The sequence below is a fragment of the Medicago truncatula genome, chromosome 6, assembly GCF_003473485.1.
Source record: "Medicago truncatula cultivar Jemalong A17 chromosome 6, MtrunA17r5.0-ANR, whole genome shotgun sequence".
Lineage (NCBI taxonomy): Eukaryota > Viridiplantae > Streptophyta > Magnoliopsida > Fabales > Fabaceae > Medicago > Medicago truncatula.
Genome location: NC_053047.1, coordinates 42092852 through 42164143, shown reverse-complemented (window position 1 = coordinate 42164143; position 71292 = coordinate 42092852). Strand labels below are relative to the sequence as shown.

Sequence of the window (71292 nt, the reverse complement as noted above, 5' to 3'; positions counted from 1 at the left end):
AATCTTTGTCAAAAGTTTATCAATTAGATTTATATCTCTATTTTTGTTGCATGGATAATGATGAACATAATTGAGAAACTTTTGACAAAAACAAATACTATTTTGAAATATGAATAAAATGTGGACTAATTTGATAGTGACTTATAAAGACATAGAACAATTTGATGGTTTATTCATTTTAAATAAAATCAATAATTTGACTCAAGTGATTAATAATCTTCTCAAGAACAATTTGTTCCGAAGAATCCAAATTTGATTTTCGGTTGAAATAATTTTTAAGCAAATTTAACTTATCTTCCGGTCAAAATATGGAATAATATAGCCCACTTATTGTAGGAATTAAAGGATTAACAAAATAAAAAATATGTGTGCTAAAGATTAAGTGAGTTGAACTTCAAAACTCACTCGTAATCAAGGTAATGTTTCAAGGTTCAACCAACATTAATAAAGTTAGGCTAAAATATGGTTTTAGTCCCTGCAAATATACCTCGTTTTGGTTTTAGTCCCTGTAAAAAAAAACTTTTGTTTTTGGTCCTGTAAAATTTTTTGTTTTTGAAAATAGTCCCTGGAGGGACTATTTTCAAAAACAAAAAATTTTGCAAGGACCTTTTTTAAAAATAAAATATTTTACAGGGATCAAAAACTACAAAATTGGTTCAGTTATAATGTGCCACGTATGCAAATCATCACAAAAGTGGGATCAGGGACTATTTTCAAAAACAAAAAATTTTGCAGGGACCAAAAACAAAAGTTTTTTTTTACAGGGACTAAAACCAAAACGAGGCATATTTGCAGGGACTAAAACCATATTTTAGCCATAAAGTTACTTATATATTTTTTTAATAATATCTAGTTGTGAAAAAAAAATCAAATTTCTTTTTGAGAGAGTAGCTCTTTTTTTTTTTTTTTTTTTTTTTTTTCTGTTTTGCTTTAGCCTTGTACATAAAAAAAGAAGATATCTAGCTATGAAAACATTTCTCAATCAAAAATTAAACATTAGTTTATTTAGTAGTGGGACTCAGAATCCTCCTTCAGCTAAACATAATCTTTTTACTTAGTGATGTGTACTCTAATAGATTTTTTTTTAAGGGGCGTACACTAATAGATATAAATATTATGAAGATATGTGTAGTCAATGAAGTGGAAATCATAATATTTAACTTTTTTATAAAATGATTTTCTCTTTTAAAATCCTTGAAAAGTGTTCCGAGAGCATTCATTAAAACCGTTATATAAAATAGAGCCAATGATATACCATAAACCGGTTTCTCTGGTATTTGGTAAAAAAACTAACTCTTCGTTACTTCATGACCGACATACCCAAAATACACGATAAAAACACACCAGCAAAGTGACTATGAGTGGCCATGTAACCAGGACAACAGCTGACTTCATGATAAATGTGTACAATTGATGCAGAGGGAAGAAGAAAAACATTACCCTATCAACTAGAATGAATCCTATCGACTATAATTTTTGAGCTATATAATGTAAATTGGATTTGAACTATAGAGTTTGAACCATTTTAATATGGCTATTAATTTTTCCACTTTCTCATGCAGTTTGGATTCTAAAATCTGAAATGTTCAACATATTTTAGATAGTTCTATGTTTTTTATTTTTTTTTTATTCAGATTGTATAATCCAAACTATATAGCATATAGGAGAAATTAAAGAGGTGGGAAAAGATGGTACCCTTTAATACCAATACAAAGGGGCCACATCTCAGCCCAAATAACATTTCCCTTGATCTAATAATGGGTGATTGCTTTATAAACCCCTCAAGTTGTTCAACCTCTGAAAATAAGTTGATTTACTATTCGATCCGAAAAATAACGATCGGGTTGTACGTCCCGATAAATTTATGCGATCAAAAGTTATAATACGATAAATTTGAAGGGTTTTTGAACAACTTGAAGGCCCTATGAAACAACTTTCATGACTATGAAGCAAAAGTCTTTGATGAATTCATTCCATTTATGAATGTCTATTATAAACATTAAAGAATAATATATATGATTTTTTTTTACATAAAAATATTAGTTGATTAATGGGACAAAAATATGTATTAAACTTATATGCTAAATTATACTTTTGCTCCTTTAACTCATTTTTAAGTTTAACTTTGGTCTTTATAAAAAATGGTTCCATTTTGTTTCCTTAATTTACAAACGTTAACATCCGTTAAGTATTTTTACGTTCCATCTTAATCTTTAAGTTTTTTGTGTTTCATATTTTAGTCTTTTAAGCTACAATCCTAAGCCAGGACAATCCCTTAAATAATAAACATTAGACACTTTAGTCTTCACTTTCGGTATCTAGTTAATAATTTAAGAGATTAAAATATATAATATTTATAACATAAGAGACTAAAATGAACGACAACGGTGTCTAACATTTTTTTTTTTTTGCAAATGGGGTGCAAAAGAATCCGCAACACCCTAAGTAGATTAAAATAAAAGAGAAAAATACAAAACATTCGAGGGGACATAAAACCGAACCTGGTAAAAGCAGTGGAAAACAACCCCAAGGAGTTAAACAAAACAGTCCAACAGAGTAATACAAAAAGCAGAACTCAATCCAAAACAAATCGCTACACATCACAAAGTACAATCCAGGAACCCACGTACGAGAACAAAACAAAATTGCAAAAAAAGAAGTGTTGCGTAGGTTGACAAGCTTTGGACCAGAACTTTGAGTGCCGGGATAGGACTCGACCACTAACACGGTAGCAAATCCACAAACCCCAACCATTTACTATCTCAAAAAACAGTAAATTTATGGTGCCATTTCTGGCCATACAGTGTCTAACATTAATAACTTAATGCAGCAAAATTAAACGAGAAAAATAGTTAAGGACCAAAATGAGAAATCTAAAAATAACTCAAAGCACGGAAAATGTAATTTAGCAAAATTTATACAACCATTATACTACGTTATTGAGATGGCGTCTCAACAATATATATCAAATCCATTTGGTTAGAAATCATTCTGCATACTCAGTTCACCAAGTAAGCTAGCTGCTTGTAACAGCTATATATGTATAAAATTATGCAAACATTATACCACATGAGAATTACTTATTGTAATTAATATGGAAAATTCACCAAGTTGCTTTAAAGATACTTCAATCAACCCAAAATATCGGAACTCAGATCAGTAAAACAAGAATATTGACCTGACATTATGAGCAACTTGCTCTAAAAGGACAAATTGGAACATAGCAAGGAAATAAATAAATAAAGGGTCCTACTAACCAGTATCTCTGAAACACTAATTAAGGTAGTAGAAAAACACGTTTTAAGTTGAAACAATATTTTTTACACGTTTGAGGAATTGATTACACAAACTTCAATACAATACTATTATATTTCCTTCCTTGACCGGTTTCTGACGGTATTGGTTAGCATTTTTCATAAATAAATTATGAATGTGTAGAAGCTTAAGCTAGTTGCATGCTCATCAGTATTCAATCATTTGACTTATTTGTTGCAATTCATATATATCTCATTAAGTGCAGGTGGACTTACAATTTTTCAAATAATACAAGAAACATTATCTACAACTATATAGTTACATAATACACACCATACTTCTATAACCATAAGGTTATAAAAGTAATGAATTTCATGAGTTCCAATGTAATGAAGCATGACTATGACTATGCAACAACGATTATAGCTGAGTTTGTGATTGATATTATTGCTTGGTTGGCATATAGCTGGACTTGAAACTATTTTAGAAGGAGGAAGAAGAATTAATACTAGTACATATCATGAAAACATACCAATTGGATGGAAATAATAATAAACAAATTAAAAGGTTATGAATATTATGAAAAAAATACTTGGAATTCTTGGCAATATATTTTGTCACACGTGTGTATGATATTATTGTGGATAAATTAAAGCAATTAATTGGTTATGTCCATCATATAAATCATAGCCTTTGTGGAGCTTCCATGGTCACATAACATAGGGAATGCAAGAACCCTAATTTTTATTTTGAAAAATACAAATGGGCATTGGGTGACATAATCAATAGTACGGCTAAATAATGTTTCACAATTTTTTTTCTTCAGAAAAATAAAAAGTTTCACAATTTTTATATATAGATTACACTTAATTGATGTGAGAGAGGACTAAAGAAGTGGGACACTTGCATATGATCATTGCATGAATGGAATATATAAAATTAATTCTCACACAAAAAGGCAATTTTTGGAGCAGATGTATAGTACATTAGAAGTTAACATAGACCAGCACATAGGAAGCATCCAAAAACCAGGTAGTGCTTTAGGTCTTGGATTTTTTCTTTTAGGTCATCGAAATTTGTTTTTTGAGATTAACAAAAATAATAATTAAAAAGTACATTTTTTTTACAAGAATAATTAAAAAGTACATGTAATTAGAAAATATACATGTAGTTATATGTGCATGAATAAAAAAAAAGTATTTTTTTTTTGTTTTTTTTTAAAAGAGAATAAACATATCAACCATAATAATACACATATACAAATTGTAATAAACGAAAAAAAGTAAACATAGTACTATTTTTTCAATAGAGTTTAATTTTGATAAAATATCGTTGAATATATTTTTACAATATCAACTAATAACAATCAATCATGTGAACTTCTTAAAAAGTAAACATAGTATTCATTGGGGTTGTTCTAGTAGTGGTGTTAACTTGAGACTTTAAGACTATTCATCTCAAAGTTCTAAATTCGATTATCCTCAATATCAATTTTGATGTATTATTTTGACTTCTTAAAAAACCAATCAATCATGAGTTTTTTAATTGTTTTTTGAGAAGTTATGATTAAAGTCTATTTTTTTTAGTTATAGAATTTACTGATAGTATAAAATATTTACACAGAGGTTAAATGAATTAAATATTTTTTAAATAAAATATTACATATTATTAATTAGTTTTAAAAAATCTTAGCTCAAATTTTGTTTAAATTAAAAACACATTGGGTCAACCCTAATCAACAAAAACAAATTGAAGAAAAAAAGGTCATGGACTATTTTAGTGCGTGTTTGTTTTTCCATTATAGTGACGATGACATTGTGTCAGGATCGTCTTAATAATTTTTAAAAATAAGTGGGGCATAAAGCAAGGTTGAATATATGGAGCCTTTTTTTATTATATGAGACAATTTTGCTTGTAAAATCTAATAAAAAATATTTTTTTGTTGGAGACCTAAAGCAAGAGTTTTGGTGGTCTTACCCTTAAGTTGACCGTGTTAAATTAAAGCTACATATATTAACTTTAACACTCTTCGTATAAAAGACAAACCTAAGGAAGTGGCAAGTAAATAATCACATAAAAGTTTGTAGCTTAGTTGCTCGATTCATCGTTCTAAAGTTCGACCTAGTTATTGGACATTTGAAAATTAAATTAAACTTTTATTTGTTTTAACATGTATGAATAATTCTTTCAACAACAAAAAATCATGTATGTATAGTTAATTTTTTTTAGGGGATGTATGAGTATAGTTAATATAATTAATACTATTGACATATATGTATTTATAAGATTATACGATAATTAATTTTCCTATTTTGTTAGAGGGCTATCATTAGATTCATCCTATCCTATGATTAGAAGATCATTTTTCTCATTCATTATTAGATGGTTGTATGAATATAATGGCCGACCCTTTATCTCATACTAGCATCAATGTAAATTAACATGTGGACACGAATAGGCCACATTTTTTCCCTTTACAACAAATCTTGGCAAAGAAATCAAGATATTAACAACAATATTTGTCCCTTTGTGTATGAGAGTATATAGCTAAGCATTGTTGTATAATAAACCTAAAGGAAATTAATTTGTAGCATGCATAATAGTCAAGAGACAATTGGCTGTCATGTTTGAGTAAATTAAAGGAGCCTTGTTGGACTTTCTCTAAGTGTATTCAGATTTATATTCTTCCTTGAAAACGTGTGTACTAACACGGTATAGTGATGCATGCAAATTAATTATAATCATATGAATATACAAAATGCAACTCAACACTTTCAAAGTATACTATATATATACGTAGATCACTGCAAATTAAGTAAATAAAAATGGAAGGAAATGAAAAGGGTAGGAAATAGAATCTTGAAATATTAACATGCCTACTATAATCCGACCTACTAAATATTCTATATTTATCTCTCTTAAACATAATCTTAGCATGACTAGGGCAAATACTTCACCATATTGGTTATATATCTTTTGAGAATATTCATATGCCCTCTAATTAAGATACAATTAAATCATATTGTAAAATCTTTGCCAATGTTTTTTTTTTATTATAAAATAAAAAAAGTATTCCTATTATTATAAAAAAATATATATAATCCTTTGCCAATAATTAGAGCCACGCTCCATAACCTTTATTCACACGTTTGGATTAGACTAAGGAAAACAAATTAGGATGATTAGCACTAATAATTCAGCTAAAGACAGTATTCAACGGGACACATAATCAAGGTCAACCCATGCTTAGATGGTTAAGTACACTTAAGTACAGAAATGAAGTGTTTCATTTCAAAGATGCTTTTATACTACTCATTCCATTTTAAAATAAGTGTCGTTTTAGCCAATTGCACATATATGAATGAAATAAAGTAGTCAGATGTCATAACAATTTTACTAAAATAACTTTACTTTACAAGAACAAGACAAACTTAAAGTTGCATTGAAAATTGTGTGAGAGAGAAAAGTTGAAGTATTTATTGAGGATAAAGTTGGAAGAAAAAAATTAAAGTTGTATTGGAAATGTAAAATGATATTCATTTTAAAACAATTTTTTTTTTTTTTTTTTTGTTGCTAAAATGATACTTATTTTGAAATGGAGGGAGTAGTATTTAATTAAGGAGGATCATATGGAGATTCAACCACCAACATTACATTCTTTTTCTGTAAAAAAAAAACTTTATATTCTTTTGACTAAATGTATACGTAAACGAAAATGCTATGAACTTTTTTTTTTAACATTTACTCTCCTATTTAATGCAATTTACGAGAAAATCATCACTTTATATGAGGAGTAATGATATATGAACATCATTTTGATACAACTAACAACTCTTTTGCAATTTTTTAATATATTTTTAATGATTTTGATTTGCGTGCTTCTCACATTATCAAAAGGTGTTGCATTAGTTGTTCAATTTTGATTGTATATATAACACAACTCTTATATAAGACATATTTCTAAAGTGTGATTCCCGTATAAATTTAACCCAATAAAAAGAGTGCACGTAAAAGATATTGTCAGGAAGAGAGAGTGTCCATAATACGCTTAAAAAGAGTCCAAAACAAATATGCAAATTTTTAAATCCAAGTTCTTGCTTTCAATCTGTCAAAAGACAATGTTTGGCGAGGATTCAAATTATATCATTGTATAACTTTTGAAAAAATTTAAATCGTTCAATAACGTTTTAACTAATATAAATTTTATAAAATTCACAGTTGGATTGAAAATTTATCTCATATGAATTATTTATGTAAAGTTTTACACAAAACTAAAACTATTTGATATCTTACTTAATATAAATCAAAGGTGGTTTGATTACTCCAAATCCCTAACCCTAATTGCAGCCCTAACACTCAAAATGACAAATTTATCCCTGAACATCAAGTTATTTCCCTTCAATTTGTTGCTTTCCTGCATTAGTCTTAAACCATTCAAACTCTGGTCTACTCACACGATTTTCATTGGTCTTGAGCCACTCAAAGAATAAAAGAACCATGTTTGCTATAAACGATGTATGTAGCTATTCAAGAACTCATTAACCAAGACTTAACTATCAACTACTTCATTAATGAGCAAAACCTATCTGTGCCTATTATGCTAAGATTGCATCCTAAACCTGGCATGTTCATTGTCAAAGAGAATAACCATTAATTCAACATTTATTCAGTTAATTGTGTGCTTGCAAACCTCATAGAAGACATTTAATGCCATATAGTATTGTGTCTGTTTTGTATGTTTAATGTGATAAGGTTCATTGGATAAAAAAATTCGTCAAGATTAGCTATAAGTGCCTATGCCGATAAGAATGCATTTTTTAAGTCAACAACTATCAAACTTCATTTATGTGGTTAGCAGCTCAAAGTGACCTATTTGTGCTTATTAGCATCAACAATAGACTAATGAATTCAATAAAAGTTGAATAAAAATTAGATGTCAATTTTATGCTTTATTACCTTTAGATTCATATGTCAATAACGATTTCATTATTGATTGTAAGAAAATATAATGACCCGCGGGGTAGAAGTTTAGTGTTATTTAAACCCACTAAAATAAACTTCTTTTATGCTTTTATCACATTGTTAACTTTGATAAATTTCAATAATATATCAAATGATTTTAGATTTGTCTAAAACCTTTATATCAAAGTTTTTTCTACACTACCCTCTCTTGTTTGGAAGGTATTTACCCCTTCAAGATATCAACCAATTAAAATGTATACAAATGTAACATTAAATGTCAAATAAATGAGTCAATTTTTCTATAAAAAAAAATCAATTTTAATAAGATAACTTTTAATTTTTATTTAATTATATTTAGGTATACAATCTTAATTAATTTACACTATAGGGCTTGTAAAAATTAAAATTTCACATCAAATTCAACCCATCATGGTTGTGTTTGATAACACGAGTAAGTTAGCTTATAACTTGTTGGACTAGCTTATAAGCTTGTTTTGATATAATAAGATGTGTTTGGTAAAAAGTTTTTTCCACTAGCTTATAATGTTTTTGAAAAGCTATTTCAAGTAGCTTTTGAGCTTATAACTGGTAGTTTTTTTATATTTTCTTCCAATTTTAACCCTATTAATTTAATTTAATTATTTTTTTAATAAAACAACATGTTTATGGCTTAAAAATAACGGCCAAGTTCATAGTTTTTTTTTTTAATAAAACAACTGCCACATTTTCTCCTTTGAAAAAAAACTATCATGCTTTATTTTATTATTTAATAAACGCTTTATATATATTTCTTAAAAGAAATGTTTTATATTTAACTATAACTAACATACAATACGTTATAGTTAAAAAGAGTGGATAATAGAGTAGATGTAAAAGATACTGTTAAAACCCTAAAAAAAAGTCCCCGCGAGCTTAGCTTAATTGGCAGGGACATTGCATAAATTTATGCAGAGGTCGGGGTTCAAACCCCGAACACCCCACTTCTCCACATTTAAATGTGTGAGCTGTAGTCACTAAACTACTAGACAAAAAAAAAAAAAACCCCTAAAAAAAAATATTGTTCGTAAGGAAATGTTCAAAATAGTTTGATAGGTGTAATATAACACCTATTTGTAATCTTGTAAAAAAAACACCTATTTGTAACCCTAGTGTAATTTGACTCCTCTCTTAAATGTATACATCATTCAAAAAAACATGACAAATTAAATTATGTTGGATCTACACTTCTTAACTTTGATTTGTCACAGCTGTTAACAATTAAGTTCATCAACACATCCCCTATCTCACGTAATTACTAGATTCTACTTTCATATTTTTTGTTTTTTAAAATTTCATGTCGGAGAAGATCTTAATCAATTGTTCAAGCACCGTCCTTGTAAACTTCCTTGTAGACAATAAACCAATTAGTCATTTTCATAATCTTCCTCTCATTAATTTCATGGCTACTTCCATTACTTGGTGTGTCTCAGTTGGAATCCTATATGTATAGGAATTAAGAGAGTACTTTCTTGACATTGAGCTTCATTAGCAACATTATACTATAATATATCATCTATGGTTTTTGTTCCACCTAACACACAATTAATTAACATCAAATAACCCTAATACAATTCTTGAAATCAATTTTTAATGACTTTATTAGTTATAGCTTTTCAAAGCAATTAGTATATTAAGTAAAGGACAAATCCAAGCTAGCTTTGCAACTTCTTATTCTTTGTGCTTTAGATAATGCCATTTTTTCTTTACACACGCATATAATCAAAATGAACTAACCAGAGGTGGCCTTCAGGGTGGGCGGCGGCTCAGGGTACCAAAATTATTATTTTTATTTAGTAGTTAATATTATATAGATATATATTTCTTTTTAATTCGGTTTGATTAATTTTATTGAAAATATATTTTTAAAGAACTTTGATTATAAATGAATCTTTTAAAAAAGAATGCAAAAAGAAAAATATTTGAATATTTTAAAGGGCACAATTTTATTGTTTTGTCTAGGACATCAAAAATCTTAAGACCGACCTTTGAGGGACTAAAGGTGTCTGCAGACACATTAATACTCCAACGCTCAAGTTAGTAATAGAACTAAGAAAAAGTGTGTAGAAAGTGTGGTGAAAAGTGAATCATACATTGAGGGTGAAGTTAAGTCACCCTTATATAGGCGCGTGTGAGAATAATCATCTCCATGATATGCGACGTGTGATTAGGGAGTGATTAGAGGACACGTGTAGGGTGATTGGCACATGGAGGCGTGCTCGAATGTGATTCGATGCATTGATACCGATGCGTTCCTTCATGCATCGTGCCTTAGTATGGTGGACGTTTAGTCCACGTGTCAGTATGAGATTGACCTTCTGACCGATCCAAAACAACACATCATAATGATATTAAACACATGTTTAAGAAAACCAACTATCTAACAATTGTGTCACACCATATTAATCTCATAATGATAATTTATGGTATGAGTCATGCATGAAGCTTGTGAGGAATATTATTTTTGTTGAAGAAATAGATCAATTTGGATACATTCCAGCCAATCATGTTGGATACATATGTTAATTTTATCTAGGTAGAAAAGGGTCTAGACTCTAGACTCTAGACTCTAGCTAGTAAGAATAAGTCCACAACTAGGACTCAAAAACTCAATTATAATAAAAATGTGGTACCATATATGGTGAGACCATTGTTTGATACCTGTCTCAACATTAGAGGTTGAAATAGCCGCACAGTCGTCATATGATCCCTTCAATCACGTTCACCATATTAACTACAGATCTAAACTCGATCTTCTCTTGCACATGGATATAATTCAACAAAACCATATTCTTCTCATCATTGCCATTCTTATATAATTATAATCATTCTATTATTTATTATGGATTGATATCTATGCTTAACTACTCTAAGCTAGTTAGTAATTAGTAGTTGAAATCCGTATATACAACACAATCCCGACAAATATCTTAAATTCCTAACTTTTTTACATATGCTTGCGTAGACATGTTTTTTATTTTGTTGATGAACATGTCTTAATTACTTCTCTAAATGATAAAATATTATTACTCATATAAAAATAAAATTATGTACATGAGAATGTCTAAGTGTGTGTGTGAAAATTATGCTTATGGTAAACTCATTAAAAAAAAATTAACATCAAACTCTATTACAATATGAAGAAGTACAAAATGTATTTAATCTACAAAGAAGAGATTCAAAAACCATTCGTAATACAAACAAGAACCCCCTAATTTCCTAACAATAACAAATTGTTTGGTTCAGTTTTAACGTTAAAAATATGAATTGGACACTCAACTCAAACCAAAGACAATTGATCAGATTCAGTAATGAGTTTGGTCAAATTAGCCCAACCCAACCTCCAAACACTCCTAATCAGAGGTGGATAAAGTGGTGGTCGTCAATGGTGGGTGGTGGTTAGGGTTTACTGGGGGTAACATGAGTGGTGGTAGAAGGTGGTCAAAATAATGGTCAGATAGGTGATAAGAGTTGGCCAACAGTGGTCAACAACCGACCACTGGACGGTGGTACGCGTTGTGGACTCTATAATACTTCAATATATTTAATACTATAAAAAAAAAAAAAATTTAATATATTTAAGAGATTTTTTTTGGTCAAGTAGACTAGTGGTTAGAATTCCCCTTTTTTCAAAGCGAATAAGTGGGGTGTCCGGGTTCAAATCCGGACCCCTGCATATAATAATGCATATCTTTTCCAACTGAGCTATGCTCACCGGAATTATATTTAAGAGATTTATTGTCGTAGTATGTTTATTTTTTTCATTTTTGAAAGGAGGCATTGTTATAGTTTAAAAAATCATAAAAAAGAAAAAAAATTGATTACGTTAGAAACTTTACAAAAGACTGATGTAATCCAAATTAGTTTTGCCAAAATACTAAAAGTGTACATTTTCTTCTTCTAAAAGTTTGTCTTGTCACAAAAGAAAAAAGTTTGACATAGAAAATGAGAATTCATTTTTTTTAGTATCATTTCTAATAATTAAATTCAACTGAAACAATTTCCAAGCCTATATTCGTTTTGAAATTCTTCGTCTTTCGTCAGATTTATTACTTTTTTCTTTTGTCGTTGCTCATTAGTTTATTTATTTATTATTTTTCATGTTGACTTTTGCATGGAATACAACTTCTTCAATTTCTCAAATTGAAAGTTTGTGTGAACCTGTGAATTATGTGCAAAGATGATTAAGCATTTCACTCATATTAGTATACTTATTAATTAATTTATACTTAATGAATAAGTATACGTAAATTCTCAATAAGGTTGTGGTTCTCTTAATTTTTTAATATTAAAAGAAAAATAGCTTTCATTTTCATAATGATTTTTCTTAAAGGATTCATTTTCTTAATGATGTTATTTTGCTTTTAATATAAAGCTCTCATTGAGCCACGGTGTATATATATATATTCCTAATAAGTAAACGTCCCATAAATGATATTTGTACAACCATTTTGTAATAACTTTTGTGACAACTTTCTCTCTCATACTCACATATGTTTTCATTTTATCTTTCTATTGCTTTGATATTTGTGCTAAAACTTATTTTTTCTTTATAAATTTATGGTTGTCAAATAAATTGTCTATCAAAAGGTTATTCAAATAACACACCTCTTTTATCAATATACACCTCATCCTTAAAAAATAAAATCAATATACACCTCATAAAAAAGAACTACAATATGCCAAAAATAGCAAAAGTTAAACCATCCCTTTAAAGAATTTTACTCTCCCAAGTCTTAACACTAGTATTAATCAAGCAGACAGCTATAATTACATATGTTTAGCTGTTTGTACCAAAAATATTAATATTGTTGGTTTTGAATTCCGGATAAATGTTCTGAGTCATAGGTATGCCCTTAACCCTAATGAATCCCGGAGCCCAACCCATATAAACTTTATCTTATAAAAAAATAACTCTAGAAGTATATGAAAATTTTGTGATATTTTTCATTTAACAAGACAATATTATTTAAGGCCAATGATAAAACATATAATTTTGAAATGATGAATTATGTGATATTTTCCATAGATAACTAATCTATTATTGAAATAATTGTAAATTATGATTATTGTTTGTGAGATGCCTATCATTTAGTTTTATTGATCGCCTATAATTTTTTCCGATGATAGTTAAGTCTAGTAGAATGAGTTAGTCTCCTACAATTTCGCAAACCACAATTTGATTACTCATTATATATAGTGGCACCCATATTTAGTGTCCTATTTCTACTCAAATAAGATTGCCTCTAGATTGCCTTTCATTTCATCACCAAGGAAAAAATGGTGCTCCAAATATTTAGGAAGTGCACAAGTAAATGACTAATTAGAACAAGGTGCACCACAATTAGATTAGATACAACTACAAACTTTAAAGGTTGTATATATTGAAGAGATTTGATGCATAAACCCTAAAAATATATTTGATTATACCCAAAAAAAAAATCATATAGAAATTGATTGTATTGGATTGGATTGGAGTACTCATTGTGCTCCTTTATCCAATAATCTTAATTTGTTCTTCAAATTAAGGGAGATGTTTTATTTAAATCTCACAAAACTCATTGATCAATTTTGTTGTTTGGTATTGATGCAAAAGTGGGGTCACAAGATATCCCAAGATGTTCTCTTTTGTCATAGTTCTTCTTGCAAAATCAGAATCTTAATCTATCTTTTGGGTTACATGGTATCTTTGTCTGGTCATCAAAACTTAACTACTCCTTGCTAGAATTTTCTCCATTTTTTTCTTATATGCTAAACACCCAATTCAGATCTTAAATCATGATTTGGTTTCCACAATGGAATTTTTGGTGTTTATTTGGCATTGGATTTGATTAGTCGTAGGTTGAGAATAGTAGAATTGTTTTTTCAAGAACTCAACCACCTGTAAATTTAATAAACAAGTATGAAACCATAAATTAATTAAGCCACAAACAAAGTTATGAACAATCTGCTCCATTAAAACAAAGGTTATTTTATTTTTTTATAAAATGTTGAAGTAAGTTGAACCCGAAGAGTTGCGAGGATCAAGAAAAATTTCAAGATTCAGAGACCACAAATACAAATACTTACATATTATCTATTAACGATGTTCTCAAACTAACAACGAACATCAAACTCAGGTCTTTGAAGAATCTGAGCGGAATCCTTATCAACGAAGATCAAGACAAATTTCAAGATTCATAGACCACAGATACAAGTACTTACATATCATCTAATAACGATGTTCTTAAACTAACAATGAACATCAAACCCAGATCTTTGAAGAATCTGAGCGGAATCCTTATCAACTTCACCAAACAAAGTTGGTAATTTGTAAGCAAAATTAGGGAACTATAATAGCAACTTAATCAAAACATCCATCTCCAAACAACCACCATATAATTTCCGTGTGGATCTGTCACAGTTGTCACAAGTAGCAACAGATAAACTATGTGAAATTAAATTAAATTAAAGCTTAAAAGGTAAAGCTTTGATTTGCTTACACTACAAAATCAATAATTTATATTATATACATTTTATGCATTATTTATGCTGAATAAGCCAGCCAAGTTGAAAAGGGACCTTTTTTCCTTGTCTTTAAGCCTCAAAGCCTATATATAGAGAAATTTCACACAAACTTTTCATTCAACTCTCTCTCACCCATTTTCTCTCTCTACCTATCTAACTACCTTCTCTCTCTTTCCCCTCCTTCTAAAAATAGTTAGTATGGGTCTTGAGATTGAACAAGAACACCCTTGTGTTGAACTTTCAAATATTGCAACTTCTGAAACTCATGGAGAAAATTCTCCATACTTTGCTGGATGGAAAGCCTATGATGAAAACCCTTATCATGAAATAACTAACCCTTCTGGAGTTATACAAATGGGCTTGGCAGAAAATCAAGTAAGTGTATAAATATCGAAGACGTTTTCGGTGTCTGACCTGTGTCAATGATATAAGAAAAAAAAAAGCACGTGTATCTCATCAAAATTTTGATCAGATATATGTACTTTTTTTGCTTATACATGCAAGAAAAGAAAGGAAAAAAATGTGACACTTAATTATTTTCATTAATTTCGAAGCTTATATTTTACTAGTTGACTAATATTTTTTGTTTGAAATTCTTTAGGTATCATTTGATTTACTTGAAAAATACTTGGAAGAACACTCAGAGGCTTCAACATGGGGAAAAGGTGGTTCAAGTTTTAGAGATAATGCATTATTTCAAGACTATCATGGACTTAAATCATTCAGAAAAGCAATGGCAAGTTTCATGGAAAAAATTAGAGGAAATAAAGCAAAATTTGATTATGAAAGAATCGTCCTCACTGCTGGTGCTACTGCTGCCAATGAGCTCTTGACTTTCATTCTTGCAAATCCAGGAGATGCTTTACTTGTTCCAACACCATACTATCCTGGGTAAGAAATTTTCTCTTTTCACACTTCAATACATTTTTATATTTTTCTCTTACCATAATTAATAATGGAACCTTCCTATACCAAAAATTTTATAATATAGTTTCAAAATGTCAAACTTTTTTTTTTCTTGGAACTTGCAACTTAACTATTTGCTCTATGAGTACAATATATTCTATAATATTTTTGCTTAAATGCATTTTCGGCCGTCTATTTTTACTAATTCATGATTTTATTTCGTGTATTTCTAAATTCGAAAATATGGTCTCCATTTTTCCAAATTTAGTGAGGACTAAAATTGTGAATCTTTTAAAAAAAAGATGAAACGAGTAATCATCTAAGCATAAAATTCGCGCGACAATATTAGTACAATAATTGGAAAATTAAACTAATGTATATATTTTTTGATTTTGCAGATTTGATAGAGATTTGAGATGGAGAACTGGTGTAAACATAATTCCAATCCATTGTGATAGCTCAAACAATTTTCAAATCACACTTGAAGCATTAGAAACTGCATACAAAAATGCAGAATCCATGAACATGAAAGTAAAAGCAGTACTTATAACCAACCCATCAAATCCATTAGGCATATCGATTCAACGTTCAGTTCTCGAGGACATTCTGAACTTCGTGACTCGCAAGAACATACACCTTGTCTCAGACGAAATCTACTCGGGCTCAGTTTTCTCTTCACATGAATTCATAAGCATAGCCGAGATTCTTGAATCTCGTCAATACAAAGACGCGGAAAGATGTCACATTGTTTATAGTCTTTCTAAAGATCTCGGTCTACCAGGTTTCAGAGTCGGAACAATTTATTCCTACAACGATAAAGTTGTTACAACAGCACGAAGAATGTCGAGTTTTACCTTAATATCTTCACAAACACAACATCTTTTAGCATCAATGTTGTCAGATGAAAGTTTCACTGATAATTACATCAAGGTCAATAGAGAAAGATTAAGGAAAAGATATGAAATGATCATTGAAGGTTTGAAAAGTGCTGGAATTGAATGCTTGAAAGGTAATGCAGGGTTGTTTTGTTGGATGAATATGAGTCCAATGTTGGAAAGTAATACAAGAGAAGGTGAATTGAAGCTTTGGAATGAGATTTTGAATGAAGTTAAGCTTAATATTTCACCAGGGTGTTCTTGTCATTGTTCCGAACCCGGTTGGTTTAGGGTTTGTTTTGCAAATATGAGTGAAGAAACACTTGAACTTGCACTCAAAAGAATACGTGATTTCATGAATAACAAGGACAGAAAGGATATAGGAATATAATTTTTACCATCACTCTACCATGATTAAATAGTATTTTTTTAGGGTCAAATCAATCAGAAGAGTCAGAGTTTGAATCATGACAAAAATAATCATTTGTCAAGTTTTACTTATCTCCCAAACGAATTCCGATTACCAGTTTCTTTCGCCTTGAAATGGGAGGGATAAGACCAAAACATTAGAGTCTTTGTTTATTTATTTTTATTTTTTTTCAAATGGTTGAGGCCATTTTGGTATATTCTTTTAAAAGCACATAATGTAAAGGTGAATATTCAATTGAAGTGTATCAATCCCTTGTTTGCTTGCTTAATTTACTTAAGCAAGTTTTTATTACAAAATTAATCTTTTGTATTATTTTGTTTTATAATGAATGAAATTTGTTACTATTAAATTATGTGTCTTAATTACTACATTATTTGTATGATGAGTTAGTATAGTGTCTATATCATCTTGAACATCTTGATTGGTTGTGTAGTAAAAAATTAATCCTTATTGAATGAGTATTGGTCTTGAATTTATCAACATCATTTGACTTAGTAATTACTGATTTAATTTCAATTCATATCATAGTTGACTTAGAGTTTGGAGTTTAAAGTACGTAACAGCTAGCAAAACACACCAACCAGTTATAGCTTTCAGCTTCATGAAAGGGTTGGAAACTTGGTATGAATAAAATATTAACATGCCTCAATCCCTACAGTACATGATGATGTGCATATTTTTAATTCAAGTCTAATTGCCATGTTTATTGGATAATTAGTAGTATATAAGTATGATTTGATTATAACATTGTAATTAATTATAAGTATAGTATAAGTATATACTTTGTATTAATTCCTATAGTAGTGTCGGGAGATATTCTAGAACAAATTAAAAATGGTCCACCCCACGTGATGTACACTGCTTGAATTTATATTTGTATATATAACTGCATCTCTTTGTTGTTGTTGTTGTGTTGTGTGTGTGTGAGGAAAATGATGTTGATATTGATTGATATTAAAATTTCGTATTTTACTTTCATAATTATGCTAATTTCTTTTTTTACAAGAATAATGATACTAATATTCTCACTTAAGAAATCTTATGTATCTTGATTTTTTTTACAAGGTTAAATCAAAAGATAAAAGAAAAAGACTACAATTTTAAAAAGAAAATTCATGTTTCATCTACTATAAGGATATCTTTAAGCTCTAGAGGAGAAGCGTGAACCAAGAACTCAGAGTAGGAAGAAGCGTCAAATTTGACCATAAAATCAGCACTTTGATTACATTCATGAAAAGTGTGGAAGATGCGGAAGAGGCAATTATCATGCAATAAATCTTTGATGTTTCAATCAGCACAAAATGCTTATAGAATTTGTTAGTTGGAGCCTCAATGAGCTTCAAACAGAGAGAGGAATCAGTGTAGCAGACTAAATCATAAAAGCACATGTCCTTAGCAAGAGTTAGCCCTTGATGAATGCCATAAAGTTCTGCTTCGAGGATGCCAACTTAACACGTTGATAACTAAAAATATAGCACGCCAAGACCATTAGAGCTTCGAATGAGATCACCAATGCCATTCTAAAAAGTAATGTGAAATCAACTTCCATCAACATTGATGATTGAGCCGAATAGATTCAATGAGTTCGACTTAATATTTCCACCTTAAAGTCTGTTGTTGTGAGACGTGTGAATACAATCATATCTGCCATGGATCGAATTGTCGAGCCAAGATGATAAATGGGCATACATTTTTTGGTGTTGAAGAAGTCAAACTAGCCCCCTAAAATTGATACCATAAAGAATCAAACATAAGACAGACCATGAGATGACCACACTCCAAAATTCAAAGTCAACACCATAAAGTCAACCCAAGTAGATAATGGGCTTGATTTCTTGATTGAAAGAAATCGTGATTTCTTGATTAAAAATTATTTTAATTTTTTGATAAGCAAAGATATTATAAATTTTTACTTCATAAAAAAACAAAAAAAATTGTTAAAGGGAATTCATTATACTAATTGATAAGTCGGCTCATCGTTAAACTTAATTAAAACCAACATAGTTTCTTTTAGTTAATTCACATGAATTAATTATACTACTTGATACTATCATTAATTAGATTTTACTTCTCACTCGATCGAGTTACTAAACACCCTTCTCTTAAGAATCCGACACTTAAGACAAAAAGAAAAAAATATGGATCCAACCCTCTTTGTGTATAATAATAAAATGAAAATGAGTTGTTTGCAAGCCGTAACACAACTGATAATGTTGATAATGTTAGACTGAACATATTTATCCTTATTAAAAATCTAAAATCTCGCGGTTGCGTACCTGAATTTCAAGTGGTGTTTGGCACTTAAAAAAAATGAAAAACAGCTTTCAAAGAGCATATGTAGTTGCTTAAATAAAATACCACTATATAGTTAAGCATAAGCCATAAGACACTGCATTATTAATTATACATATGACCATGACCACCGCATATGGTGTGATTGAAAAGAAAATATAATCGATTCAACCTTAATTTGTAGATTGTCACTGTTACTTCATGTAGAACCTTGCTTATAGAGGTATTAATGGCCTGCTTATAGTAATTTTATTAATTGGAGAATGATTTGACTTTTATTAATTAATAATATATAACTTGTATATAGTTTTCAATTAGTACATTTTGGAGAATATTTAAAAAAAGGTTTTAACCAGTTGTGCAGACCTGATTTACGCAGACTTTCAATCCTATGACATTAAATATTAAATTAATCAAAATCTTAATAAACAATTTTTACTATCCAATCTACTTCAATTTTTTTTTTTTACTATCCAATCAAATTTAGTCAACCATTTTCTTTGATATCAAAAGATTGGAGCAATTTGCTAGTTTTATATATGTCAAATTTTTTGGATTATATGATCGGCATAGATTGGGTTAGAGGTTTTATTTTCTATGACTTTACATCCATTCTCCTAAATGAAAGTCATTTGTTGGATTAGTTGGGATCGAATGTGTCAAACAAAAAATAGTGGTGGGAGAGTTGTAAAAAATCTTGATATGTTTAATATTGTGTTAGAGGCTAAGCGAAGATGGAGGTTTTTGGTTGATAAAGAGATAATATGGTACAAATTGTTGAATTACTCAATATGCTTCTTTAGGCATGCAATATTAAATATTAATGTGTTGGAGTATAAGGTAGCGTAGAGTCGTTCCTGCGAGTTTGAATGTTCATGTAAATTATGAATTTGATGTGCTATTTTAAATGTGAGTGTGAGCGTGCGAGTATATATCTTAATTACTCTTTATAGTTTCATGTGGGTGCAAGTTAGCATAAATAAATAAATATTATGATATTTCTGAAAATGCGCCAAATTATATGATAAAATGTTGTGACCCACATCTGAGTGTTGAGCAATGGTTTGAATTCACGATACTCTTCTCTTCGCATAGTATGTGTAAGTTTCACATCTCATCTGTTAAAAAAAAAAAATGTACTGTTACTATACTCAAATATCTTGGAAACCATTAGAAATTAATCAAGAACTGCCCTACCTAACTAGCATGCGTGGAATCAACACATTAGGTTGACTCTAAGAAGTGCTAAAATTTTCTATCCGCATTGATCACTCGAATTGCTTGTAATTTAGTGTTCATGTTGACTATATGTCTTGACATTTTTATTACTTCCAATAAACAAAACCGTCCCACAAGATGTAGCAGAGGTTGTACCCCAATGGTAAGGGTTGGTTTAAACAAATTGAATGAGACATGGTCTAAACATGTGTTTATAAATAGGATAATTTTTGCCTTATAAGATGTTTTTGTAAAGTTTAGTTAAAGTTCAACCTAAATTATAAAATGATATTAGACTCTATCCAAACTCGGCTCAAACTCCTACTATTAAGTCACACTCCAAATGTCGAGTCATAAATGTGAGGAGTGTGTTAATGGTTTAATGTTGGATTATTTTTTATTGTATTTTATAATCTAGTGTGTAATTATATATATAAACTATTATTTACACTTGAATAGAAGGCAAACGGACAACAAACTGCGCCATTAGACCTTGTTAGATGAGATAAGATTAAACTCATATTTATAACTGAAGATTGTTCTCACCTTACGAACCATAAATCTAAAATAATACCAGAGTCTATCTAAAGTATGTCATAGTCAACTTCTTTTTTCGATACCGCCAACTTATTTAACCATTAACTCAAATCAAATGAGATAGTCAACCTTAAATCATTTGTCCCCCTTACAACAATGAAGTAAGTATATATAATCAAAACAGAGCCATGTGTATGTGGGTCATGAAGATAAGAGGGTTTGACCTCAAGGGTGTAAAATTAAGTGATTCTCTCACAGTCAACACACCCCAACTACTTGTTTGGAACACATGCAGGGCTACTAAGTTCTTAGAAGAACAAACGTGCCATGAAAGCATTGGTATTTCATATATGAAACATATATAGTACAAAATGTTTCCGTGATGAACGCTGCCAAAATGCCACATTGTGATCAATAATGCTTAATTATAACATTGACTTTTTTTAAAGAAAATATATTAATGTTTGCATTGACCAACATAACTAAAGTCTAAATAGATAAAATCATCAGAAAACACAGAAATATATGTGTAATTGATGCCTTGAAGGTTAAACCAACAATGAAATATATTTTATCCATTTTTGAAGTGTCATCCAAGCTAATGATAATGTATAGAAGTTTTGAACTGAAGACACATTTTTTTAGATATTATTCATATTGTCTTGCGCAAAGTCTAAAGATTTGTAGCGAGGTAGAGGAGTGTGAATCTTGTTTATAAACTACGACTAGTGTCGATTATAAAGTAGTGTGATATTTTAGGTGCACCGAAAAAGTAATCTATTTGTCAAAGATAAGAGGTTAAAGAGTATATCAACCGTCATATGTGGCTTAGACCATTGATGATTTTTATATATGATGTCAATATCCAACTTCAAGTTTGTCCAACCACTTTTCTAAGGTAGTGACCGTTTTGAATTGTGCAAGTTGCCATCAAAATTTTGTCCTTAATTTTAAACGCCTGGGAAAAACTATTTCGGAGTAGACTTTTGGGATGGAAAATCCCAATACCCTTCTTTAAGGCCATAATTGTCTCACATTGTCACCTATAAATATCTCTCTTATTGTAGACCTTTTAAGAGATTCAACTATTAAACTGATTTGATCGTCATAATGTTTATAGATACATCTTCACCGTCGTACATCTCTGCCATGGCATTCACCCAAAATGCCATCATTTACCAAATATTTTTCCAACATCATTGTGGGATCCATGATTTTCTTGACAATATGAGTTCTGTCAGCAATACCTTTTTTTAGACATATATTAGCAATACTTTTATTTCGACGTGAAAGAGAAGGCGAGTAATTCATTGGTATTTGAAAATTTTAATAACTTTTCAAAGGTATATTGTGGAGTGAAGAAGGTATTTTTAATTTTTTAACACCTATGACTTATTACTAGGTGCCTTAATATTTGTTTGATTACCTAGCTAGCCGGCCCTTTTTAAAGAAGACTTGATTAATTATGGATGACCAAGGCTTAGGATATGCATAATAATCAATGCCCTAAAAAATTCTACAAGGACAAAAACTATTATTATAATTAAATCTAATTAATTCCATTGTGTTTTCAAATGTCTTTTATGTTTTGCTCAAATAAAAACAATATCTTTATGTATGTGATACTTGAGGATATTGTGTTGAATATGTGACAAGATTAGATGTAATATGATTAACAACTTTAGAGAGAGTTCAGATAGCACCTATAATAAAAAAGATGTTGTAAAATAGGCTTAAGTAGTTTGTATATATAGAGAGAAGACATGTATATCAGATGAAGGATAAATATCTTATCACTAAATGCAGATGAAGACATGAACAATATAAGAGAAACTATTATGAATGATTCAGAGATTAGTGTGTTGAATCTAAATATGATTTATGATAGAAGATTATTATATAATTTGATCAATTTAACCGGCTCTACATAATGGGATAAGTAATGAAGATTACATAAAGGAATCTCTCATGCAAATTATATTCCATCGCAATGCTTTGTATGTCATCTTTTGTTTTAATAGAAGATTATGAATCCATTAAAACCATAGAAAATTGTAGTATTTGATCTTGTTTTCCGATGTTGAGTGTGATGTAGCGACTTTGATAGTGTTTTCTAAAGTGGATGGAGGGGAGAAAATATATTTTGGAAATGAAATATTTTAAAAAGAGTGAGATGGGTAAGTAATGAAGAGGTGCAAATAATAATTGTTGCAAATTTCGTACATTCCATGGTCTTTTTCATTTTTATATGAAGCCGTTGCAAGCCTGCAATGTCTGGGAAAGTATAAAGAGTTGACCAAGAAGCAAAGTACTATTTGCACCACATAAACTATTAATGTGGTAGATCAATATGGTCAACATCATAAATTCTTCAACAAGGACATTGTTTTGAGGAATGAGGTTGAGTTTCTTTCTTTCTTTCTGTGGTTCAAGTGTTTTCCCTGGCCATTGTTTTCAAGTTTCTAAGCACTTTCTGCACAAGAACATGATAAAATTATCTTTTTATTGGTGTTTAGTAAGATTTTCGCCGTGAGAGATAATCCTATTTGAGAGATGATTGGACAATTTTTCTTTCTGTTGTTGTGGAAGACTATAATTCATTGTAGTAAACTTAAACTCTAGTTGGTAATAAAAATAAATATTCAATTGATATTCATTTTATGTAAGAAAAATGATATTTGTACAACTATTTTTTGATAATCTTTTTTTTTCTATTTTTTTATTGATTAAAAACATTAAAGAAAAAAAAAATTGTTAAAAGTTATCACAAAATGGTTATACAAATATTCGTGTAAATGCATTTAGTTATATCTAACAAGTATCTCACATTGTTAGATTTGATTAAAAAATGACTCTACAATTATCTTTATAAAATATGATAGGAAGCATGTTTTTTTAACTAGTTGAAATCGAAGTCGATATCTCAAAAATTATATTTCTTCCACACCATACATATCAACCATTGTGTTATACCAGATGGCACATGATTGAACACATAACAATTAAACTCAAAAACTTATCTATGAATTAGAGAAAAATTTCCTTTTATTGTTCTCCAACGATATGGAAATAATAGCATGAATTTTTAAGAAGTTTATAATTAAAAAAAGTAAAAATTTAATTATCAATTTTGTTTTGTTTTGTAGGGGAAGATCAAATCTTCAATCTCTTTAATTTATTTTTGGATCTCTAGACCAAAATGTCAAACATCACATAAAACACATACATATGATTTTGAGATTCGAAGTTCAAATTCAGATGAAGGTATCAAAACTAGCAATATTGGTATTCTTAGTTGAGTTAAGTCTTAGAAACACCTTCAACAACAAATACAAAGTATAACACTGGCTCCAAGGGTGCTACATTATCTAAATCCAACTGATGTTTCGGGGTGTTGACAATCGTTACTCTAATGTTGGTTCATCTTGTTGGGATGAGCATCCTCCTTTCGTCCGAAACGTTTTTTTTTGTGGGATCAATTAGGTTTAGCCCCCATCTATATATGAGTTTACTTTAAAGATGGACCAAAAGTGAAGATGAAAATTTTTATAGGGACTAAAAGTTAAAAAAAAAATTTATAGGGACTAAAACGAAAAGTTGACATATTTATAGGGATATTTAACCCTTGAAATTTTAGTTTCACATATACCTAAAGTCTGGATCCACCCTTGGATACATAGTTGGGGTGTCTTTTACAACCAATTTGATGCATGTACATATTCTTGACATACAAAAAAGGCTAACAATGGTGAAAACTGAAAGTGATAAGAAGTCAGAAGGGCATAATTGCAGACCGAAGTTTCAAATTTAATCTGCATAATGAGACATTTCTACATACTTTAAGGTACTACATTATATTTTACAGATGTGGGACAATTTTAAACTTAATATTGTAGGTACTTTTTTACTGAGAATGAAAATGAGTGAAGAACTATTTTGGAACTGCACTTGACCATATTTGGAGTACTATAAATGAATTTGTTTTTAATAATATCTCACACTCTCACCAATTGTTGCTCAAACCAAGTACTTGACTTAAGATATCTGCATGGAAATGGTCATTGATGTGTGCTAGGTGCATGAAAGTTCAGAGCTATAAATCAGAATTGTGGTCCATATTTTGGGGCTTGAAGATTGCTATAGATCATGGATTATTCCACTTAACATTAAGTTACTATATGGCAACTGGCTACTCATCCTTGTTTTGTCTTGATTTCTATGATTACAAAAATTTAAAACTCTTTTGTTTTTGTTAAGTTTTTCTAGTTTGCCTAAAATATAAAACAAAATTGCTGAAAAATTAGCAAAAATTGGGTTGTCTTTAGATTTGGGGTGTTTAGTTTTAATGATATCATTGTAACCCATCTTATGTAGGATGCTAATGCTGGTTTGATAACTTTGAATTTTTAATATAATTAGGTGATTGGTGAATTGTTGAGATTAAAGCACAATGGGTATATCATGAGAGAATTAGCTAAGATAAAATCCAAATCCGAACACATATATAGGCATTGGCTCAATGGTCATCCCTTTTGAACACAAAATGATCTCCAGAAGATGAAAACATGAAGATAAATAAAATTAGTGAAACTTTTCTTTAACTCATTCTTTTAACCATACTCAAATATATATATGAGTTGATTCTTGATTATGGGCATCAAGTGTTAGGCATGCTAATGATATTACATACTTTCTCTTTCCTAAATTATAAGCCGCTTTGAACTTGTCCTATAATAGTTGGTTTACAATACTAATTAAAAACTACTTTTTCTATTATACCTTATCTGTTTATTAGAATCTCTTCTTTCAATTCTTTAATTTACATTTCACAGATGAAGAATAATTTTGTAAAATAACCTATAATTTCCCTTTCTCATACAAAATTAATTATTTTTCTTTATTTGTGTGACTTATAGTTTAGGACAGAGGAAGTAGATGCTAAAACTAAAGCTTTATTTCCGAGTTTGAGCGGAAGAGAGGGAGGGATTTGAAAAGAAAAAAAAAAAAGAATAAGCAAGTGGAAGAAATAGATGACATTGAAAGGAAAAGACTTTGAATGGTTAATTTTTCTTTATAATACAATATCCTTCTCATTTTAGGGAACTCAAAAATTGTTTTGGAGGAGAATTTTGAAGCGTTTACATGAATTCTTCAAATTTAATCAATGTATTTATAATATTTTTAAAGTTAAAAATATATTAATCATAATATTAATTTACCATTCTCTAAAAAGTTATTCTTTCAAACTATGTGAAAGATTTTACCATTTTCTCCTATATTTCCAACTCTCCAAAGTCTTCCCATCTCCTCCCCTCCAAAATCCCAAACAAAACCTAAATGAAGGGCTTAACTAATAAAAAATTATCACGTAAACACAAAAACAAAAAATGCAGCGGAAACAAAATTCTCCAAAGTATTTGCAGTTGTAGTTTTACGATGACAAATTTGAGAAAAACAATAATAATATTTTTTTAACGCTTCTTATGATAGAGATCGGAGGGAGTATTATATAGGAGTTTTTTTATTTTCAAACAAAACAACCATTTAATGAAAGAAATAATGTTCGTACAACAATTTTATGACAACTTTTAAGAAAGTTTTTTCTCTCACATTCACATTGTGTTTTTACTCTCTCTCAATTACTTTGCTTTTTATGTCAATACCTACATTTTTTTTGTTTAGGGTTAATTAAGTAAATGGTCCCTATAAATATTAAGAATTTTATTTTTAGTCCCTACAAAATAAAATCACACTTTTAGTCCCTGTGACATTTTCCTTTAGCATTTTAGGGATCAAAAATATTGATGGAAATTTTTTATAGGGACTAAAAATGCTGATGAAATTTTTTACAAGGACTAAAAATGTTGACATAATATTTTACAGGGACCATAAAGTGCGATTTCATTTTATAGGGACTAAAAATGAATATTGAATATTTATAAGGACCATTTAATTAATTAACCTTTTTGTTTATTTTGATTGTCCTACACCCTTGCTCGAAAAATTGTTATTCAAATAAAACATCTCATTTAAGATAAGAGAAATGTTAGCGAGTGCCCTAGGACACTCTTTAAGCACCCAAGATGGTAAAATTTTTATGAAAGTTTGTACATTTATTGTATTGGAAATTGAAGTTTTTATTTTTTTTAAAGAATAATTTATTCATAAGGAATGCTCAGAGCACTCGTTAACAAGACCCGAAAGATAATTAGGAAGTGAAAATAGAGCAATAAAACAGCAGTTTTCGTGAGTACCATAAATGGACACGGAGTGCCAAGAATAGCAGTTTTGGTCTCGCCTAAAAAAGAGGAGAGTATTGTACCATTCTATTCTATGAATGTAACTCCGTTTTTTACATCAGAAAACATCCTAAATATAAACGAAAGTGCATGTGGTCCATTCAATCATAACCACGTTGCAACGATCTTTCAAGACACAAACGTTAGAAAAAATCACACCAACGATATAAGAAGAGAAGACACAATCACGTCTGTTTTGTCCCACAAAAATGGCTTCCAGCATCAATATCTCACGCGTCACCGCCTCATTTGCCCTCTTCTCTCTCCTCCTCTCCACCGTAGCTGATTCCTCGGTGGCCAATTCCCCGGTCGCCAATGCCCCAGTCGCCGCCAATGCCGTAGTCGCCGATTCCTCATTGGTATGTATGTCCTCTCCGGTCTTAAATATAAAAGATGTCGGAATGTATTTTGTTTACTCAATGTCTCTTTATATAAACATGTGACATGAGGATGTAGTAATTATTTTGTGGTTAATTATTATGTAAATTGGATCTAGAACAATTGAATTGAAAACGTTGACAAACTAATATTGTTTTGGATTATAGGCCAATTGCAGCAGGACATGCAAGGCAGAGTTGTGTGACAGTAAGATTCATTCAATCCCATTTCATTATTATCATATTAGCTATGAATTACGGATGTCAGACACCAATATTGACACACAACGACAACAATAATAATTTTTTTTTAAAATTATATAATTCAATATAATTACATGCATAGATTTTGCGTGTTTAATATTGGAAACATTTTGCTGATAAATGCATGTGCCACATAGATTATATTTTTCTATCCTAAAATATATATTTTGGTAGAAAATATAATATATTTATTAATATACACATGAATGAGTAATTAATAATGTTAGTGTGTTGATAAAATAATCTACAGCAATGGGAATCAAGTACGGGAAGTATTGCGGAGTAGGTTATTGGGGTTGTCCAGGCGAGAAACCGTGTGATGATATTGATGCTTGTTGCATGGGTCATGACGAATGCGTTGATCGATTCGGTACATTCTTTCTCTTAATTTTATTATTTTGTTTGTTTGTTTAATAGACAAATATTAGTTAGTAGCTAATGGTTATGTTAGTTTTTGGGATGGCGGGAAATTTGTTAATCTTGTTATTTATTTCCATTTATGTTTGATGATAATTGCATTTTCAAATCTTTTGTTGTTATGACATCCTTGATTTTTTATTTTTTATTTTATCATTGCATGGATTCTTCTTGAGAATTTATGTCTTTTGTATATTAATGATTGTGTAGGTGTTTTGTTTTTGTTGAATCAATTTAGTTCAGTTTGTATATTGTTCAAGTGGAAGCTAATTCTTGTTGTGTATCATTGGGTCCTAAAAAGCTTGTTACTTGTTCTCTTATGATGTTATGGGAATTTTGTTGTTTGTAATAGTGTGTTTTATCATAAACTATAGTTACTTCACTTCAAAACATTCATAAAAGAGCACAATGTTTGAAGAACCATAATTGTGAATTGCAAACATTTAAAGGATTACTTACACATATAAGATAAGCGAGCAATAAGCTGTGCCACTAGGCCTTTTTGGATGACAAAATCAATCCTCGTAAACACAAAATTCATGACTTACGAGACATGATATTGCTATACATGACCTTTTAAACTCTATGTAGAAAGTCAATAGCATCTGGTGCTAGGAAGCCGAATGTGTCAAAAGTAAATGGTATAAAAACATCTTGATTATCAGAACACGCTTTCTCATGTTTGGTCGTTTTGCTTGACGCAACTTTTAGTGTTGTCTGACCTACTTTAAAAGCCCTGATCCCTAATCCCACAATTGGTGAAACCCCAATCAAATCCACATATGCTTGTTTTCCTCCTATCTATCTGTAAACCATTAGAATTTTGTTGTTTGGTACTTTTCTTTGACATTGGTGGAGTATTTAAGATAAGTAGATACATATACCCTATTTACACATACATATATTAATTATCTAAGATGTTTCAAATGTTATGGAAGGAAATGAGGAATGAAAGAGACATTATAATTATATTGAAATGCCATATTGAAATGATCATTTTACCGTTTCTCCTTTACATTTTCCACTCACATTTTTTTACAAGCACTTTCTATTCACTTGAGACCTCTCTTTAACTTCTTTGAACTGACTAAACATGTTTTTTTTTTCTTTCTTCAGGAATGACTCATGTGAAATGCCATAAGAGATTGAAGAACTGCCTAATAAGGGAACAAAAAGCCAACAAGGTTGGATTTTCGAAAGAGTGTCCGGCCAATGTCGCCGTGCCTACCATGATAAAAGGCATGGACTTGGCCATCTTGTTGAGCGAATTGGGTGGCAACATGCCTGATATTGAAAAATTTATTTAACCCCTTTGATACAATCCATATCTCCATTAATAAACTTTTCTTAATTTGGGAATGTTGTTCTAATGATCTTATTGATTGAGGTTGGTAATTAACTAAGCCAGTGATTTAATTTGTGATGTCACAATAATAATCCAATAGTGTTTATGTGCAAGGTTCTATCATACTATAGGAAGAGATTAATGACAAAAGTGTTTCTCACAGAATAATGAAATCAACACACATAATGTTGTCATATGCATATTCATGGTTTGATTAATGTGGGAGAATGAGAGGAGATTGGATGTGGCTATTGTTTCCATTGTTTACCACTAGTTTTAGCTGCACTTGAGCAAGGATGAAATTACATGGCTCAACAATTTAATTAAGGAGCCATATAAGTGATATGTGCGTGACATTCATATTAGTACTGGTATCTAATCCGTCCTAAAATGTAAGCAAAAATTGTTCAATAAAAGTCAATGTATTTTCTTCAAAATTTGTGTTAGATACATCAACATATATGCTGACCAATTTTTACTTACATTTTAGGACCGAGGGAGTATGTCATTTTGTTCTTTAGTGTCTAATATACTTTCGGCTAATCAGATTTGAACATGAAATACCTTACCTGGATAATTTGTAAACATGATCATACTTTTAATTTCTTTAGTTTGACCTATATGCAATCTTGGTCCACAAATAATTGTTTGCTCAAACTTAATAACTAAAATCATAATCACATAATTCTTTTGACATGTTGTGAACCATAAATTGGTACTTGTGTACCGATTTATGTTACTTTTGCCCGTTGGTTACGCAAATTCTCATGTAATTTGTGAAAATCGAAGAACCGACGAATCAAGAGAAAAATGAGTGAAGATCGAAGAAAGAAGAGGAAGAGGTTGAGTATGAGATTAAAAAAAAAAAAAAAGGAAAAACATTCGATGAAGCAAATACATTTTGCAAGAAAACCTCCGTGAAACTTGGAGAAAGAGAACGTTTAATTCAAAATAACACTGATGAATAAGAAGAAGAAAAAAAGCGATTTGCTAACGAGTGCACCCGGTACACACTTTAAGCATTTTACATTTAGTAATTATTCTTTAAAAATATTAAAGTTTTTAATTTTCAATGTACTTTAATACACAACTTTCATAAAAAGTTGCCATTTAAAGTTCTTAACAAGTGCTCTCAGGCACTAGTTAACATTTCTCTTAATTAAATATTATGAGGTGTTCAATGACGCAATAGAGATAATGTTGAGTTGTTAAAAATATTATTCTTTAAAAATATTAAAGTTTTCAATTTCCAATGCACTTTATTACACAACTTTCATAAAAAAGTTGTCATTTAAAGTCCTTAACGAGTGCCCGGGGGCACTAGTTAACATTTCCTTAATATTCCCGATGCACTCTTTAGTAATTATTCTTTAAAAATATTAAAGTTTTCAATTTTCAATGCATTTTATTACATAACTTTCATTAAAAATTATCATTTAAAGTCCTTAACCAGTGCCCCGAGAGACACTAATTAACATTTCCCTTGATTAAATATTATGAGGTGTTCAATAACGCAGCAGAGATAATGTTGAGTTGTTAAAAAGACTCGAGATGTAAATACTTAGTTATTACTAATGATTTTTAAGTTTTGTTTCAAAAATCTTAGTAAAATATTTTTATTGATAGTTTCCTATACTTAACAAAGAAGTACTAGTACTACGATCTGACACAAATCGAAGCTATATACTCTCATACGTATCAAACTCCTTCATATGTCGCGTATACCAACGCGAATTGCAAATTATGTGATTGTAATTAAAAAAAAAATTGTTTCTTTTTTTTAATAACTAAATATTTATTATATTCAAAATATCATATTCCATTCTAAATAACTAAAACTCGATCATTTTAAACATGTATTTCATTCAAAATATCAAATTCCATGGGAGTCATAGAATGGTTGGAGAGGTACACATCGAGGTTAAACTCTTCGAGACGTTACATGAAATTGGGTGGTAGGATTCTCATCTAATGATGGTTGCGGTGATGCGCTTATTGTTGAGTTGTTTGGAATTTATAACGGTTTGGTCTTGTTGATAAACAATTTGGTGTTGTATGTTGAGTGTGAGACAGACTCCACTGAGATCATAAACCTACTTATGGACAGACAATCTCACTCATTCCATGCTTATGCTTTCTTTACTAGCTAAAATAACAAGTTTGTTGGATCATCTCCCAGGTTTGATGTTCAAACATGTGCTCCGTGAAGGCAATGTATGTGCAGACTTTTTGGCTAGGTTGGGGAGGAACTCTACTCTTGGAGTAACAACTTGGGTGACACCTCCTAATGAGCTGCTCTCGTTGCTCAACTTTGATGCTTTCGATTTCTAGTTAGCTTTTGTTTTTTTATGACCTTCACATAAAAAAAAAAACTCTTTCCTCCAACAAAAATAACAATTCAATGAGTTTCCTAAAACTCGACGTGGATTCTCACCTAACAAGTGATGACTATTTAAAGGGTTGATTGTGCAAATGGGGGCTCACCTTTAAAATGGTATAAATGATGCGACCACAACGGAAGCAATGGGCTTGCTCTAAGCTATTAATTTGTTCAAATCTTTGAACATTGACAAAATTGATATTCTCTATTTTTAGCAACCACATATGACCTTTTTATTTTTATTTTTTATGTTAACCCTCTGGTATATAGGGAATGAGACCCTAATAATCCGACATTTGGTCGAATGATAAGTAGAGTTTGCTCTTAAAATTAAAAAGATAAGTAGAGTTCGATAAAAAAAATTGCTTCACCCAATAATGAATTAACATAGTGATGCAAGAAAAAATTGTGCTTTTAAGGAAGACCAACATTTTTTTGAAAGGAAGGAAGAATTGTTGGGAATATTTATATTTTATAGTGCAACATATTTGAGATATATATCCTACTTAATACTTATTATGGGCATCCTAACTGATTTTGAAAATAAAATAAAATAAAATAAAAGATAAAACTGAAATAAATCCCTAAAACTTACTCCTAACAGAATTTAAATTAAAAAATATTTGCAAAGTGGAAATCTAATTTAAATAAAATTCCAGTTATAATGTGAGGAATAAAAAAAGATACGGGGGAAGAGAATAAATCCTAAACTTGGTTGCTAAGAAAACTAAACAAAAAAATACAGGGAAAAAAAATAAAAGATATGGTGCTAAAATAAAAATAAAATCCTAATTGAAAGCTCTATAAATACCTTGTATTAGAGTAAAAAAAAAAAAACTTTCAGAAGAAAATTGTAGTAAAGGAAGGTACGTAATTTGTTTCTTCTTCTCAAGTTCTTCGCATATGCTTCTTTATATACATTTTTTCTTTGTTTCTTAAGGTAGCATACCACTCATTCTTGTTTAAAATCATAATTGTCCCTATGTTTATTTTCTTTCATAAACTTCACATATTACTCTCCACATTATGACTATGTATGAACTTTTTATGCAGGTGTTTTTGCAATACTAGTAAAGAATAATAGAAGACCTAGTCACGACTCTTTCCCACAAAACCCTAAACAATGACTTCTCGCATAAGCAATATCCCACGCGCCACTGTCACATTTGCCCTCCTCTTTCTCCTCCTCTCCATTGCATTCCCTTCCTCCCATGCCGATTCATCCTCGGTATGTATGTCTTTCCCGGTCTTAAATATAAGAGACGAATGGTCAACAAAAATTATTCTACATGTTTAGCTGGTCAACCAGATACATATGAACTTTTGTTGACCTAACCGTCTTTTATATATGAGATATGAGGACGTAGTAATTATTTTGTGGTTAATTATTATGTATACTTGGATTTGGAGAGCAATTGAATTGAAACGTTGACCAAATTATATTGTTAGGGATCATAGGCTAATTGCAGCAGGAATGCATTGAAGAGCTATGTGACTGTAAGATTTCTTCAACCTCATTTCATTATTATTATATCATAAGCATGGACACAAAGACACAAACACCATACACGACACACATGTCAACGCTAATAATAATTTAATAAATGACATAATTCATCTGCGTCGATCGGTGTCAGATACTTACCATAAGTGTCCATGATACATAGATTATATATTTCAATCTTAATATTCTTCTTAAATAAATCTTATTATATTTATTGATATATGTACAATTACATTTTTAACTTGTTATTGTGTGGATGAAAAACTACAACGTTGTTAATCAACTACGGGAAGTATTGCGGGATACGTTATACGGGTTGTCCAGACGAGAAACCGTGTGATCATATTGATGCTTGTTGCATAGCTCATGACGATTGTGTTGGCAAATTCGGTACATTCTTTTTCTTAATTTGTTTTTAGACAATTGTTAATAATAAGTGGTTATGTTAGTTTCTGATGTTGTTTTACATTTTCTATTACCTTTTGAGACCTATCTTGTGCTGCTTTAAACAGACTAAACATGGTTTTACAGGAATGACTAATGTGAAATGTCATAAGAAGTTCAAGAACTGCCTAGTTAAAAAACGGAAAGCCGGGAAGTTTGGATTTTCAAGAGTGTCCTGTTAGTACCACTGTGCCTACCATGATAAGAGGCATGGACTTGGCCATCTTGTTGCACGAATTGGGTGACACCATTCGTGATCTGTAAAAACATTCTAACCCCCTTGATACATGCCATATCACCATTATTAAACTTCTATTGATTTGGGAATGTTAATTTTATTGAGCTTGGTAATTAATTAATTAAGCCATTGTTTTTGTTTTAGTTACCATGTTGTGATTTAAATTTTGATGTCACAAAATAATCCAATAGTGTTGAGTTACCATCTTGTGATTTAATTTTGATGTCACAAAGGAATCCAATAGTGTTGTTGTGCAAGATTCTGTCATATTATACGAAGAGATTATTGACAAAACCTTTCTCACGGAATAATGAAATCAATAAGCATAATGTTGTAATATGCATATTCATGGTTTGATCAATGTGGAAGATTGAGAATAATTAATGTTAACTCTTTGATTTTTAAGATAATAGAACCCTAGCAATACAAAGTTAGATCAAGATGTAATCTAACTAAAATTGTTTCATCCAAAAATCGAATTCGGGTTATTCCGAACGACTCGTCTTTGATGAAGTTCATTAATCACTTGATTCAAAGCCCCTTTGTTATAACTTTTTTTTTTAAAAAAATCGCATTCTTTTTAAAATTATCACTTTTAAGAGTATTGCATTCGTTCGTTACAATTTAAAAAAAAAAACAATATCTAAAAAAAAAATTAAGAAAAAACTTCAAATGAAAAACTATTAAGAGTAGTTTCTCACAAAATATATATTTTTTAAGGGAGGGAAAAAATAATTTCAAAAGATAGAATTAACTTTGTAGCAATTTTTATTTTATTTTTTATATTATTGAATCTAAACAAATTAAATTACTTTAAAAAAATTATTATGATAAATAAACGTAAAATAGATTTTGATTTTTTTAATAAAATCGCTAATAAATAAATAATCTCTAAATTATTCAATATCAAAATGTCTTATATTTTAATTTTAATCTATAACAAACGAGTCTTCATACGTGACATCCTACCTAGTTGCTATAGAGGTCAAATTGCAAATATACCGAATGTATGAATACACAAATTTTTAATATATTTTTTTGTTAACCGATTTCCAACAAGGAGAAAGAGGTCATGATAATTGAAGTTCAAAAAAGTGTTTTTTAGCGGAAAAATAAAAAACAAACCAATAGCCTTTGTTTGTTGCTCCTAAAAGACAGGAAAGTAATTCCAACATTCTACGAATCTAACGCCATCCAACCACAATCACTTGCCAGTTACTATCCAATCAAGTTGCAGCAATCTAAAGGGTGTTTTGGTAATTTCATCACATACCAATTGTATAAGAAGAAGAGAAGATCAAATCACGACTCATTCCCACAGATCAAAACAATGACTTCTCACAGCTGCATTATCTCACGCGCCACCGCTGCATTTGCCCTCCTCTCTCTCCTCTTCTCTGCTGCATTCCACGACACTCTTGCCGATTCCTCGTCGGTATGTATGTCTTATCCTGTCTTTAATATAAGAGCCAGTTAGTCAACAAAAATTGATGTATCTGGTACTCTGGTTGGCTTACCTGGTGCAACTAGATACATTTACTCTTTTGTTGACTCGACTGTCTCTTATATTTTTATACCGGAGGGAGTAGTAATTATTTTGTGGTTAATTATGTAAATTAGACTTGGAGAAATTGAATTGAAAAGGTTGAGTTGACCAAATTATATTGTTGTGGATCACAGGCTAATTGCAGCAAGAAATGCATTGCAGAGCTGTGTGACAGTAAGATTCATTCAATCCCATTTCACTTTTTATTATATCAGCTATGAAGCATAGACACGAACACCAGACACTAGACAAGAATAATAATTTGAAAAATGACATAATTTAATGTAATCACATGTGTGAGTGTCTGGTGTTGGATATCGAACTACGTTTTTTATTAGAAGTATTGGTGCTACATGGATTATATTTTTCAATCTTAATATATGTACAAATACATGACTAATTGTTAATGTTATTGTGTTGATGAAAAACTATAGCGATGGGAATCAAATACGGGAAGTATTGTGGGGTAGGCTATTCGGGTTGTCCAGGCGAGAAACCGTGTGATGATATTGATGCTTGTTGCATGGCTCATGACGATTGTGTTGGCAAATTCGGTAAGTTCTTTTTCTTAATTTTGTTAATTTGTTCGCTTTTTTAAATAGAAAAAAGTTAGTAATCAGTGGTTATGAATGTGTACGTGTTTTGTTTTTGTTGAATCAATTCATTTCAATTCTGTAAATTGTTTGAATAGGAAGCTAATTCTTGTTGTTTATCCATAGATGCTAAAAATTAAAGCCTATTGATTGTTTTGTTTTGATGTTATCAGAATTTTGTTGTTTGCTATAGGGTGTTCTGTCATTACAATTTTGTTGTTTGCTAGTTTTTTCTGTCATTGGTGGAATGTCTGATTGCTGAGAATCCAATTTTTGAGATGAGTCACTCAAATGTTATGTCATATACTTTTTGTTCTCGGATAAAATGTGCTGCTATCTGATTTATGTTTGCTGTGGTGTCCTTTAAGTTTATCTTATCTCATTTACATGCACATTTATAGAAGTATAACACCATAGTAATATAATATGGAAACTAAGAAGTTTCAAATGGCATAGAAGAAATTGAGGAACAAAAAAGATATTATCTAGCTACGTGTAAACATGGACATGCCACATTGAAATGAAATTTTTTTCGGATTCTCCTTCACATTTTCTATTACCTTTTGAGACCTCTCTTTAGCTTCTTTAAACCGACTAAACATGGTTTTTTACAGGAATGACTCATGTGAAATGTCATAAGAAGTTCAAGAAATGCCTTATTAGGGCACAAAAAGCCGGGAAAGTTGGCTTTTCTAAGGAGTGTCCAGTCAGTACCACTGTGCCTACCATGATAAGAGGCATGGACTTAGCTATCATGTTGAGCGATTTGGGTGACAACTTTCATGAACTGTAAAAACATTCTAACCCCCTTGATATAGGCCATATCCCCATTGTTAAACTTCTCTTGATTTGAGAATGTTGATTTTAATGATCCTATTGTGCTTGGTAATTAGTTAACCTATGATTTTGTTCTAGTTACGATGTTGTGATTTAAATATTATTTTTTTGAGAGAATGTTGTGATTTAATTTGTGATGTCTCAAAAGAATCCAATATTGTTTTTGCACAAGGTTCTGCCATATTATATTACATATTGCTATCATATGCATATTCATGGTTTGATTAATGTGGGAGAATCAGAATGAGAAGGGATTGGATCTGTTATGCTCGATGCTCGATATCTGTCGTTATATTCTTAATGGGTTGATATAGTTCCTGCTAATCAGATTAAAACATGAAGTACTTATTTGGATAAGTTCTAAACTTGATAATACTTTTAATTTCTCTTGTTTTGCCTATATGCAATCTTGGTCCACAAATAATTGTTTGCTCGAACTTAATGACTAAAAACTTTTGAACTAATTCAATCATTTTAACCATTTATCATTCAAAATATCAAATTCCATGGGAGTCATAAGGTGGTTTGGTAGTTTGGGGGAGCGATATTACACAGAAGAGTTTCCTAAAACTCAACGTGGATGTTCACATGGCAGTCGGGGGTTAGGGTTGGTCCTGCGAACTGAGTATGATAGCTTCATAGCAATGGTTTAAACGATGCAGTCATGACGGAAGCTTCAAATAAAATATCCTTTTTACACTGAGCATGTTGCACAGATGCTTCAAACCTGCCAAGTGGTAAAGAAACCTTCCGTCGATTTCAATTCAACGCTTTCGATATAAGCCAAACACATATTAATCGATTTGTTGTTTTATTTTGATTTGTGGTTTTGTTTGATGCAGCAAAACAGCATTGAAGCTTTTGCCGCGCAGGTTAGGCAATCGAAGAGGGAATTGGTTAAATTGCCTGTGAATGGTCAAGATCAAACTACCAGAACTCAGGTATAAACAATTCTAACGCCATTTTTGTTCATTAATTTTAATAAAAAATGGAGAATTGAATGTGATGACATGTGTCAATGTTAGATAGTGAGACGTGTTGGACACTGGATACGCTTATGATTAGAAGTGTTGGTGCTACGTATTTCTTATCTTAGATGCCACAATTGTAACATACACGATTGTAGCATAATTTTTTTAATTTATTTTTTGTTACTAATTTTAGGTTTGTGTTGTTCTTATCATATGAAGCAGAGATACTTGACTCGACACTGACAATTATTTTTAAAAATGATATAATTGAATGTAAATATGTGTCAATGTCGGCGTCATGTCAATGTCGGACACTGACGCTGACACGTGTCAAACACCAGACAAACTTTTGATTAGAAGTGTTGGTGCTACATAGTTCTTATCTTAGGTGCCACAATTGGGATTTTGACTTTTGTGGGGTATTTTAGCGTCGATGAAGAATAGACAAGGTGTTTATGTGTTTGTGTTCTATGTGTTCGAGAATAAAGGACTTATAGTATAAACATTTGTTGTATAAGTGTTTGGGTATTTATGTATAAGTTATTTCTATAACAAAAGATAAACTAAAGTCAGGCTTTGTTTGGTAAAAAGTAGCGCATAGCAGATATCGGATAAGCTAGCGGGTTGAATTTGTAGTGTTTGATACAATTAGTGGTTGAACTAGCTTATAAATATGAAATGACATAAAAAATTATTTTTGATTACTATTTTTTCAATTAAGACAAGAAAGGTAAAGTTGACAGAAAAAATGATAAGCTATAAGTTCAAACGCTAGTCGAAGTAGCTTATAAAAAAAAAAAACACTATAATCTAATAAAAAAAGGTGATAAGCTTGTGAAAAACTATTGTTTCAAAAAAGCTCTGTTTTAGTCATATGAGCTTATAAGGTATAATCTATCTGCTAAGCTCTTTTCATAAGCCTTGAGAGTTTATAGAAATAAGATGAAAATAGTTTATGGACATGTCATAAACTGTTTTCATAAGATCTTTCAAATAGTTTCACAAGTGCTTGTGTTAGTAGATAATGTTAAATAAACCAATTCAAACATGCCGTAATTATTTTTGTTTGTGTTTTTTGTTCAGGTTGAACATGTGGGGAGGGAGGAGAAGACTAGGCAACATATGAGCTTGTTGAGATATACTGTGAACTTATCGCAGCTTGCTTGCCCATGATTGTATCACGAAAGTATTTTCAAACTCTCGTTATTTGTTTTCTTTCTCTGTTTTAGTATATTGATGTTACCTGCATTACTCGCTACTAAGTTAATGTCACTGAACATGCCATCTCTTAATCGTTTCCTGGCGTGGTTTGCTGCATCAATGTATAATTCAATGCTTTTTATGTCTCTGAGACTGTATTGTGACTGCGTCATCTGTTTGTAAAGCAACCATGACTTTGATGGTCCGTTTAAAACTGTAGCATAATAGTTAATTATTTTAGGGGAATATCATCTCTTTTTCTGTGTAGATTGATGTGTCTGGAAGTTTATATTTGTAGTTTTGGCAGTGCCACTGAATTTGCCTGTATTTTATTATTTTTTTAAAACATGTCGACCAAAAGTTTGATCACGCTAGGAGAAATTAATATATTATACCCTAAAGAGTGAAAAGCAAATGTACAATTTAGGTGGTTCAAGCCACGGGTTCAATTAGAGTTGTAACATTTCAGGTGGAATCCCCTGAACAAAGGATCCTTGCACCAAAATAATATTTCACTATCTCAACAAGTCACACCAGCAACAAAACCAGCAGTTGGCCACCCCACTACACCGCTGCCCGACACAAACAATCATTCGGATCCCAAGACCACATCAGGCATGCCTAATACTGAAACCTGATCTTCAGGTACTTCTTTAAAGAAAGCCATTACAATTGAATATCTAAGCTTCTTTTTGGTTCATTACCTGAATATTTGAGATCTTTTCGCAGGAGGTGGAAGTCAGAAAAAATTATGGTTATGATGACTTGCCAACAAGAAGAAACTCTACATTGCTGTCACCTAATAATTTTGAGGATGCTGGAACTTTGGAGAAATCTCATGAAGAAAGTGGTATGGAATTAAGCTACGGAACATTGAATGGTGGTTTTCACAATAAAGTTTATGCACGACCACCTTATATTAAGAATACATCAAATGAGGTTTCAACTTCAATGTGAATCATTTCAATCCAGAATGAAGATTGCGTGCATTGAGAACTTCAACCAGTTTTGATGCTCCTGTTCATGACAAATATACATCCAAAAGCCGATAAAATACAAATGTCGTCTTGAAAGTACACAACAAATCTTTTGATTCTGATAGCTATGATCTGGTTGCAGACTCACAAGAGACCACCAGTACCCATGAACTTCACACTCTGAATGACCTCACAGGCCTTGATTCCCTTCTTTGATAGTGATTCTGAGGATGAACTTCATAAACAATGGGAACATTCTCCCGCGTGACTTTTTATCATCAATATTAATTTACCATCTAGGAGTTTTTTTGTTTGGGGAATACTATTTAGGAGTTTTTTATTTTCAAACAAAACAACCATTTAATAATTAGGAATAAATATCAATAGCAATTCGTTTTTTTTTTTTTTTTGACATAAAAATAGCAGTTCGTTAATATAAACCAATAGTAGTTTTTTTCTCTCATATAAAACAGGAAAGTATTTTTATCATTGAAGTTTATGAATCTAACTCCATTTTTAACTTAAAAAACACCGTAAATAGTAAATATAAACAAAATTGCATGTGCAATGAAAAATAATTACTTCCCACCCCCAATCACGTTACAACAATCTGAAGGATCCTTTGATTCGAGCACTGCCTTCTCTTTCAAGACACAAACCGATGGTATAAGGAGAGGAGAATACCAAATCACCACTCTTTCCTGCCCACCTACAAATAAAAAAATGACTTCCCACATCAATATCTTACGTGCCACTGCTGCTTTTGCCCTACTCACTGTCCTCCTCTCCGCCGTGTTCCCCTCCTCCTCGGTATGTATTGTCATCTCCGGTCGTAAATATAAGAGACATATAGTCAATAAAAGTTTACGTATTTGGTTTATCTGGTGCAACTAGATACACCAACTTTTGTTGATGCAACTGTCTCTCGTGTTTATAAACAGAGGGAGTATATGTAAATTGTATTTTGCGCAATTGAAAACATTGAGTTGACCAAATTATCTGTTGTGAATCACAGGCTAATTGCGGCAGGGATTGCATTGTAGAGCAGTGTAACTGTAAGATTAATTCATTCCCATTTCATTATTATTATACTAGAAGCACATGGACACTAAACACCACACAAAAACTGATAATAATTAGAAAAAATGACAAAATTCAATGTAATCATATGTGTCATGTCGGTGTTGGACACGGACAGTTTGACACGTCTTGGATAAGAAGTGTCAGTGATATAGAGATTATATGTTTCAATCTTAATGCGCACGCGCACATACACAAATACATTATTAATTGTTAATGTTATTGTGTGAAAAAACAGCGATGACCATCAAATATGGAAGGTATTGCGGGGTGGGTTATTCTGGTTGTCCAGGCGTGAAACCATGTGATGATATCGATGCTTGCTGCATGGGTCATGACGATTGCGTTGGCAGATTCGGTACATTCGACTGTCTTCCTTCTTTCTCTTAATTATGTTAATTTGTTTGTTTTTTTATAGACAAGTGTTGGCAATTAGTTGTTATGTTAGTTTCTGGTATTGCCGGAAATTGTTAATTTTGTGCAGCTTCTTTATGAATTTTATCATTTATTTTCATTTATGTGGATGTGCATTTTCAAATTGTTACAGAAGGAATTGAGAAATGAAAGATACATTAGCTAGCTTGCTACATATGTTAAAAGGCACATGCCAAATGATTAAACATGATTTTTACAGGAGTGACTCATGTGAAATGTCATAAAAGGTTAAAGAACTGTTTAATTAGGGTACAAAGAGCCGGGAAGGTTGGATTTTCAAAAGAGTGTCCGGTCAGTATCGCAGCGCCTACCATGATACGTGGCATGGACTTGGCCATCATGTTTAGTTCAATTGGCAAGTGGCAGGGGTGGCCCTGAAGGTGGGCAAAAGGGGCTCCAACCCATAGCACAATTTATTTAGGGACACTAAAATTATTATTTTTACTTAGTAATTAATACTATATAGATATATTTCTTATTAACTCGTTTTGATTAGTTCTATTGAAAATATATTTTTAAATAATCTTGATTATGAATAAATTTTTTGCAACAAAAAATACATGAAGAAATACATTCAAATGATTAAAAGGGTATGTCATATCACATACCAGTGGTTAGACTCTTGGGAGATTAGAATTAGGCTCTTAGGAGATTAGAAATAGATTTAGGATCTTATGTAATAAGCTTAAAAAGCTTGAAAATTATTGTAATGTATTGTTCATATATTAATAAAATGAGTTGTTTTTATGTTTATGTCTTTTTATTTCCGTTTTTTTTTTATTTTATTCGCATTTTATTTTACGAATTGTAAAGCTTAAAATTGCAAAAGTTCTGGTAAAACATTATTTTGGATTTTCAAATCCGGAAACATCTGTAAAATTCTAACAATACAATCCGGAAAACGAAATCCGAATTAGGGATAAAATTGAAAGAAAAAAAATGGACGCGCGAGGAAAGACATAAGGTGGGAAAAGTAATAATCATTTATTTTTTATCGTTTTAAGTTCTCAAAGAAAAAAAAAACTTTAGTTAGAAACTATAAACTCAAATAAGTGTCTTATCAAACATGCATACCCTTAATATATTTATGTTCGTGTCTGCAAGTAATTGCAGTCTAGTATTATTCCAAAAAATTGTAGTAGACGTGTGTATTAAACAAACAAATAAATATAACAAGTGGGAAGACTTAGATGTGAAGTAAACCAAAAATAAATACTAGCCCTCAGGGGTGATTCACTTGCTAGTGTTGCCTTCTTATGGCTGGCCATAGTTTCTTTGTTATTTACCTCTGTCATTTACCAAAGTTATAGAAATTGTTAGGGTAAGAGACAAGGAAACTGAGGTGAGACCAACCGAGGTTGACTCATTTATAATGTTATGTGTTTATTTTTATTGTCGTTGCGACAATATATTTTGTATATGATTTGTATGTATCTCTCTATAAATATTAAATGAGTTTTGAAGTAAATTTATCTGACTCCTCACCTCTAGTGAGTCTTCAGAGTTTAATTTATTTTAACTTTTTTCCTATACAATTTAGTCTATGTTTTTAAATTGTGATAAACAACAGTCAGCAAAACCACGTTTAGGTTGAAGTTAGGATTTCCAGCCTCATAGAAGTGGCGTTGAAGTTCCATTGGAAAGCATAAATTGTGTTACAAACGCCATTTCAAACACATTATTAGTAGTTAAATATTCACTTTTTAAAATGAATAAATAAAGAATTTGAGATTCAAACATCAATCATTATATACCATATTATTCCTATCAAATCAGCTATGTTTCCGGAAGAACAATTAAACTTTATTCAATAAAAAAAAAAATGAAAGTGAGGTCCACGAATGAAATTAAAAGCGTGTATAAATTCCTAGGATTTACATGCGTCTTGCCCTCCCGAAGTAGCTTCTTGACACAGAAATTAATAGCGTGTACTATAGTTTATCTATTAGACACGATAATCATTTTTAACTTTATAGTTTACACTTTTTTTTTTTTTTTAGATAGATGAAATGACAAAGCTATTATAAACTCACACACATAAGTGGAGGTACCGGGTTTCGAACCCCGGTCATGGCATCCGGCCTATAGTTTACACTTTTATTCATGAAGTTTTATTTTTTTTATACTATTAGAAACAAAAACAACCAAATAGTAGTATATGAGTTGTTATGATTTATTAATTTTCATTCACTAAAAAAAATCATATATTTTAATTAATTTTCATTTACTAAGTTAATCCAAAAATGTCATAATCAAAGATGAATTAATTACTAGTTAATTTCGTCACCCACCCGTGGAAAAAGGTTTTCTTACACTCGTATATGTTTGTCACGTATACTTTCGTCGAAAGTTCAATCCCAATTAAAATATAAATAATATTCCTTCTTATTTTTATTATTCCCTCTTTCTTCGTTCGCAAGATCCAATTCTTTTTTCTTCTTCTTCTTCTCCGTGTCCAAATTTTTCTTCTTCTTCTTTATAAAAACGAATCACTAATCAATAATTAAATTCCTTAATCCTTCTTATTCTTCTTCTTCTTAATCTTTCTTTTCAGTTAGTTTTTTTTACAGAGCATGTTGCACAGAAGCTTCAAACCTGCAAAGTGGTAAAAAAAATCTTCCATCGATTTCAATTCAATTTCATGATTTAGAGTTAAGCTAAACGTGTACTAATCGATTTTTGAATTGAAGCAGATTAATCAATTTTATTAATTTGTTTTGATTGTGCTTGGTTTTGTTTAATGCAGCAAAACGGCATTGAAGCTTGCCGTTTCGAGGATAAAGCTATTGAGGAATAAGAGACAAACACAGATTAATCTATTGAAGAGAGAATTGGCGAAATTGCTTGAGAATGGTCAAGATCAAACTGCTAGAATTCGGGTATTAACAATTTCTAATATCATCATTTTCTTGATTAAATTTGTGTTACTAATTGTTAGGTTTGTATTGTTTAGACATCGGATGCGACCCTGACACTAACACGTCTTGTTTGAAAAAACTATATAAATTGAATGTATTAACATGTGTCAAACAGTGACACATGTTGGACAACTGAGACGTTATTTTATTGTACAGAGTACAAGAACCTGACACTGAAACGTCGACACGGATAATTGTTAAAAAAAATGATATAATTGAATTTTATAAGCTATCCTAGAGAGTTTGTATAAATAAGCTGAAAATAGTTTATGGACATGTCGTAAGCTGTTTTTATAAGATCTCTCAAATAGTCTCACAAGTGCTTATATGAGTAGATAAGAAAAAATGAGTCAATTCAAACATGCCGTAATTGTTTTTGTTTAATTTTTTATCTGTGTTTGTCTTCAGGTTGAACATGTTGTGAGGGAGGAGAAGACGATGGCAGCATATGAGCTTGTTGAGATATACTGTGAACTTATCGCAGCTCGCTTGCCCATGATTGAAGCACAGAAGTAATTTCAAACTCTCACTATTTGTTTTCTTTCTTTTTTTAGCATATTGTATGTTACCTACATTACTTGCTACATTCAGTGTTTTTATGTCTGAGACTGTATTGCGATTTGCGGCTGCATCATCTGTTTTCAAAGGAACTGTGATTGCGATTTGAATCCTTACCTTAGTATAATCATTTATTATTTTTGGAGATATATCATCTTTTTTTTGTCTGTTTATATGTTGATCTGTCTGGAAGTTTATATTATGTAGTTTCAGCAATACCATTGAATTTACTTGTATATTAGTATTTTGTTTAGTCTTGTCAGCCAAATGGTTGATCACTTTAGGATAGTATATTTATACCCTAAAGAGTGAAAAGTAAATGTACAATTTAGGTGGTTCAAGCCAAGGGCTCAATCTGAAATGTAGCGTCATATCACATGGAATTACTTGAATAAAGAATCCCTGCGCCAAAATAACATCTCACTATCTCACTTGTTCAAAAAAACATCTCACTATCTCAATCCTTGTAATTATAATCCCATTGGTCAATGTGTTTATGTATTTTATTCCATTGCATAAAGTGTTATGGAAGAGTATTAAATGGTTTATGTACAGGAGCAAAGCCCCCATATCAATAACCATCCTCCACTGTTTTCGTATCATGCTAGGGGACACCTTAACTGTTCATTCATAATGATTTCAGGCATGACCTGCCAATTATTTGAAACTTTGTTGTTAAAATCATGAATATTTAGAATGCCTGAACTTCACAGTTACAGCTTTACTGTATCTTCTACTTTGACCTTACTTGCGTGTCTTAAGGGATGCATGCATTAGAATTTGTCATTCTGAAATGATTGATCTTGCAGTCTATAAGGTTTTTCATTATGATTGTGCATTATCACTGTATTGATCTCATTTTCGTTTCTCTTTTACCCTTAAAAAATTTCAGAAATTGCCCTATCGATTTGAAGGAAGCAATTGCTACCGTAATATTTGCAACTCCAAGATGTTCAGACATACCTGAGCTCGCAGATGTGAAGAAGCATATGACTTCAAAGTATGGAAAAGAATTTACCTCAGCAGCACTTGAACTGCGCCCTGACTGTGGTGTAAATCGCTTGGCAAGTTTCTCTACCTACTTGATGTTGAACAGGATCATATCAAAGATCATTTTGTGCTTGTTTTTTCTAATTTAATTTTGTCTTTACAGTTGGTTGAGAAATTATCTGCCAAAGCACCCGATGGTCCAACGAAGATAAAAATACTGACTGCAATAGCTGAGGAGCATAATATCGATTGGGAACCCAAGTCATTTGGAGATAATGATACAAAGGCTTCTCATGACTTGCTGGTAGGCTTTGTTTATTCTGGATTTTCTCTAGTTTATTTTGATATATAAAAAAAAGTTGTTACTGTAGTTTACTAGTTTATTATTTTGACACTATTTATATGTTAAGGATGGGCCAAGTACTCTTCAGAAGCCTGCTTACGAGGAACCTTTTCAAGCCCATGTTCCACCACCTGTTCATGTTGAAGCGCGTCCTCCTAGTTCACATGCTACCTCACAACCTAAACCAATGCATGATGCATATACAAGTTCATACGAGCAGAGTGCAAATGCTGCTGCTAGAAATGCTAATAACTCTACAACATCAGGCATGCCTATTACTGAAACCAGATCTTCAGGTATTTTTTAAAAGAACGTCATTACAATTGAATATCTAGGCTTCTTTTCTGCCCATCACCTGAATATGTGTTCTTTTCGCAGGAGGTGGAAGTCAAGAAATGGATTTTAGAGATTCGTATTCTGAAAACAGAAGTTCATTTCCTACTGGTCGGCAGAATTGGAATATGGAATTCAAGGATGCTGCCTCTGCTGCACAGGCTGCTGCAGAATCTGCTGATCGTGCAACCATGGCTGCAAGAGCAGCTGCAGAATTTTCAAATCGTGAAAACATGAAAAGGCAGCATTCAAGTGGATCACATAGCTCTCCTGGAAGAGGGTCACGAGATGAAGCACCTACAGACTCTTCTGGTTTTGTTAATAGCCCCATCCGTAAAAGCAGTTCAGGGATTCACAATGAACAAATCATTACCGGAGAACAAGATAATCTGGGTGGAAGGTCCAATGAAAATTACAGTAATAGTCATCAGAATGTGGTGAAAGATTCCCGGCCAGCTTCAACAATTGGTGGTTCTGTTGGTGATGATAATCCATTTGCCCATGGTTCTCCAATGGCTGATACAGATCACCATGATACCTTTTTTAAACAAGAGAGTAGCAACTTATATGCGATGAGTATGAAAAAGCAAGCAAGTAGAGCTAAAGAAGATTTTGACACTGAACATGCTGACGTTGAGAGGAATACTGAAAACAGTTATCACTTTGAAGATGCAAGCACAAATAGACAATCTGGGCATTCTTCCTCTTCTCATCCCTTTATTCCAAGTAATGATCCCGACGATAATTTGAACTCGTATGAATGGACAACTGGGAACAAGGCCGCAGAAGACCTTTTTGTTACTGAAGTAAGCACACAGGAACCAACTTCATACAATCATACTTCTGTTGTATTTGATGATTCCGAATCAGATGATGGTGATTATAAATTTGATGATGATAAGAAATACAATAGTGGTGGATCTGGATTGTTGTTCTCATCTCCTAGTAGCAAATCCCAAGTTGATCCATTTGAAAATACAAATTCTTGGAACAGTGGAAAAAACACTGATGTGAAAGAAACGAGTTCTGGTACACAATCGCATTTTTCCGTTTCTGAAAATTTTATGACGTCTGAAGTTTCTTTTGACAAAGACCCACTGCCTGCCACTTTTGATGATTCAGATGACCCAGGCTCAGATAGTGAGACAGATCTTGTTAAGTCTAGAGTTTCTAGGACCTTTGATGATGGAAGTTCTGTCCTTGATCAGATTGCAAACCATGGGACTCTAGGGTCCTCATCAGGAAAAGTTAAGAATCTTGGTACTGACAGAAATTCTTGGTCGTCACCATCTTCAGTTGGTTCAGATTATGTGGAAGAGCATTCTGTGAAAAAGGTAGATGTCACTAATACGTCAGAAAAAAGTTATGGTTATAATGACTTGCCAACTAGTGAGCCATCTTCAACAGCAAGAAACTCTAATTTGCATTTGAATTCCAAGGCAGATATCCATACATTGCAGCCACCTAATAATTTTGATGATGCTGAAACTTCGGATAAATCTCACATAGATAGTGGTATGGAATTAAGCTATGGAACGCTGAAGGGTGGTTTTCGCAATAAAGGTTATATTCGACCACCTTATATTAAAAATACATCAGATGATGTTTCAACTTCATTAGGAAACATTTCAATCAAGAATGAAAGATTGCCTACAGTAAGGACTTCAACCAATTTTGATGCTCCTGTTCATGACAAATATACAACCGAAAGTGGAGGAAATAGAAATGTCGGCTCGAAAGCACACAATAAATCTTCTGATTCTGATAGTTATGATCTGGTTGCAGACTCACAAGAGTCCATTAGCATTCATGAACCTCGCATTAAGAATGAGCTGAGTGACGCAAAAAAGAAATCAAGTTCACGGACCTCGATTCCCTTCTTTGATTCTGATGATAGTGAATCTGAGGCTGTGCGTCATAAACAGAGTTCAGCTAGTGTTGCGCGTCCTGTTAGTAGAGTATCTCGAAGAACATCAGCTTCTCCAAAAACCGGTACAGTTTTAAGCTCTGATCACGCTCCTTCATCTGAAGCTCCTGTGACTCCTGGTTCAAGGCTTGGATGGAAGTCTTCAAGGGTTTCTTATGAGAGCTCTGAAAATCGGGGAGGATCTAAGCCTGGATCAGCAGAAAATGAAGCTTCAAAACCAATTTCAGAACCAAATAGATCCTTGGATGAGGAAATTGTGACCTCATCTTCAAGAGTACAACCTTCCAGCTCTCTTCCTAATACAGGTATACAAGACAGTGACCCTCCATCTAAGCAGAAAGCAGATCACGTTCATCCAAAGTTACCTGATTACGATTCCTTTGCTGCCCATTTCATGTCTCTTAAGAAAGGCCGTCCTTGAATTTCGCTGGCTTTCATCTAGCAACATAGCTCCTCGTACATGTTTTTTGATGGTTGAATTTTTTTATAGCCTATATCATTACATATAGATATATGATTTTAGATTCAAAATACGTGAGGAATAAAGATGTTGCATGTATTTTTTGTGTAAATTGAGTCAGAGTATAGGTTTAACTATCTATTATTTTTGTACATCTCTATTTCAGTTTCAGGACTGCTATAAATGATTGAATATTCAATTGCTTTTTATGTCCATTCATACATTTCATAAGAATTAGTTATATCCTAGTATTTGTATTGGAGAAGTCATGCCACCGATGTCACTTTAGAACCAATGTCTACATAATTTTCATTAATTATTTTGATAAGTTTATTTATTTTTTGATAAAATAAAGTAGGATGAGAAGATGGATTGGGATTCATATTATTTTCATTCAGTTTAGTTGTGGAAAAATATAAGAAAGTTTCCTATGAAATATAGAGAGAATACAACTTTTAAGGTGACTGTTTTATCCTTTTTAGCATTTGTTTGGCATATAAGAATAACAGTGTTGCTGAATGAGACTTGAATTTTCTAAAGTCGGTGAGCAAATAAAAAATTATTTTAAAAAACTCATGATTTGTTACGTACATGTAATATCTACATATTCTTAAAAATAAAAATATATATAATATCTACTTAGGATTTAATTTAATAATTAATGGTTAATATTATCTACTTTACATTACTGGGTTGCTCACTTTAAAGAAACCGGATCTTGTTGTATATCCTACAAACTCTCCAAGTACTAGCTTCGGTAAATATACATCAAAATGCATGGAGAACTGAGAAAATCCAAATACAAACGTAGTTATTTTTGTTAGAGGGAAGGTTGAATCTAAATCTCTTTATCATTCAAAGTTAGACTTTTCTCATTTTATGTAGCAAAATTGTTCTTTTTATTTGTAATTTTCAAAGTTCAATGTTTTCATGACCGGTCATTAATATCGGTAATGGAGGAGGGTCTTTCTAAGCCGCCACCATTGACAAGAAGAAAATTGTTGACTTATATAGATTTTGTTTACACCCCTCTGTCATAAAAAGCAGTGATATTATGTCCATAACAATGCTATATATACCGAGTCTTGTTGAGCTCAACTACACATCTATTCTTAGCTCTCATAATTAAGGTATGCAATATGCATGTATCTCTTAAGCATATTTTTCTACTAATGATCATTGCATGACCAAATCTAAACTAAACAATTATTAATTAGTTTTGTTACTTTCTCCAATTCATATTTAATTTACTCTCTCACTTTTCCTTATTTTTTTCTTTGGATTTGGACTTTGAAAGAACTTACAAATTGTAGTCTTTTTGGTGATTGATTGTAGAGAAATGGAACATGTTAAAGATCCATCAATCTACAAAAATCCTGTCATATTGCAGAGTGAGGACTTAACAAATGTTAGTATACAAATTTATCTTGAAAATCTAATTCCATTTTTTTTCTTACTATCTTGAAATTTCATTTATATATGACTCATTGATTAACAATTGTGTTGCAGTATATATTGGATACTGCTGTTTACCCTAGAGAGCCTGAGCCTCTCAAAGAGCTGAGGAAAGCCAGTGAGAATCATCCTTGGTAATTATTCTATCTTCTGCAATGTTTTGAAATTCGGACCGAATATGGAACTAGTGAAACTTCAAGATTATGATTTAATAGGTTCAATCAGTTCAACTACGGTTAAACTGGACGACAGATAGATAAATAAAATGACAGTAACAAAGTAAATGCTAAAAATAAAAACTAGCTACGATTAAACCGTAGTTAAGAGGTTTGACCCGATTCAATATGGTTCAACCAGACTGCAATATAGAGAACCAACCTACCGACGAGTTGGTCGGTTCTTTGTTCAACTGGTTGAACCGATCTGTTCAATTTTAAAACATTAGTATATTGTGATGGTTAACTTGGTTTTCATATTCATTCAGGGGTTTCATAGCAACTGCACCTGAGGCTGGTCAACTAATCACTCTACTTTTGAAGCTGTTGAATCCCAAAAAGACAATTGAAGTTGGAGTGTTTACTGGATACTCTCTTCTCCTCACTGCACTCAACATTCCCGACGATGGAAAGGTTTGCATTCTTAAATTTCCATAGATTTAATTTGATATTGCCCTCAATACTAGGGCTCATTTTTGACATGAAAAAGTTCATTGATGTTGCAGATTACAGCCATAGATATTGACAGGAAAACATATGAAATTGGACTACCTGTCATAAGAAAGGCTGGAGTGGAGCACAAGATTGATTACATAGAGTCTCCAGCTCTACCAATTTTGGATAAACTGCTAGAAGACGTAAGCGTGTTTTTTTCTGTTTATTATCTGTTTGGATTGACTGATTTGAGCTTATCTCCTAGCATAAACACTTTTGTGAGAACTTATGAAAACAACCTATGACATGTATGAAAAAATTTGACTTTATGCCCTCTTTTGTTTTAGAAATAGCTTACAGATAAGCACATGTTAATAAAAGCTTAATTGTAAAGTTTGTCCAAACATGGCCTAGTAGCAAATCACTGGTTTTAATCCCTAAAAGTTGTTGAGAATACAATTTGTTCTTTGGATTTAACGAACCTCCAAACTGATTAACCGAGGGTTTTCAATTTGTGTTAGTTTAGTTCTAGTAGATCTTCTGTTAAGTTAATTAGTTAGACCTGTTTAGCTTTTTGGACAAGTTAGTCGGTGTTTCAGTTATAACCAACTTCATAACTACTCTGTGATAGGAGTAGTATATTAGCCGATGTATCCTTGTAAAACTAGAGACATATCATTGAATTATTGATCAAGAGAAAAAATAGAACGTTCAAGTGAGCGGGCTGTGATTTTCTCTCTAAAAAGTCTTGTAACATTAGCACTACAACATTCAACATGATCGTAGTTGATGAGATCGACCTCAACGAGGATGTAGGATTCAAAGTTGATCCAAATATCGATAAATCTTGTGTCTTTTAGAATCTTTTATTCTGCGCGTGTTTAAGTTTCAATTCGGTTCTCAAGAATCTTATTATTGTGTCCAATTTCGACCTACGTAACATTAAAAATCATTTTAAATTCAGCTAATTTCATAAACTAAATTGGTAACTAATTTCATTCTGAATGTTATTGATGCAGCCTACAAATGAAGGAACATTTGACTTTGCTTTCATTGATGCTGACAAAGAGAACTATTTGAACTACCATGAAAGACTGATAAAACTAGTCAAAGTTGGTGGATTACTTATATATGACAACATTTTATGGGGTGGACGTGTTGCATGGCCTGAAGAGAAAGTTCCAATGCATTCTAGACCACAAAGAATAGCAGCAATTGAATTCAACAAAAAAATCACAGATGATTCTCGTGTTGAATTTGCTCTCACTTCTGTTGGTGATGGACTCAGTATTTGTAGACGCATTGCATGAGTTTTGTCCTAAAGTTATATGAATGTCAATAATCAATTTTCAATGTATTGAATGTACAATTTTCCATAAAAACATACTATTTAAAGTGCTTAAAGAATGCTCTTAGGGCACTCGTTAACATTTCCCTATATTTATTATTACAATAAAGGTTGTCTACCTATGAATAAAGTTTCATTTTGTGCTTCTTATGAAAATTTGGTTTTATGTTACATTGTTACTTGTTTCCTGTATTTAGTGCTTTAATGGTATGGAAGTGGTTTTTTTTTTAATGGCTTGGTATGGAAGTGGTGAAATTAATATAGAGCAAATAAGCAAACTGATATTTGAAATTGTAAACATTTATTTTTGCAAATTGACAAATAATCATCAAATTTTAAAATAATATTGAATACAATCACTTTGTTATTTTTAAGGTTAGAGGTTATGATATGACACACTAATTAAACATGCCACATCAATTCCAATTTATTATGAACTACTTTGTGTATGATTCGTATGAAACTTAGGTTACCTTAGGAACAAATTTATTAGTAATAGCATTGTGTGTGGACTAATTACTGAAAAAATAGTCACCTAAAGATGAATATTTCATAGACAAAGTAGTTCATGGTGTAATGGTGTAATGGCATTGATTTGAAATCAACGTGGAGGGTCACATATTTAACTAATGTATCATAGTCTAATGCTCTAACAATTAAAGCTAACGTCGTACAGGTTCAACAATTCAGAAAATACTATTTATCAGTTGTTTGTATAGGTTCAGAACCATTATTTTTGGTGGCTGAAGGTAGCTAACGTCGTTCATGAGTCAGGGACTCATAATTGGTTTGCTTGCTCGTTACCGTGTTTGAGTATAGGGTAGTTGTTTTTGAGCCTTTGACTGAATTCTATTGTAATTATGCTTGATTCCTTCTAGCACTCCTTGTGCGGAAGAAAGGAAGCTTTTGTTGTTAATATATGCTTCATTTTTGGCTCTTAAAAAAAAAAAAATTAAAGCTAATATAAAGATTACTTTAAGTTTCATTTTACAGTTTTAGAGATGTATTTACCAATTTGTAAAAATGAAAGTCAACAATTTTGACCGACACTTACAATTTCGAGTAATACTTTGTCTATACACTCGATTAATACATGACTTGAAGCCTTTTTTCAAAATTAGAACAATGAACAGGCTTCTTAATCAAATGGTCTACTTAAGGGGGAGAGGACTTCGACTTTGACTAGGACGATTCTTTTTTCTTTTGAAGTATGAGCAAGAAACACAAAATTTGTATACAAGAAATGTGTGGCTTTCGTGTTGGCTATTGAAAAAAATCCCAAGACAATTACTTTTTCCAACCTATAACATTCTCATGCATTCTGTAAAAAATTTAAAAATGTCCCCGGATTTTTGGATTATAAAATTTGAAAACATCTGAACTGAGTTCGGATTTTATAATGTTAAATATGCTTATGTATAATCACCAGCAATCAGAATCTCCCTCATTTCAGCAGTTTTGGATTTTGGTTATAAAAATAACCAAAAAACAAAGTAAAAATGATAAAAACCTGTCAAATAAAATTATAAAAATACCACTAAAAAATGTAAAAAGTCAAATAAAACTTATGCAATTTTTTTTCCGGATTTATATAAGAATATGAAGAAAAAAAATTAAAACAAATGAAAAATGGGTCTAAATGATGAAATTTTGAATTTTGAAGGACGAAGTCTCTTCTACAGAAGTCTTGATCCTTGATTTTTCCTGATTTTATGAGGAAGTTTTGGAGCAATCCGATCAAGTAGACCGAAAACCAGATTTTTGACTAAGAACAGCTAATAATGACCCAAAACAGAAGAATGAGAGTTAGAAAGATTAATATTATCCTTGAAATGAATATCCATGTTACAAACATGTTCATAATTTGTGCTGATACAGTTCAGAAATCCGAAAATTTCAAGGGTATTTTCGGAAGAAAAAAATAGGACGCTCGAGAAACAAGTAAGGTGAGAAGAGTAATATTCAAGTCCCAACTCACATTTTAGGCTAAACGCACTTTTTGCCCCCTAAGTATCAAAATGTTGCGATTTTGGCCTCCTATTAAAAAAATGACAATTTTGGCCCCTTTCGTCCCAAAATTGCTGAGAAGACATCACATGTCCCAAAACAGTCGCCATAATCGCAACTTTTTGAGAAGATAAGGGGTCAAAAGATCATATTTCATTTATGTTAGGGGGCCAAAATATTTCCCTAAACATAGAGGGTCACTTTTGCCATTTTTTTTAATAAGGGGCTAAAATAGCAACATTTTGAAACTTAGGGGAAAAGTACAGTTTAGCCAAAATTTTACTACTTACTAGATACCTATGAAGCCTAGGGGAAAAGTACAGTATTTTTTATTTTTTATTTACAGTTTTCTTAACTATTGCCCTTAAAACATTTTATTTATGGTTTTTTTTAGATTACCTTTGAAAAATGGTGGGTAATTTACCCACCAACCAATGAAAATGAGCAATTTGTTGGTGGGGTCAAGATAATTCATGGATACCACTTAAAAATGTGCTTATGTGACTAATGTGTATTGGTTGGGGTAAATTACCCACCATTCTTCCATGGGTACCCTAGTTGTCACCTTTATTTATAAGTTTCTACTTTCTATAATATTTTATATTTTTCAAAATTTGTATTAATTTTACTTGATAAATATTTTATATTTTGCTTGATGATTAACAACACGGACTTAACAACATTCCGTTAGAGAATTAACAACAGAGACTAATTTTGAGGTATTCAATTAAAACTCTTTTTAATTAAAAAAACATGTGACATTCAATAACATTATAATTTTGAAGGATTGTTTAATAAATTGTATTTTGTGGGGATGTTTTTAGTGAAATTTTAGCATAAAAACATGAGATTTCTATGAATTATTATTTCTTTTAAAATTTTACTCTAAAAAAAGAAAAGAAATAAAATAGTGAGAATTTGTGAAAGAGAGTATATTATAGTAATTTTTTCAACGGATTTCATAAAATTATAGAATCCTCCGAAATCTTATAAATTAATAAAGTCATTTTAAATATTTTAAAATTTTATGATTTAAATCTTTTAAAATCCACAAACTTTTTTAAACAAAAATTGTGTTTTTGATAATACATTTTGTAAGAAGAAAATAAATAAATTGACAATTAATGATTCTAAAATTGGATTGGTCATTTCTTTTCTCTTCATAGATTGGTCGCAGAAGTATCAAACCAAAAAACCTCGGGAACTTGCGTACACGAAACGACATCGTTTACTTCAGACAAACACAGAAAAATATTCCTTCTCCTCATCTTCCTTCGTTTCCTCTTCTTTCCTTCAAGGTACACAGGGCCGGCCCATAGCCCGTCGGGGCTGGGCGACGACACTGGGCCTCAAATTTTTGGGGGCCCATGTATTTTTTTTATATGTAAGGTCCTATAGTAAGTATTATATAGAGGTGAAAGCGAGAATTTGACAAACTGTTAACAATACTTCAGTGGTTGAGCGTTATTTGCAAGACCGCATGGCCAAGGGTTCAACTCCTGCTTGGCGGCGTTTTTCTTACATTATTTTTCCTTTACAGTTCTTCTTTTTCGTGGGGCCCAATATATTTTAATTTTAATCATTTTTTTCTCAAACTAATTCCTTTTGTTTAATTAAAAATGAAAACCCTTTATTTAATCTATAAATTTTCTGGCACAACTAGAATTAGAAGTTAGAAAGTCATAAACCACCACACCCACCCATATCCTCACCACAGACCTGCCTCCGCCACCCAATCGCCGCCGCCGCTTCTCCGTCACCCAATCGCCGCCGCTGCTTCTCTGCCACCCAATCGTCGCCGCTGCTTCTCTCCTTCTTTCCACCGCCACCAAAAAGGTAAAAACTAAAAACCTTTTTATTTTTTATTGAATTTTCTTTGTTAAATTCATGGAATTTGAATGTTATTAGGTATTATGTTTACTTTTATCTTTGTTTGTAAATTGGAATTGGATGAAAAGTTTGATTTCATTATTAATCTTTCTTTTTTGTGATATATGTTTGTAAAGTTTGAGTTTTTAAGTGTTCAAGTTTGATATAACAGAAAGGTGTTTAAAGGGTATATGAGATTCAGTTCTGTAACTTTGTTTAATAAAAAAAATTACAATTTAAGCTAAGATTGTTGTTTTCTTTTCAGATTCATTGAATAACTCATCTATAACATAAACCAGATACATTAACTATTTAATGAATTTAAAACAAGAATCTTTGCTTATATACGAGACCGGACGGAGTAGTTTTTTTGGACTTGTGTTGAAAGTTATTCAGCTAATCTTTTGTTTTTTCCTCATTTGTTTCATAATGCAGTTAAAGTGATCAGTTAGTTAGTCTTCTCAAGCTGTTTTTGCTGGTGATTTACTTGTTCTTTGGGAGTTCTGAAGTGCCATTAGATTTATATTTTAAATCCACTAAATAGATGGATCAGAAACGGCATACTGCGATTTTTACTACTGCTAGCCTTCCTTGGTTGACCGGAACAGCAGTGAATCCTCTCTTTCGTGCGGCGTATCTTTACAAAGCTGGGATAAGGAATGTCACCTTGGTGATCCCTTGGTTATCATTGAAAGATCAAAAAGTAGTATATCCGAACAATATTACATTTGATTCTCCTGCAGAGCAGGAGAAATATATTCGCCAATGGCTTGAGGATAGAGTTGGATTTGCATCTGGTTTCAGCATAAAGTTTTATCCGGGAAAGGTGTTAACTTCTCTCACTGTTTGTATATTTGTCATTAACTGGAAATATTGTAAACTTGGACAAAATCACTGAAATATGCACACATGAAAGTGAATACCAAAGTTTAAGTTAGGCCATCATGGAAAAAAAGTTATTTTGGAAAAATGGTTTGCTAATGAATGAGGTTTTGCAACTTCAAGTCGCCAATGTTTGAATAATAATATGTGTTTCTTTGACTTACTTGGGTCCATAGTTGGAGCCATTTCCCGGTTTTCAAAATTCTCGATTTCTGTTTTATTTAGTTTTGTTTACTTGCAATTATATGAGACCTGAGTGATTTCCAATTGACATCATGATACCTTTTGTTATACAAGTAGTGCTAATTTATGATATGCTTACTATGCAGTTTTCTAGAGATAAAAGGAGCATTCTTGCTGTTGGCGATATTTCAGAAATTATCCCCGACAAAGATGCAGATATTGCTGTTCTAGAAGAGCCTGAGCACCTGACGTGGTTTCATCATGGGAAAAGATGGAAAACTAAATTCAAGCTAGTTATAGGAATTATTCACACCAATTATTTAGCATATGTGAAGAGAGAGAAGAATGGAACCCTGCAAGCATTTTTACTGAAATATTTAAACAACTGGGTTGTTGGTATATATTGTCACAAGGTAAATTTTTCTTTTTCTTTTCACAAACAATATTTATGTATCCAGTGTTTACCTTGGCATACTACACTGTTTTTTTTTTTTTGTTGGGTCAAGTAGCCAGTGGCTAGAATTCACCTTTTTCCAGGTGAATAAGTGGGGTGTTCGGGGCTCGAACCCCGGCCCCTGCATATAACAATGCATGTCCCTGCCAACTGAGCTATGCTCACGGGGACACTATACTGTCTTTTACTTATGCAATGAAAGAAACTAGAGACATGAAATTATTGCATATTTTTTCACCTGCAAAGTTAAATTAAATGGTCATCTTATCTTCCCCATCACTAACAATTAGATTGAGTTGATGCTATTGAATCAACTGGTTGATAAACAATAGCTCAGTGGTGTGATATTGACCTGCAGGGAGGATCTGCTCACCCTTTTTTCATACACTACTGAATAACTTATTAGACTTTGGATTTCATCAATTATATTTCATTGAATTTATCCAGTTGATACTATAGCACACTATTTTTTAAAATACAAGTACGTGTTGACTATAACATACTTTTGAATATTCAATTTATCTAAAGTTAAACGTTCATGATCGAGACAAAAGTATGCAATCCAATGACTATGTATTTCATACAAGGTTATTGAACAATGTAATCTCCTAACTCCCATATATATAAAAGGATTGAAGAGTGTGCAATATACATAACGTTTTTTGGTGTATTCATCTGTGTGGGTAAAACTAACACCTTATCTAAAGATAACATGAGTTTTTTCTTGAGGTGGGAGCTTTACATTCTCAAGTTGTATTCATAAATATCACCGCAGTGGGAAATGAAGCTTTGTTCTTATGATTAGTTGTGAAAATACTCCTTCCGATCTTGATTAGTAAAAATAACTAACTTCACACCTATTAAGAAATTTAGTTAAATGAAATTAATCTTCTTGATCTCAAAAAAAGATCAGTGCATTCTCAAAAGTGTCATTGTAAAATTAAACAGTGTTTTAGGATACATGTTATTAAATAGAGTCAAAGTAGTAATAATATTTACCGCTTTCATGAACTTGTTGCAACCATTGCATGCGCTTGCTCTGTCTGAACTGATTAGCTGTATGATTGCAGGTAATCAGACTCTCTGCTGCCACTCAGGATTACCCTGGGTCCATCGTCTGTAACGTTCATGGAGTTAATCCAAAGTTCCTTGAGATTGGCAAGAAAAAAAGGGAGCAACAACAAAATGGAGAGATTGCCTTTACCAAAGGTGCCTATTTTATTGGGAAAATGATATGGAGCAAAGGCTACAAGGAGCTGCTCCAACTTCTTAATGATCATCAAAAGGAATTATCTGCTCTTGAACTTGATTTATTTGGAAGTGGAGAGGATTCTGATGAAGTTCAAGAAGCTGCTAAAAAGCTGGAAATGACAGTTAGAGTTCATCCAGCCTGTGATCATGCTGATGGTCTATTTCATGAGTAAGTTTCATATTTATCTCTTGCGCTTTGTATTTTGTTTTTGTCTGAATGGTGTGTTAAAGTTTTTTCTTCATCTCTTTGACAATGTGCTGATGGATTGGGAACATGTGTATGTTTACTCTTTAACACTTTATTTCCTCTGCTCCAGTTTCAAATTGTTTATTAATCCGAGCACAACAGATGTGGTTTGCACGACAACAGCAGAAGCTTTAGCAATGGGAAAAATTGTTGTGTGCGCGGACCATTGCTCAAATGAGTTTTTCAAGCAGTTCCCGAATTGTTGGACGTATAATAATCACAAGGAATTTGTTGAACTAACACTTAAGGCATTGACCGAAGAACCCGGCCAACCTACCGACGCTCAGAGACATGACCTTTCATGGGAGGCTGCCACAGAACGGTTTCTTAAGGCCGTTGACCTCGACAAGCCATCTGAGAGAAAATTATTATCTAGAACTACTTCAAACTATCTGTCTACTTCGTTATATTTGCAACAGACAGTAGAGGATGCATCAGCATTTGTACATCATGTAGCTTCTGGGTTTGAAATATCGCGAAGAATATTTGGTGCCATTCCACATAGCTTGCAACCCGATGAACAGCTGCGCAAGGAACTTGGGTTTGCTAATACTTCCGGGACATAAGGTTTGAAAGATTTCCGGGACATAAGGTTTGAAAGATTATGTGTTATTAACGAGAGTAGTTTAAATTTGTTTAATTTATTCCTAAAAGGTTGAGAGTGGTTTGCTCATTCAAATGCTCTCTTTCTAGTCAGGATAGGAATTAAAAAGTTTACAACTATGAGAGAGTTAGGAAGAGCGAGTAGTTAACATGCAGCCAAAAAATGATATTTTAAGAATTTGTGGTTTAAATGTGGAATAAATGCTACTCGTGGACCACCAGATCCATACGTCTTTCATTTGAGCTCCTTGGCCTACATTTTGATGGTAGTGGTGGTAATTGATTGTTGTGATTGTGATAGAATGACACCTTAACGTATCTTACGGTATAATCAAATCCATGTAGTTTTTGGTAAAAAATGTGTGTATTTGTTGATTTTAAAATATGATTTTTCCGGATCATTGAAGAAGCAAAATAGAAGATATTCATAACCAAATTTTGAATATATTTTATCATTTTTTTTCTTCCAAATTTTGTTTAAAAAATATGATTGCTATAATTTTAGAATGGATAAAACTTAGGTGCAATTCTTTAGGCGCTTTTTTTTGTTCTTAACTAAAATTAAAGATTTTTTTGGATATAACAAACTTTAAGAAAATTATGAATTTAAGAAAATCTATGGCTCGATGAAAGTAAAAGAAAAGAAATGAGTTTTTGTTTACTTGCAAATATATACTTGTAAAAATGTTTTATTCTCATTGCAATTACATCACTTTCTCATTTTGGCCTTTCGTGTTTTTGTTGAACAAATAATTACTCAAACATTGATCAATTAGATGAAAAAGAGGAACAAAATTTTTACAATTACTCAAGTATAATTATTATTATTTTGGTCAGGTAGCTTAGTGGATAGAATTCACCAAGGTGAATACGTGAGGTGTTCGAGGTTCGAACTCCGTCCCCTGGATATAATAATTCATTGTCCTACCAACTGGACTATGCTCACGGGACTTACTCAAATATAATTTAATTTTCTTTTTCATCAACAAATAATTCAATTACCAAATCTAAAATAAAATTAATCATACTTCTATGCCAAAGAAATAAATAACAATAATCAAGAAATATAAGAGAAGATATGAAACTTATCGAATTTGACAGATGCGTGAATTAGCACCGCGCATGAATTAAATTGGTTCAAATTTAGTAACACTTTTTTGAAATAAATTAAATAAGTTCAAATTTTTTAAAGATGATAAAATTGGTTATAGAAAAAAGACGCTATAAATATTTCAAAAAAAGCTATACTCATCAAAAAAGTTGCATTTGTAAAAAATTCATACCAATCCACGTAATTCTTTGAATTTTGATGTAAAAGGTCATAGACAAAATTAACAATTTATAGAAAATATCAAAATCTATTGGTTCTTGGCTGAAAGAAATTCCTATGGACCCGACAAAGAAAGTAAATAGTACTAATATAAACATAGAAAATAGCATAGTAAGGTAAACTCTCAAGGGAACTTAACTATAGCATGTTTCTGCCATGCTCTCTCACTATTCTGTAACGCGGTGTATCCCTCTTATGTACCATTTATCCTTTTATAAGCAAGAATAAGATAAATATGCTAACCTTATGGAGCTTTTTGCATGTGTTTCCTACAAAATGTTGGTAATGAGTAGTTGAGAGTGCAACAAAACATTTGAGAGTTAGGAAGAATTTGAATGAGTGTCATTCATGTAACAAAAATGTGATCCAACAAAACATTTTATGTCATGCTTAATGAACTCACATAAAAGCATTACACAATCTTGTTAAAAGAAGAATTTTCGGTACTTGAAAAATTGTGGGCACCAATTAATAACATTAATAAGGTAATATTTCTCCAAAATTTAAATTTTTAAAAATAATTAAATATAAAAAATTATGACAAGATAAATTGAGTAATGATCACTAATACATTAAATTGAGTAACACATAAATGTGAAGACTCGTATATATATAAATGATATTTTATGACAAGATACGATGACAAACCCACTGATAGTTTAGTTTATCCATTTCCATATTTGTTTAATCAACAAAAACATAAGTTTGAGCAAATTAAGGTTAGTGGAAAGGTGTTATGGCAAAAGAATATCCTCCCGAAGGTTGTGATTTTTGCTTGGCGTCTGTTTCAGAATAGATTGTAAACCAAAGATAACTTACTGTCGGTGTGGTGTTCTGAATACTGATTCTTGTTTGTTCGTTACTGGTTGCGGCTCTCTGAAAACTGTTAATCATTTATTTTTACATTGCTCTATCTTTGGGACGGTTTGGAACAATATTTTCCGTTGGATTGGCATTTCCACTATCGTCCCGCTAGATGTATCAGGTCATTTTACACAATTTTGTTTTGGTGGTGGTGGACCTCATGTGCGGCACACAATTTTAAACGTCATTTGGTTTGCTACCACGTGGGAAATATAAAAAGAAAGAAATAACAGCATTTTCAAAGTTAAAGAATGCTCGATTATGCGGATTGTGGACAAAATAAAGGCACTTTCTTTCTCGTGGTTGAAAGAGAAATTTATTCAGTTATCTCTCAATTACCATGGTTGGTGGCTTAGTCCTCTCGCAATGTTGGGCTACTGATAGTTGTTATTTCTTTCGTGTTTCTTTTTTGTTGTTTTTTGTTACCGGTTTGTAAATATTGTTCAGACTCTTTTGTTTTTCCTTGTTACACCTTTTGTTAGGAAGGACATTTTGTGTTGATAATATATTTCATTTTAATTATTAAAATGTAAAAGTAACTAACCTTGATCAAATAAAAATGAACAACCAAAGTATACAAACATTTTCAACATTGATGACTCATTGATGAACAATTGTGTTGCATTATATATTGGAGCCTGCTGTTTACCCTAGAGAGCCAAAGCCTCTCAAAGAGCTGAGGAATGCCACTGAGAATCATCCTTGGTAATTATTCAATCTAATGTTTTGAAATTCAAACCGAAGATCTAATCAGTGAGACCTCAAGATTATGATTTAATAGGTTTTCAACTACAGTTGAACTGGATCACAGATAGATAAATTAAACAATAGTAACACTAAAAATAAACGTTAAAAATAAAAATTAGCTAGTCTCTGAAATTAACGAATCATTGGTTTTAATCCCTAAAAGTTGTTGAGAACATACAATTTAATTTAGTCTCTGAAATTAATGAACCTCCAAACTGATTAACCGAGGTTTAGTTCTAGTAGATCTTATGTAAGTTAATTAGTTAGGCCTGTTCAGCTTTCTGGACAAGTAAGTCGGTGTTTTGGTTATAACTAACTTCGTAACTACTTTGTGATAGTAGTAGTATATTAGCCGATGTATCCTTGTAAAACGAGAGAATGAGAGAAATATCATCGAATTATTGATCAAGAGAAAAAATAGAATGTTCAAGTGAGTTGGTGGATTACTTATATATGACAATATTTAATGGGGTGGACGTGTTGCATGGCCTGAAGAGAAAGTTCCAATGCATTCTAGACCACAAAGAATAGCAGCAATTGAATTCAACAAAAAAATCACAGATGATTCTCGTGTTGAATTTGCTCTCACTTCTGTTGGTGATGGACTCGGTATTTGTAGACGCATTGCCTAAGTTTTGTCCTAAAGTTGTATGATTACGAGGAATTTATCTACTACTCCATCCGTTTTAAAATGAGTGTCGTTTTAGCAAAAAAAAATTGTTTCAAAATGAATGTACTTTTGTAACATCCCAATATTTTATCTTTTTTTTTTTTTTATGCTTAAGTATTTTATCATAATTTGACGTAAAAATATTTTATCGTATGATTTATTGAGTGATGATATTATTTCTCTCATAGGAAACAATATTTTCAAATTTTTTATTTATTATATGGTCAAATCTTTGTTCCTAATTATTTAGTTGATGTCTTATTTTATTTTATCTTATTTTAGCAAACTTTATGAATATATAGTTTATTATATTAGATTAGGAAAAATTGGTGACATTTATTAAGTTACTAACTTAGTTTTATTATAATTGTTTCTAGTTTATGTTAGTTACTAGTTAGGAAGCACACGATCATATTTATTCATTACTAGAAAGTAGGAGATACAACTTTCATATGACCATGACACACCACTTTCCACTCCATGATTTAGTTCCACATTTTTAGCAAGGAAGTTAGCGAGTGAAAGAGTTATTATAATAACGGTTCCTATTCTTTTTCACACATACCCATTCTATACTTTGAAGAACAAAATCAAAATACATAGAGAGAGAGACTGGGAAAGGGGTCTGAAGGAGGAAGGAGAGAAAACAAATATTCACTCTAGGGAGACAAGTAAGAATCCTATCATCATTATCACTCTTCATGTCAATTATTAATAATGATGAACCAAAATCATTCCCTATTTTATCGTTTATCATACAGGGAACACAAGTACCTTTGCTTTGTTTCAACTGCCTAGATATAGAAATAAATAGAGAAAGAGAGAGAGTGAAAAGGGAAGAACGATTTGGAGTTTTAACATTGAGTTTTAGGAGTTACTGCCCAATGGTAGGGTAGTGACGATTCATATACATTGGATAATTCAGAATAATGTCCAATGGTGGGGTACTGAACATCGAATTTTTAGGAGTTATTACCCAATGGTGGGGTATTGCCCAATGGTGGGGTATATTGTCCAATGGTGGGACAATTGGCTCCGTTTAGTGGTGAAATCCAGATTATGAGCATGCACATGTAGATTGACCATTAGGGACTAACGCATTTTAGTTAGAGTGTAACTTGGTGCTAGGGGTGATGATTATGAAACTGGAGTAATGTGTCATGTATGTTTCATTTATTTTTCTTTGGCTAAATTACCTTTTTGGTCCTCTAACTATTTAATTGGTATCGGATTGGTCCTCAAACTAAAAATTGATTTATTTCGATCCCTTAAGTTTCTCATCGTTACTACATTTAGTCCTTTCCGTTAAATTTAATTAAAAAAACGTTAGGGTTTGTTAGATCATCATCTTTATTCAACTTTTTCATCATCTTCCTCATTCACCTTCATAAAAACATCCAACATAAAACCCATAAGAAGAAAAAACCAAGAAAAATCAATAAAATTCTTTCTCTCCCTCTCTCCTCTCCCATGGCCTCTCTCTCAAATTCTATTTTAGTACCTTCCCTAATTCACTCACCCCCAATTCCATTCCATCCAATTTCAATTCACCCCCAAATTCGAATTTTACAGATTTTTAAGATCCAGAGATACAAAGAAATTCAGAGAACTTCAACTCTATTTCTCAATCGATTTGGGTTGAGATATCAATTTCTCCCAAACTTCTTATTCTTCTTCTGACCCTCTAACTTTCACAAACCCTAATATGTTGTTTTTCCTACTCCTTTTTCTAGTTGTTGTGGCTGCTGGGTTATTGTTGTTATTGTTTGTTGTTGTTTCTGGATTGTTGTTGTAGGTTGCTATTGCTGGGTTGTTGTTGATGATGAGTTTTGTTATTGTTTGTTCTTGCTGCTGGGTTTTGGTTTTTGTTTTGTTGATGGTGTTCTTCCTATTTTCCAGAAATTGATGAACCCTAACGGTTTTTAATTAAATGTAACGAAAAGGACCAAAATATGTAACAGTGAGAAACTTAAGGGACCGAAATAAATCAATTTTTAGTTAGAGGACCAATCCGACACCAATTAAATAGTTAGAGGACCAAAAAAGTAATTTAGCCTTTTTATTTTCATGAAATCTATGTTGCATGCCTATTTGTACCATGTTTGTTAGTTGGAGATGACCCTTACTTTTGGACAGATGACCGTCGATCCGTGTTTCCTCCTTGACGATGACGTCAGGGAGGCAAAGTGATATAGTAGAAGAAGACGCTAGTGGTGCACATTTGGAGGCTTGATATATTCCGACACTGGTATTAGCCTTGTTGAGAAAACTTTTCACATGCATCCGGTACTTTGACCAGCTAGGTGTAGTCTTGGGTAGAAAAAGACCAAATGTCTTGATATTAGTAATACTAGCATGGACACCTGTGCCAAGCACGGGCTAGAATTCTGTCAAATTTAAGGGAGATGATATTGTGATGTAGCAAAAGTCAGTTAAAATTCAACATTAGATGAAAGAGTGCAGGTTGAACATCAAAAGAGTGAAAAAAAATCATACTTAAGCCTTAAATTTTTTTGATGTAATTGTAGTCTCATTTTCACTGTGTGGTTGCCCTTTCTCCAATGTGTCGATCCACATTAGTGTTGGCTCCTCCAGAAAGTCCAATTCTGGGTTGATATCCTAGTTCAACGTTGTAGGGGCGGGAGTGTTCTAGGTGGTGGATCACGAACACGGAGAGTCTGACACTTAAGGTGTGTTTGGTACAGCAGAAACGATAAGGAAACAAAGCATGGAGAAAAGAAAATTTATAGAAATGCGGGCTTCCATAGTTTGGTTGCTTTGTTAGAGTGGAATGAAAGTATGCTTTTTGTGGGACCCACATCCTAAAACTTTCTCCCCATTACAGCGAAGAAAAGTTAGGCTTTGTTTGGATGATCAAAGAATGAGTAAGGAAAGATTATATGAGGAAAGAAAAAGAATAGAAAGTGAGAGGATTGTTTTGGTTGTTTGGTATAAAAGAAAGTGGAATGGAAAGTTAAAGGAAAGAAAGATCCATATTTATTAGTTGACATAAATACCCTTGAAGACATATATATATAGGGCATAGGACATATCATATGAGAATGTGTATCTTATGTGAGAATGATGAGAACCCTTATGGACCATTAGATTAAAATAAATGGATTTCAGAGGATGGAAGATGAGACAAAGGAAGATGAATCGTGCAGGAAGTGAATGAAATTGGAGAAACAATCAAGCACGCGAGTCTATAAAATAAGGGTTTTAATCTAATCCATTTATTTTAATCTAATGGTCCATAAATGTTCTCATCATTCTCACATAAGATACTCATTCTCATATGATATATATATATATAAACATGTGTCAAGGAAAAAGAAATTGTGGCCAGAGACAAAAAAAAAAAGTTAAAGAAGTAGGTTAAAATAAAAAGAGGTCGTATATCCTATAAAAGAATGAATAGTAAAAAGTATAAAAAAAAAAATATATAAGTTGGGGGCATTTTAGATTTCTTAAACAAATATAGTTGTTTCTCAATCTTTCCATCCACACTAGCACGGAATGTTTTTTAGGCATGGGTCCCACGTTACTTTCTTTCCATTCTCATTGTTCCCTTGAACCAAACTGTGGAACAATTTTTTGTTTCTGTGCTTTCCATCCACAACCAATCTTTCCTTCCTCAATCTTGCAAACCAAACATGGTGTTAGGGATTGAGTCTTAAACTTGCAAATTATCAAATGACCCACATTTCTAAAACAATTGAGCAAAGAAAGTAATTGTTTTTTTAACAATTGTTTATTTGTGTTTTATTACCTTTTAATTAATATTTTTGGTCGCACATCCCTCTTCAACTTTTTCTATATACAGTATGCGGTAAATTTAATTTTTTTTTATATTCACCCCCCCCCCCCCCCCCCAAACCCACACACACACATATTAATGTAGGGATATTTATGTCATTTAATAAATATAGATTTATCTTTCTTTCATACCAAACAACTAAATAATCATCTCTCTTTCTACATTTGCTCAAAAAAAAAAAAAATCTCTCTTTCTACACACTTTCTACTCACTTTTTCCTCTTACTATCTTTCCCTTCACTTTCTTTGATATGCCAAACAAAGCCTTAATGGAGAGATGTTAATATGTTAATGTGTCATGTGTCAGTTAAACTTCTACATTGAAAGCAAAAGTATATATTGAGAAACATGAATGTGAGATGACCAATATACATAATGTCTTTCAGGTTTTGAGTGAAGATGTGATGTCAATCTCATTTTTGGGGTTTCTCTTGGTCAAATGTGGTGATCAATCCATTATAAGCTCACTCAAAACTTCAAACACTATGATGAACTATTTTTTTAGTTTTTGGATGACATTAGTTTAATTGTATTATATTAAATATAAGTTTTTAGATGTTCATCGCTCAAAAAAAAAAGTTTTTAGATGTTCACTTTCATGAAATAAAAAAATTATTCAATCTCTACTATTTAAGTACCTTCACTTTTGGTCTTTGGTGGGATCTAGTAATAGAAAAATGTAGACTGTTATGTTAAGTTAACAAAATACATGCTTATCAGACATTTAAAAATGATGTGATCTTTTTTTAATCGATTATCTTTTTGTGTGAAATAATTACTGATAAATCTTCAACTACCCATAAAATTATGAGTAACACGCTCTATTCCTAACACTTCAATGGACAGAAGACACACTACTTTTTTCCCTTATCATTTCTATTATCTTTAAATTTATTTTTTATATTCTTTCTTTTTCTAATTTTCTTTCTCTTTTTTATGAAAGAGGATCATAAACCTCCATCCATCAAACCACCATCCATCTAACAACTTATCGAGTTTTAGGAGTTACTACCCAATGGTAGGGTAGTGACCATTCATATGCATTGGATGATTCAGAGAAATGCCCAATGGTGGAGTACTGAACATCAAATTTTTAGGAGTTATTACCTAATGGTGGGTATTGCCCAATGATGGGGTATATTGTTCAATGGTGGGACAATTGGCTCCGTTTAGTGGTGAAATCCGGATCATGAGCATGCACATATAGATTGACCATTAGGGACTAACGCATTTTAGTCAGAGTGTAACTTGGTGCTAGGGGTGATGATTATGAAACTGGAGTAATGTGTCATGTATGTTTCATTTATTTTTATTTTCATCAAATCTATGTTGCATGTCTATTTGTACCATGTTTGTTAGTTGGAGATGACCCTTACTTTTTGACAGATGACCGTCGATCTGTGTTTCCTCCTTGGCGGTGACGTCAGGGAGGCAAAGTGATATAGTAGAGGAAGACGCTAGTGGTGCACATTTGGAGGCTTGATATATTCCGACAGTGGTATTAGCCTTGTTGAGAAAACATTTCACATGCATCCGGAACTTTGACCAGCTAGGTGTAGTCTTGGGGTAGAAAAAGACCAAATGTCTTGATATTAGGAATATTATACTTTTGTTGTAAAATTTATTATTTTGGAAATTCAAAGAGAAAATTAATTATTGTTTTATTTTATAGTTGATGAGTTTTACGTTACATTTATAATTTAAAAAAAAGAAATTCATATTTTCATCAATACTTTTGTTAATTAACGTCCAAAAAATCGGATCGTTACAACTTTCAGTTTCCAATGCAATAATAACTTTTTCTTTTCAATTGTATCCTTCAATTAATGTTATGTTACCCTACTTCCAAAATATTTACTATGACATTTAGCTACTTTATTCCATTTCTTAATATGTGTGCAATTAGCTAAAACGACACTTATTTTAAAACGGATGTAGTAGTACTTTATATTTATCATTGCAATAAATGTTGTCTACCTATGAATAAAGTTTCATTTTGTGCTTCTGAAAGTTTGGTCTTATCTTTCAAAAAAATAAATAATGAAAGTTTGGTCTTATGTTACATTGTTACTTATTTCAAGCATTTAGTACTTTAATGGTATGGATTATGGAAGTGGTGAAATTAATATAGAGGAAAAATATAGCTACTCCATCTATCTCTTAATGTAGGCGTCCATTGTTTTTTTTACATTTTTTAAGAAAATTTGTCAGCATAAATAATGTGTCTGTTTTGTGTGTTAATATTACGAAATTATCCTTTGTTTGTATGTGTATTAAATTTGACTTTTCATATTTCAAGACAAGATAGTAGTAATAATTAGGGGTATGTTTAGAAAAAAATAATAAATGCATCTAGTAATTTGAAAAGGAGTTTACATTTAGGAACAAAAATAAATTGGTCATAAATTGCGTGCTTAGACATAGGGACAGAGGGAGTAAATTGGTCACTGAGATTGTAAACATTCATCCGTGAATTGACAAATAATCATGAAATTTAATAATAACACTGAAAACAATCACTTTGTTAGTAATTTATAAGGTTAAAGATTATGATGTGACACATTAACTAAAGATGTCACATTTGCATGTTGATTTCATATCAATTCCAACTTATTATGGACTACTTTGTATGAAATTTAGGTTACAAATTTATCATTAACTGCATTGTGAGTGGACTAATTACTCGAAAATTAGTCTATGAAAGAGAACTAAATTTTATAGACAAAGTAGTTCATAATGTGATGGCATTGATTTGGAATCAATATGGAGGGGTCACATATTCAGTTAACGTGTTGTAGTCTATGGCGATTAAAGCTAATAGAGAATTAGACATTTTACAATTTTAGACATGTATTTACCAATTTGAAAAAAATTAAAGACAATTTAGTAATAATTTGTCTATGCACTCAATTTATCATGGTTAGCAGCCTTTTAAAAATAAGTTAAATTTGCTGTTCAAAATAGAACAATGAACATATTGCTTAATCAAATGGTCTACTTAGTGGGAGAGGACTTTGACTTTGACTAGGACGATTCTTTTTACATTTCTTTTGAAGTCTGTTCAAGAAAACACAAAATTTGTCTGCAAGAAATTTTGGCTTCGTGTTTCTTTTTACTTCTTCGTGTTGGCTATTAAGAAAGCCACAACTCACATTTAAGTGAAAACTACAAGAGAGTGTAGCTTTTATCCAAATAATGATGATTTAAGGACTTTCAATGAAAAATGATCAATCTTATCTTATAAGGATGATAAAGAAGTAATGTGAAGGGTTTAATAGTTAAGCATCATTTTCTACTTAATCATTCTATTTTAAGCATAGGGTTAATATTGATGATTGTTAGGAAGGACCAATCTTAAGTGCTTTCATGTGTATGTTGTTATGTTGTTCACTAATTAAGATGCCACATGAATTGAGTTTTTCATATAAGTTGTTTTTTTTAAACAATCAATGTTAGAAT

General features: G+C 31.6%; 7 protein-coding genes and 1 long non-coding RNA gene across 11 annotated transcripts; 7 read left to right on the top strand and 1 right to left on the bottom strand.

The window, feature by feature from the left end:
• The first annotated feature begins 14893 nt into the window (after window positions 1–14893).
• On the top strand, window positions 14894–17320 carry LOC11435609 (1-aminocyclopropane-1-carboxylate synthase 7). The gene is made up of 3 exons (XM_003620831.4): window positions 14894–15135; window positions 15362–15651; window positions 16065–17320. Exons 1-3 carry the CDS (start codon window positions 14959–14961, stop codon window positions 16930–16932), a joined length of 1335 nt encoding a protein of 444 aa, XP_003620879.1. The 5' UTR covers window positions 14894–14958; the 3' UTR covers window positions 16933–17320.
• A 10206-nt stretch (window positions 17321–27526) lies between these two features.
• Window positions 27527–29682, top strand: LOC11435608 (probable phospholipase A2 homolog 1). The gene is made up of 4 exons (XM_003620830.2): window positions 27527–27676; window positions 27863–27902; window positions 28209–28328; window positions 29492–29682. Exons 1-4 carry the CDS (start codon window positions 27527–27529, stop codon window positions 29680–29682), a joined length of 501 nt encoding a protein of 166 aa, XP_003620878.1.
• Window positions 29683–35456: 5774 nt separating this feature from the next.
• Window positions 35457–39700, top strand: LOC11431685 (probable phospholipase A2 homolog 1). Its single transcript, XM_003620827.4, has 6 exons — window positions 35457–35721; window positions 35967–36006; window positions 36267–36386; window positions 37040–37999; window positions 38105–38203; window positions 39317–39700. Exons 1-4 carry the CDS (start codon window positions 35617–35619, stop codon window positions 37216–37218), a joined length of 444 nt encoding a protein of 147 aa, XP_003620875.1. The 5' UTR covers window positions 35457–35616; the 3' UTR covers window positions 37219–37999; window positions 38105–38203; window positions 39317–39700.
• A 2030-nt stretch (window positions 39701–41730) lies between these two features.
• On the top strand, window positions 41731–42564 carry LOC11432632 (probable phospholipase A2 homolog 1). Its single transcript, XM_039827127.1, has 2 exons — window positions 41731–41874; window positions 42109–42564. Exons 1-2 carry the CDS (start codon window positions 41731–41733, stop codon window positions 42301–42303), a joined length of 339 nt encoding a protein of 112 aa, XP_039683061.1. The 3' UTR covers window positions 42304–42564.
• Window positions 42565–44358: 1794 nt separating this feature from the next.
• On the top strand, window positions 44359–49723 carry LOC11438439 (sericin 1). 2 transcript variants are annotated; one of them, XM_024785521.2, is made up of 8 exons: window positions 44359–44530; window positions 44672–44804; window positions 45252–45355; window positions 46294–46465; window positions 46555–46695; window positions 46802–47030; window positions 47113–49269; window positions 49303–49723. In XM_024785521.2, the coding sequence occupies exons 1-8, from the start codon at window positions 44499–44501 to the stop codon at window positions 49413–49415; spliced, it is 3081 nt and encodes a 1026-aa protein (XP_024641289.1). In that variant the 5' UTR covers window positions 44359–44498; the 3' UTR covers window positions 49416–49723. The 2 variants fall into 2 exon arrangements, with proteins under 2 accessions (XP_024641289.1, XP_003620872.2); XM_003620824.4 differs by having other exon boundaries at window positions 47113–49723.
• Window positions 49724–50459: 736 nt separating this feature from the next.
• On the top strand, window positions 50460–53063 carry LOC11439410 (probable caffeoyl-CoA O-methyltransferase At4g26220). The gene is made up of 6 exons (XM_003620823.4): window positions 50460–50584; window positions 50790–50862; window positions 50964–51043; window positions 51394–51538; window positions 51631–51762; window positions 52579–53063. The coding sequence occupies exons 2-6, from the start codon at window positions 50794–50796 to the stop codon at window positions 52867–52869; spliced, it is 717 nt and encodes a 238-aa protein (XP_003620871.1). The 5' UTR covers window positions 50460–50584; window positions 50790–50793; the 3' UTR covers window positions 52870–53063.
• A 3498-nt stretch (window positions 53064–56561) lies between these two features.
• Window positions 56562–60786, top strand: LOC11433215 (digalactosyldiacylglycerol synthase 2, chloroplastic). 3 transcript variants are annotated; one of them, XM_039826627.1, is made up of 7 exons: window positions 56562–56750; window positions 57219–57609; window positions 57995–58261; window positions 59373–59722; window positions 59871–60367; window positions 60498–60505; window positions 60590–60786. In XM_039826627.1, the coding sequence occupies exons 2-5, from the start codon at window positions 57328–57330 to the stop codon at window positions 60364–60366; spliced, it is 1395 nt and encodes a 464-aa protein (XP_039682561.1). In that variant the 5' UTR covers window positions 56562–56750; window positions 57219–57327; the 3' UTR covers window position 60367; window positions 60498–60505; window positions 60590–60786. The 3 variants fall into 3 exon arrangements, with proteins under 3 accessions (XP_039682561.1, XP_039682560.1, XP_039682559.1); XM_039826626.1 differs by having other exon boundaries at window positions 60494–60505; XM_039826625.1 differs by having other exon boundaries at window positions 60494–60762.
• On the bottom strand, window positions 58859–59423 carry LOC120575859 (uncharacterized). The gene is made up of 2 exons (XR_005642067.1): window positions 59302–59423; window positions 58859–59159 (listed from the first exon to the last, which is right to left on the bottom strand). It is a non-coding gene; the product is annotated as an uncharacterized lncRNA (long non-coding RNA).
• Window positions 60787–71292: the final 10506 nt, after the last annotated feature.

Bases quoted from the DNA above. Each gene is read 5' to 3' on its own strand.
- LOC11438439 (XM_003620824.4), top strand. From the start codon at position 44,499: ATGTTGCACAGAAGCTTCAAACCTGCAAAGTG. The intron at 46,696-46,801 runs GTAGGCTTTGTT...TTATATGTTAAG, and splicing joins AGGCTTCTCATGACTTGCTG to GATGGGCCAAGTACTCTTCA. The intron at 47,031-47,112 runs GTATTTTTTAAA...TTCTTTTCGCAG, and splicing joins TACTGAAACCAGATCTTCAG to GAGGTGGAAGTCAAGAAATG.
- LOC11435609 (XM_003620831.4), top strand. From the start codon at position 14,959: ATGGGTCTTGAGATTGAACAAGAACACCCTTGTGTTGAACTTTCAAAT. The intron at 15,136-15,361 runs GTAAGTGTATAA...GAAATTCTTTAG, and splicing joins TGGGCTTGGCAGAAAATCAA to GTATCATTTGATTTACTTGA. The intron at 15,652-16,064 runs GTAAGAAATTTT...TTGATTTTGCAG, and splicing joins CCAACACCATACTATCCTGG to ATTTGATAGAGATTTGAGAT.
- LOC11432632 (XM_039827127.1), top strand. From the start codon at position 41,731: ATGACCATCAAATATGGAAGGTATTGCGGGGTGGGTTATTCTGGTTGT. The intron at 41,875-42,108 runs TCTTAATTATGT...GCCAAATGATTA, and splicing joins TCGACTGTCTTCCTTCTTTC to AACATGATTTTTACAGGAGT.
- LOC11431685 (XM_003620827.4), top strand. From the start codon at position 35,617: ATGACTTCTCACAGCTGCATTATCTCACGCGCCACCGCTGCATTTGCC. The intron at 36,007-36,266 runs GTAAGATTCATT...GAAAAACTATAG, and splicing joins CATTGCAGAGCTGTGTGACA to CGATGGGAATCAAATACGGG. The intron at 36,387-37,039 runs GTAAGTTCTTTT...GGTTTTTTACAG, and splicing joins CGATTGTGTTGGCAAATTCG to GAATGACTCATGTGAAATGT.
- LOC11439410 (XM_003620823.4), top strand. From the start codon at position 50,794: ATGGAACATGTTAAAGATCCATCAATCTACAAAAATCCTGTCATATTG. The intron at 51,044-51,393 runs GTAATTATTCTA...ATATTCATTCAG, and splicing joins GCCAGTGAGAATCATCCTTG to GGGTTTCATAGCAACTGCAC. The intron at 51,763-52,578 runs GTAAGCGTGTTT...TTATTGATGCAG, and splicing joins TGGATAAACTGCTAGAAGAC to CCTACAAATGAAGGAACATT.
- LOC11433215 (XM_039826627.1), top strand. From the start codon at position 57,328: ATGGATCAGAAACGGCATACTGCGATTTTTACTACTGCTAGCCTTCCT. The intron at 57,610-57,994 runs GTGTTAACTTCT...CTTACTATGCAG, and splicing joins TAAAGTTTTATCCGGGAAAG to TTTTCTAGAGATAAAAGGAG. The intron at 58,262-59,372 runs GTAAATTTTTCT...GTATGATTGCAG, and splicing joins TTGGTATATATTGTCACAAG to GTAATCAGACTCTCTGCTGC.
- LOC11435608 (XM_003620830.2), top strand. From the start codon at position 27,527: ATGGCTTCCAGCATCAATATCTCACGCGTCACCGCCTCATTTGCCCTC. The intron at 27,677-27,862 runs GTATGTATGTCC...TTTGGATTATAG, and splicing joins TAGTCGCCGATTCCTCATTG to GCCAATTGCAGCAGGACATG. The intron at 28,329-29,491 runs GTACATTCTTTC...TTCTTTCTTCAG, and splicing joins CGAATGCGTTGATCGATTCG to GAATGACTCATGTGAAATGC.